Source organism: Primulina tabacum, chromosome 2, assembly GCF_025594145.1.
Source record: "Primulina tabacum isolate GXHZ01 chromosome 2, ASM2559414v2, whole genome shotgun sequence".
Lineage (NCBI taxonomy): Eukaryota > Viridiplantae > Streptophyta > Magnoliopsida > Lamiales > Gesneriaceae > Primulina > Primulina tabacum.
The window spans coordinates 23512670-23583857 of record NC_134551.1 but is presented as its reverse complement, the minus strand read 5'-3'; the positions used below and the strand labels follow the sequence as shown (position 1 = coordinate 23583857).

Below are 71188 nucleotides of genomic sequence, written 5' to 3'. Positions count from 1 at the left end.
TGAACAAAACAGTAAAATATCCTAACATACACCTAACACATTGGTCAAGGCTCTCGATCATCCTTCATACATTTAATATCAAATATTAACATTAATTTAATTAAACAATTTAATTAATTGATAAATCATATATCTAATAATTTATCACTAACCACCACAAATATTAAAGAATTTAACAAATTAAATAAACCCCTTTATTTAATTTCCAATTAAATCAATAATAATTGATTTCTTGTAAAAACTCATTTTTACCATAAATAATTAAAATCATATTTTAATTATTTATTTTACAAGAAAATTATTAATTTTCCAAAAATTAATTTCCAAAATAAAAATGAACCAATTTTCAAAAATATCAATTTTACCCAAAAATTTTGAAAAATCAGAAAATCGCACCCTAGGCCCAAACAATTCAAGCCCATTATTCAGCGCGCTTCCCGAGACGCTCCCGGGCATCCGCCCGCTGCCCGAACGTTTCGGGCAGCGGCCCTGTGCCCGCAGAACGCGCACGGGCGCGCCGACGCCGCGCGCAGGCGTCTGACGCCTGCGCTAGCGCTGTGCGCGCAGGCGTCCGGCGCCTGCGCGCTGCCGTGCGCGGCCCTGCGCGCACGGACTGCCCGGAACAGTTCCGGGCAGATTTAATTTTTTTTTTTTTTCGAAAATCTGAAAAAAATAAATTTTCGTGGTGCTAAATTTTCTGAAAAATTTTCTTGTGTGGCTAGAAATAAATTATTCAATATCAAAACATACGATTTAGTTAAAACTGGCTCTGATACTGTAATGCCCTAGATTGTATGTGGATAAAATGAAAAGATGAAATGTTGCTTGAAGGAAGAGACCGCACCCGCGCCCCTTCTGATGCCGCACCCGCGGTGCATAGACAGAAAATTGGACATTTTACAGTAGGGTTACCGCACCCGCGGTCCAAGACAGAGTGCACCCGCGGTTGAGGGACAGAGAGTTGGGAATTAATTACAGAAATTACACCGCACCCGCGGTCTTATATGTACCGCACCCGCGGTCGTCGAATTTCAGAAAATGAAAGGCATGCCGTGGGCACAGCGCACCCGCGGTGAAGAGTGACCGAACCCGCGGTGCTGCATGCGAGAAAGCCACCTTTGTTTCTCAAGTTGACACATGGCATGGTTTATATATATAGAAATGTGCTGATTCATTTCTCTCCACTTCCATCAGCTGAGAAACGAGAGAGAGTGGGGAGAAATTTCAATTCCTTATGCTTCAAGGTTAGGATTTTGAAAGAATTACACATCCAAACTTCATTCCAAGTATAGATTCTTGCTCCTTGCATCAAGGGCTTCAAAAGGGTATATGTTTTATTAAGTTCAGCATGTTTTGAAGTTGAGCTGTTAAAGGAAATCAGATTTGGTTTCTATTTTGTGTTCTTATGATTGTTGTGAACATATAGTGGAAAAAGAGATAGAAGAAATAATACTACATGTGATTGTTATGATTTTCCAGCATGTATGGAATTGAGATGGTGCAGATTTCAGAATAGTACATGTGATTCATGAGGATTTTGGATTATGGTTATTGATTACTGTTATATGAGTTGATCGGTATATCGAGAATCCACCGTTATGCCGTCGAAATTGCATTGAAATGAAATATTGAATCTCATGTGTATTGAGGTATACTAGAGCTTGATAGAATGTACATTGATGATGCCATTTCAGATTTGTATTGGCGACTTTGACATCGAGACTTCAATATCGACAGAGATTGTGCGACGAAAGGTATAATGCATGTTTTGTTTGGGGAAGACACAACTCAAATGAGATTCAATTTGAGTTTCCCAACAAAATCACATACTAGAATTATTGTTTATCTTTTGATATGATTACGATTTTTTTATAGATTTATATTCAAATCTCTTGATATGATGATGTCTTGTTTATAGATTTATATTCAAGCCTTTGAGATAGGAGAGTCATTGGCAGACTTGCCAAACTAGATGTTCGGTGGTATCGACGCTTCGGATCAGATTCACTCCGATTGTAGACATTCGATACAGACTTGACCGAAGTCTAGGAATAAGACGTACAGTTACCCCGATTGGGAGGGTAGGTGACAGACAGTGACGTCTTATTCACACCGGGATCCCTAGAGTAGAGTCGATTCGAGTCAAGACATGATTTGATTTGAGTTGCATGTTTAGATAGATCGGTTTCATAGACTATGGAGCCATTGTTATTGCTTTCATGCATGATTTATGATTTCGTATCAGCATGTATACATGTTTTATACTGGGATTTGTTCTCACCGGAGTTTCCGGCTGTTGTCATGTCTGTATGTGTGCATAACAACAGGTGGGGCAGGATCAGGGTCGCGACAGAGATGAGAGATCAAGATAGCGTGGTGACTACGGGCGCAGAAGATCAATAGTGATGTTGTACTAGATTTGTACTACTTGTAGTTTATGATTTGTATTAAACCCTAGTGATGTGTTGGTAGTAAAACATGACATGTATATTATATGTGTTGTAATTAAATAAAGAAAGATATTATGCTTAGTATGTACATTTGAATTAATGTTAGAAAAACGAAAATTTGACCCACATTTTGAATAAAGATCCAATTAATCCAAAAAAGAATTGAGTTAGAGCCCGGGTCCCCACAACAGGTGGTATCAGAGCCGTAGGTTCTGTAGACTGAGATAGAATAGAATGAGCGGGGTAGATCGAGTCTTCTTCCTTGCTTTTGATGTGCTAGCATGATTTAATGCTTTCCCTATTATATGTTGTATTGTATCTGAGTTGATTTACAGCATATACTTGTAAAGACTGAATCAGAACCGATTCTGGATCAGAGGTATATGATCAGAGGAGGGCTGAGACAGATTGTATAGATTGAATCCTAATCTGTTTGATAATCAGATATGCCGCCTAGAAGAAGACCACAACTAGCTGCAGGTCAAGTGCCGGAACAGGGTAGTACGTCGGGTACTCAGATGGATGTTACTGCGACACCGATGGAGACTTTGTTGAAGAGATTTCAATCATTCCATCCACCTACCTTGAAGGGCACATAAAATGCAGTGGATTGTGAAAGCTGGTTGGATGATATAGAGATGTTATTTGAATCACTTGCCTATACAGAAGAACGTAGAGTGAAGCTGGTTGGGCATCAATTGCAAGAAGTGGCCAAGAGTTGGTGGCTAACGGCGAAACGAGCCTTAGAACATCGAGGTATTGATATTACTTGGAAAGTTTTTAAAGATGAATTTTATCAACGTTTCTTTCCAGTGTCATACCGAAAAGACAAAGGGGCCGAATTTGCCAACTTGAGACAGGGCCAGTGGAACATAGAAGAGTATGTTGCCAAGTTTTCTTCTTTGCTCCGATTTGCACCACATGTGGCAGGGAATGATGAGGCAGTTGCATATCAATTCATAAATGGTTTGAATCCGGACATCTTTACCCTAGTGAACACGGGGCGACCCAACACTTTTTCTGAGGCGCTGAATCGAGCGAAGGGAGCAGAGGCTGGCTTGATTAGACAGCGAGGAGCTTCCTATAGTGTTCAGGGTCAGAGACCACCACAGCCTGCCACACAGTTTCCACCACCTCCTCCTCGATTTGATAGTGGAATCAGTAGTAGTAGGAAGAAAGATTCTTTGAAGGCTAAGGGTAAGCAGTTCAAGAGAGCAGGGAGCAGTTCATCGAGCTCCAGTGGGTCAAGACAGAGAGGTCCTGGCCAGACTACAGATGTGACAGGTGTATATTGTACTACTTGTGGAGGCCGACATGCCACAGAGCGGTGTCAGGAAGTGATGGGCAGATGTAATATATGCAGGCAACAGGGACACTTTGCCAGAGTTTGTCCCAAGAGAGGTGCCCAGAGATTTCAAAATACAGGGTCATCAGCATCAGTGACTCAGCCTGAGAGACAGACATCTGTACATTCATTCCAGCCACCATCTGCACAATCCCAGCCTAGAGCTAGTGGTGGCCAGACAGTGAGCCAACCTCCTAGACAGCAGTCTAGGGTGTTTGCACTGACCGAGAAGCAGGCCCAAGATGCAACAGACGATGTGATTGCAAGTAACTGTTTTCTTTGCGGTTATCCTGCATATATATTGATAGATACAGGTGCATCACATACATTCGTATCAGAACGTTTTGCATTGACACATGCATTGCCTGTAGAGTCATTGTCTACTGTAGTGTCTATTTCTTCTCCGTTAGGAAGTGGTCTGATATCTGTGACTTCAGTTAGACATTGTGTACTACAGTTTGAAGGGCATGAGATCGATTTAGAATGTGTTGTACTTGGTTTATCTGATTTTGATTGTATTGTCGGGATTGACATGTTGACTAAGTACAGAGCCACCGTAGACTGTTTTCACAAGATTGTCAGATTCAGACCTGAAATGACAGAGGAGTGGAAATTCTATGGTAAGGGTTCCAGATCTCGGATTCCCTTGGTATCTGCTCTGACTATGAGTAGATTGTTGCAACTAAGGAACAGAAGGGTTCCTTATTTATTCAGTAGACTTACTGAAACCGAGCCCGACATTGGCAGATTTGCCAGTAGTACGGGAGTTTGCAGATGTATTTCCTGACGAGATTCCAGGGTTACCTCCAGCCCGAGAGGTAGATTTTAGCATTGATCTTATTTCAGGTACCGCTCCTATATCTCGAGCTCCGTATAGGATGGCGCCTATAGAGTTGAAGGAATTGAAAGCACAACTAGAAGATCTTCTAGCCAAGGGATATATCAGACCTAGTGTATCTCCTTGGGGTGCACCAGTGCTATTTGTGCGAAAGAAAGACGGTTCTATGAGATTGTGTATAGATTACAGGCAGCTGAACAAGGAAACGATAAAGAACAAATATCCTTTGCCTCGTATCGACGACTTATTTGATCAGTTGCAGGGATCATCTATCTATTCCAAGATCGATCTGAGATCTGGATATCACCAGCTATTGATATACCAAAGACAGCATTCCGAACCAGGTATGGACATTATGAATTTATTGTCATGCCTTTCGGTTTAACGAATGCTCCAGCGGTGTTCATGGGGTTGATGAACCGTGTCTTTCAGAAATATTTAGATGAGTTTGTGATTGTTTTTATTGATGATATTTTGGTGTATTCAAAGAATTTGGATGAGCATGCCAATCATTTGAGAATTGTGTTGCAAACACTAAGAAATGAAAGATTATATGCGAAACTGTCAAAGTGTGAGTTTTGGCTGAGACAGGTTGTCTTCTTGGGTCATATCATATCTGGAGACGGTATTTCTGTAGATCCGAGTAAAGTGGAAGCTGTGATCAGTTGGCCGAGACCGACTTCTGTGCCAGAGATACGCAGTTTCATGGGTCTAGCAGGGTACTATAGACGATTCATCAAAGATTTCTCCAGTATTGCGAAGCCGATTACCCAGTTGACACAGAAAAATGCGCCGTTTGTGTGGTTTGCGGATTGTGAATCTAGTTTCCTAGAGTTGAAGAAGAGGCTGACCAGTGCACCTGTCTTGATGATTCCTTCGGGTACTGGTGATTTCGTTGTATATTGTGATGCATCTCACAGAGGGCTGGGATGTGTTCTTATGCAGCGTGGTCATGTGATCGCATATGCCTCTAGACAGCTGAAGCCACACGAGATTCGATACCCCATTCATGATCTCGAATTGGCGGCTATCGTATTTGCCTTGAAAATCTGGCGTCACTATCTTTATGGTGAGAAATTTGAGATTTACTCTGACCATAAAAGCCTGAAGTATCTGTTTTCTCAGTCAGAGTTGAACATGAGGCAGCGTAGATGGCTTGATCTACTGAAAGATTTTGATTGCGAGATCAAGTACTATCCAGGGAAGTCAAATGCAGCAGCAGATGCCTTGAGTCGGAAGGTTTGTGCCCTATCCTTATCGACGATAGGTGTTTCGAATTTAGTTGAAGATTGTTGTTTGTCTGGTTTAGCATTTGACACAGATAGTAGACCATTGAGACTTGCCACGATTCAAGTTGAGCCAGATTTGATTATGAAAATCAAAGAAGCTCAAAGAACAGATCAGAATATACAGAAGTCAATTCAGATGGTCAGATCAGGACATCAGTCTGAATATCAGGTACATGATTTTGTACTGTATGTGAATAACCGTATTGTAGTGCCAGATGTTTCAGAGTTGAAACAACAAATATTGTCAGCAGCGCACTGTAGTCGGTTCAGCATTCACCCTGGTAGCAGAAAGATGTACAACGACTTGAAGACACAGTTCTGGTGGAAACAGATGAAATCAGATGTTGCCGAATATGTGTCTAAGTGCTTAAATTGCCAACAGGTGAAGGCCGAAAGAAAGAAGCCCGGAGGTTTACTTCAGAGTTTGTCTATTCCTGATTGGAAATGGGATCATATTTCCATGGATTTCGTGACGAAGTTACCTCGATCATCCCGGGGTTGTGATGCGATTTGGGTTGTGATAGAAAGATTAACCAAATCAGCGTGTTTTATTCCGTACAGAATGACGTACAGACATGATCAGATGGCTGAGATATATGTCAGAGAGGTAGTTAGATTACATGGTGTGCCGAAGTCTATCGTATCAGATCGTGATCCACGATTCACTTCTCACTTTTGGCACAGTCTGCAGCAGGCTTTAGGTACGACATTGCACCTGAGCACTGCTTATCATCCCCAGACAGACGGACAGTCAGAGCGGACTATCCAGACTTTAGAGGACATGTTGAGAGCTGTAGTGCTAGATTTCGGCACTAGTTGGCAAGATTCACTACCGTTGTGTGAATTCTCGTACAACAACAGCTATCAAACGAGCATAGAGATGGCACCGTTTGAGGCGTTGTATGGCAAGAAATGCAGATCTCCTCTATATTGGGATGATATCTCTGAGGCACCAGAACTTGGGCCTGATATGATTCGTGATATGACTGAGAAAGTGAAGATAATCCAGAAAAGAATGAAGACGGCACAGGATAAACAGGCCAAGTATGCCAATATCAGACGTAGACCGCTAGTATTTGAACAAGGAGACAGAGTATTTTTGAAGATTTCTCCTTTCAGAGGCGTTGTCAGATTTGGCAAACGCGGGAAATTGTCTCCTAGATACATTGGTCCATATGAGATTCTGGAAAAGATTGGCGATCGAGCATATCGATTGGCTCTTCCTCCTTCTCTATCCGGGATACATGATGTTTTTCATGTATCGATGCTGCGTAGATACATGCCAGATTATTCTCATGTCATTCAGCCTGACGAAGCTGAGCTAGATCAGACGTTGAGTTATGTCGAACAACCGATACAGATTCTTGATCGGAAAGAGAAACAGCTCAGAACGAAGATTATTCCGCTAGTGAAAGTCCAGTGGAGTCGTCATGGCACCGAGGAAGCGACTTGGGAGACAGAAGCAGATATGAGATAGAGATATCCCGAGTTATTCTCATGATGTGAGTATTTATTCAACTTTTGATTTTACTGCTGTTTTTACATACTTTGATTAATTGATTTCACGTTCGAGGACGAACTAATATCTAAGAGGGGGAGAAATGTAATGCCCTAGATTGTATGTGGATAAAATGAAAATGATGAAGTGTTGCTTGAAGGAAGAGACCGCACCCGCGCCCCTTCTGATGCCGCACCCGCGGTGCATGGACAGAAAATTGGTCATTTTACAGTAGGGTCACCGCACCCGCGGTCCAAGACAGAGTGCACCCGCGGTTGAGGGACAGAGAGTTGGGAATTAATTACAGAAATGACACCGCACCCGCGGTCTTATATGTACCGCACCCGCGGTCGTCGAATTTCAGAAAATGAAAGGCATGTCGTGGGCACAGCGCACCCGCAGGTGAAGAGTGACCGCACCCGCGGTGCTGCATGCGAGAAAGCCACCTTTGTTTCTCAAGTTGACACATGGCATGGTATATATATAGAGAAATGTGCTGATTCATTTCTCTCCACTTCCATCAGCTGAGAAACGAGAGAGAGTGGGGAGAAACTTCAATTCCTTATGCTTCAAGGTTAGGATTTTGAAAGAATTACACATCCAAACTTCATTCCAAGTATAGATTCTTGCTCCTTGCATCAAGGGCTTCAAAAGGGTATATGTTTTATTAAGTTCAGCATGTTTTGAAGTTGAGCTGTTAAAGGAAATCAGATTTGGTTTCTATTTTGTGTTCTTATGATTGTTGTGAACATATAGTGGAAAAAGAGATAGAAGAAATAATACTATATGTGATTGTTATGATTTTCCAGCATGTATGGAATTGAGATGGTGCAGATTTCAGAATAGTACATGTGATTCATGAGGATTTTGGATTGTGGTTATTGATTACTGTTATATGAGTTGATCGGTATATCGAGAATCCGCCGTTATGCCGTCGAAATTGCATTGAAATGAAATATTGAATCTCATGTGTATTGAGGTATACTAGAGCTTGATAGAATGTACATTGATGATGCCATTTCAGATTTGTATTGGCGACTTTGACATCGAGACTTCAATATCGATAGAGATTGTGCGACGAAAGGTATAATGCATGTTTTGTTTGGGGAAGACACAACTCAAATGAGATTCAATTTGAGTTTCCCAACAAAATCACATACTAGAATTATTGTTTATCTTTTGATATGATTACGATTTGTTTATAGATTTATATTCAAATCTCTTGATATGATGATGTCTTGTTTATAGATTTATATTCAAGCCTTTGAGATAGGAGAGTCATTGGCAGACTTGCCAAACTAGATGTTCGGTGGTATCGACGCTTCGGATCAGATTCACTCCGATTGTAGACATTCGATACAGACTTGACCGAAGTCTAGGAATAAGACGTACAGTTATCCCGATTGGGAGGGTAGGTGACAGACAGTGACGTCTTATTCACACCAGGATCCCTAGAGTAGAGTCGATTCGAGTCAAGACATGATTTGATTTGAGTTGCATGTTTAGATAGATCGGTTTCATAGACTATGGAGCCATTGTTATTGCTTTCATGCATGATTTATGATTTCGTATCAGCATGTATACATGTTTTATACTGGGATTTGTTCTCACCGGAGTTTTCGGCTGTTGTCATGTCTGTATGTGTGCATAACAACAGGTGCGGCAGGATCAGGGTCGCGACAGATATGAGAGATCAAGATAGCATGGTGACTACGGGCGCAGAATATCAATAGTGATGTTGTACTAGATTTGTACTACTTGTAGTTTATGGTTTGTATTAAACCCTAGTGATGTGTTGGTAGTAAAACATGACATGTATATTATATGTGTTGTAATTAAATAAAGAAAAATATTATGCTTAGTATGTACATTTGAATTAATGTTAAAAAAACAAAAATTTGACCCACATTTTGAATAAAGATCTAATTAATCCCAAAAAGAATTGAGTTAGAGCCCGGGTCCCCACAGATACCACTGTTTGATCTCGGTTTTCTACACGCCCAAACGCAGCAGAAGTTTTAAAATTTTTATTTTATTTTGAAAAACAAAATAATATTGCTTTAGGCGCTCGTATGATTTAACAAAAACATACATAGGATGTTTAGTAATATACCTTTAGTGAACAATTTTCACTTGGCTCCAACTACGCCGGTATAAGCGAACGTAGCTCTTGTTGTAAATCCCACGTACGTTCTTCAAATATCTTTTCTTCAATCTCCTAATCCGGTCCACGACCGCATTACTTGTTCCTCTTCTAACTTGCACTAGAAAGTGTAGAAGATATTTTGCGTTGAGACAGAACATTTTGAGAGAGCATCAAATCTCTTTTCTTCAAAAATGGCCAAGAATTTTTGGAGGAATCTTTTGTGATTCACGTGAATCGCCTTTTGAAAATGTAGTGGAGGCTAGGTTTTTGACTTGCAAAAACTTATTTATATATAACCCATGACCTAAAATATATAATTAACATTAATGGACTTGATTAATTTATTAGACTAGTCCAACTAGTTTAATTATTTAATCCAAGTCCATTAAACCTTAATCATTAAGTATATTGGACCTGTACTCCTACAAGCCCATAAATATACTTCCCACCAATTTTAATTCATTAATTAATAAACTCAACTTTTGAGCTTAATAAATTAAATACATTATAAATTCAACATCTGAATTTATTATTTAAATTGCAAATTCAACTCCATGAATTTTTATCACCTCCAAAATTTAATATTTAATAAACCCAACTTTTGAGTTTAATAAATTAAATTATCAAATTTTATAAATTCAACTCCTTGAATTTATTCTCTCCAAATTTCATAAATTCAACTTCTTGAATTTACTATATCATAAATTCAACTCCTTTAATTTATTTTCTCAAAATTTAATTATCATAAATTCAACTCCTTGAATTTACTATATTATAATATAAATTCAACTCCTTGAATTTATTCTCTCAATGTTTTCTATAAATTCAACTCCTTGAATTTATTATCTCAACGGGGACAAAATAATTCATTACTTGTGTGACCCTCAATGGTTCAGGGATACAGCTAGCCGTGGGTTCACAACTCCTTGTGATTCAGGACATAATCCTTTATTCGGGCCTACCCTTATTTAGCCCCATTCTTTTCATCAACACCTTGATCAAGAATGTCAGAACTCATTTCTGATTGCACCCATCGGATCATGGTAAGAGCGTCTAGTAGCATCGCCCCATGATCCCCTAGGTATCACTGATAGTGCCTGCAAGAACCAGTCGATTATAATTAACGTACAGTACGGTCCCTTCATCTCATATATCCCGATCGAATCTGCTCGCATGTACCATTGGAGAACTCCTTCTCTAATGTACATCTCATACTCTGGCAGAGATTCCACGCACTATTATTTCATTAGATCACATAGGATATCCACACCCGTAGGTGAGCGGGTGAATCCCCGACTACAATGCACTGGCTCCTATATGTGTCGCAACTGTACCCAACCTCGCCACCTGATGACTCTCCTGGAGCCGGTAAACGAGTCAAAGCACAGCCCTAGCATATAGAGCCTCAGTGTTGTCCCGGGTCGTAAGAACTAATGGTGTACAATCATAACCACGGACTTATCCTCTCGATGAATGATAACCACTTGGAAAGTCCGATGGAGGGTTGTTCGGTATAATCATCATATGACTACCCATCTGCATGTTTGGACATCTCTATGCCCTTACCAAGAAACGCAGTACACAACATCACAGATGCTAGTCTCGAGCTCAAGCGGCCTTTATCCCTGTTTTATGCGGCTGAATCGACTAGGAACGAATTTAGAATATGCAGTGTTTACAAATGAGTTTCAACATCGAATTACGATTCATTTGTATTAAAGCATAATCAAGGACTTTATCTATGCTGTTTGCATGGGTATACAGATAAAGTATAACAAGATCATAAAAAGTTAAATTATATTAAAATAAAGATTTTTTATTTCACTTGAGTCAATAAATTCCCTAGCCAATCGTTGGCTTACAGGACATCTACTCTAACACTCGGGGCGTAAAAGAACCCATCTTGTTGAGGAGAAATCTTGTCAAAATACATCCCATACGCTGAATCTTGATCCTGATTATTTAAGTAACGTGAGGAGTACATTTCATAATCACATCCTCCCAAGAAACAGGGCTTGTACACCCCCTCGGAACTGGCTAGATTTGGGTCACTGGCCAGAGACTCGTCAATATGGTAACTATTCAAATTCCCACTACTAGATGAAGAACTTTTGGAAGATGTTTTTACAGATTGAGACAACTGATCATTCTCAAGATCAGGAGAAGGTTGGACTTTGTTTTTATTTAGGCATCTCTTTTGATTGAGAAGATTTCGAATCTTCAAAGAGAGAACCGGGTTACATGGCGCGTTGTTGAGGAAATTCGTTCTTGTATTCGTTCCGCGGAGGAGGCATGCGGCTTCATCATAAGCTTGAGCAGCCTCTTCTGCAGTATCGAATGTTCCGAGCCACATTCTGATCTTTTGAGTTGTGTTTTTTATTTCTGCAACCCATTTTCCAGAAGGCCTTTGCCTCACACCAACAAACTTTTTCTTCTTGGTTGTGCTTTTGCTTCTTCTGACAGTGTTGTGATTTGTAGGTGTGTTGTGGAACTGAATTTCCATTGTAATAATTAATATTAATACAATGTTTGGTGGTACTAAAGAGGAACAATGAGAGGGGATGTATTTATAGTGCTAAAGCAGGCAAGTGTGTTATCTTATATATTTGTCCGGTTTTTTAAGACTGAATTTGTTCCTTTGTGAATAGTTGTCTGATTTTTGAAAGCAGAGTGGGTAACTATTATTATGTCATTAGTCGTAAGCATGCTTATGAGAAATTGTTTATTTACAAGGATGGCATGCTTATCCTTATTATATCCGTGTTGGTAAACACGTTCTTTGCCTTTAGTGAGGGGAGAAATGGCATGGTTTTGGCCAACTCAATTTCTTTAGTCTCTACATAAGATCAAATTTTGACACCAATTTTTCAACTTTATCTATTTCGACTCTTAGTTTTATCTTTCATCTAAACTAAACACCACAGTTTAAATCCCTAAAATATCCCCTCATCCTTGTTTTTGCTTTGTATTTGTATCAAATGATTTCATTGGATACTGAATTACTGATATGATATAGTTTCGACAATAGATAATTATTTGTTCTTAACTGTAACTTATGTAACAAATCGTTGGGTGGGACCGTAAAATGGAAATCAAACAAGTGGAAAAAAATACAAGAAATAAAAGAAAAAATACGCATAAAAATTAAGACATGGGAGCCATTTCATCATCCACAGGGAGGAATATCACAGACAAACAAATAAAAAAGTTAGTCAATCGTGTAGTAGATGAAGACCATTCATAACTTTATATCATAGGTTGGTAAGCTTCTTTCTTCACTTGGTCAAATGCTGAATTTTAAAACTGGGGAGTTGGAGCCACGAAGGCCTGCAAAATTTGAAGTAAATATTTTGAAATTGACATCATTTAAACCTGCCATTCGGACATACATCCTAATTTTATTTTCCAATATATATATGATATATATAATAATAAACTATTAAATATGTCAAAATGTAGCTTTATATTAGGTGATACTGTCGAATCCTCGAAAGGAATCTATGCGACTCATAAACCCCCAAATAACAATTTCAGGAAAACGACCGACTGGTCAATGAATTTGAAGACAAGATTGCAGTGATGGTTGTTGGAACAGTTGAACTTCACCACACAAAACAATGATCGGATTCCAGACTTTGACCCAAAAATACAAGCAAGAAACATGGCCAACATAGAGTAGAACGAAACTTTATTTCTCAAAATGATGAAACTATGAAACAAAATGCACATTCATCTGAGTCGTATGTGCCACTGAGATCCACTCTGTTGCAGCTATGTAATAGATCAAGTTCAATTAAAAGACAATGAGAACAATAGAACATCAAAATATGAGATTCCAATACGAAAGTAAACTCTATTTTTTAAATATGTCTCTTAAACCAAATTTGCATCCATATTCACAAATGATCAAACTTAACAAAATATGTAGCCATGTGTATACCATATCCGAATACTTGAGTTGTAAAATATGATGAGACCAAAACTGCAACATGAATTGCCTCTTCCACAACCCTTGAATAAAACGATCGATCGACCAATACCTCACAAATTACAATGAGCCCTGACCCCTGAGACCATCCCCAGACCAGTCCACTCATTTCCTTTTAATTTTTGAAAACAATACAGAAATTGCTTGTAAAATGCACTCTCTACAGGCAGTCCACATTTAGTAGGAAGCGGCACCAACAGTCGACCAAATAGATGAATGCTTTGAACATCTCTCTCTCAGCAGAAAGAGTCCAGGAATAAATATATGGTTGGCACAATGTGACATAACAGTCTATGTTGACAGAATTGACTGTAATGCAAGCTGTCTGTTGTAGGAGGTAGTGTCTGTTGTAGCTGCCTCAACAGATTGATCATTCGACTAGCTGTTTGCTCTGTGGCAAGATCCTTGCCTGCACAAAGAACCTGTAACAAAAAAATCTCAACTTGACTAAAAAGTGGCCGCTGTTGCAAGGGAATTTTCAAATCATTTTGAGAAATCTGGGCAGTGAATATAAAACTTTTCCGCAATTATCCGAAGGTCAAAATATAATGCACAAAATACACAAATAAAGCTACAGAGAATCTTCTGGTATGGCTATATAATCATTTCAACATGAACAAAAAATCGTACACCCATTCTTATACAGGGTTCTATATTGATAATGATTCGGTATACTTCTAACTAACCTCTGCAAATACAGATACAATTTTAGGAAGATACTGATTATTCTGGCCCAAAAGTTCCCGATCAGACCTGAAAGAGGAAAACATGGCCAACAAAGAAAGCGAAGGGGACAAACAGAAACATTTCAGAAAATTGTTGCAATAAAAATGAAAACTGTAGGCAAGAAAAAATGTGGCATCCATACCTCTCAACCATAGAGCAAAGCTGGTCATGAACAACTTTTGCTTCAATAAGATCACCCTTTATTGGCAGACAACCCAACCAGGCTGGAATCACCTGTTATGAACTCCTTACGTTAAGAACTTGACGAAATGAGGAAGGAGACGAGACAAAACCAGTAAGAAATAGGTCAAAGGTGGATATTTAGGAATCACAACTCCACAAAAATGTTGTGCCTTCCATTTTCTGTAAAATTAGACCTCACATCAAAATTAGGTTTTATTAAAATCGAATAAATATAAAAATCAAATGTTCTTTACCAAGAATATACATAACCCTACACGGAAAAATATCACGCACGTGCAAAGAGTAAATTGATTTCTAAACTCAGAAACACAAGTCCAAAAGCACAATGCGCAAAATAAATAGATATTAGGTGAACATTATACTGGAGAGATTATACCTGATGGTCATATGAATTACATATGCCTCTTGGATAATAGTTAGTTCAGAAATACGCAAATATTAGGGCATGACCATAATCCAAATCTAACATCGCCTATCCAAACCTTTTCGTATATATGGTAATGTATCATTTCAATCAAACAAGTGACAGATACCTGATTTAAATCAATCCCGTCTCGATGAAATTGGCATATCTTTCCCAAAGCTGAAACAGCATTATCATATGCCATTACAAATTCTGGTTGTGAAGCATTGGGATGTCTGATAACTACATTGAGCCTGGAAAGAGTCTCTGAACAGGATAAATGGATCAATTCAGTACATAACATATAACAATATTCTACAACCCCACGCCAAGTATATCTTACCTCCTACAAGTGGTGTAAATACAGAACCACCAAATTCTGCACATACCGCGAGCCCATAGACAGCAGCCTGAGAATAGCAATGATGCACTTCAGTATGCTTAGATTGTGCAGTTTACATCAAGATAACCATATGTTTAAGTTCAAGTTTCAGCAAACCTGCCAGATATCTGGGTTTTCATCATTGCAAGCTTCCAGGAGGAAAGGCAGATGTGTATCATAATACCTGATTTGGGGAAAAATCTATATTAAAAATTTATATTTGTACCAAATTTAAGAATTTATCATGGTACACAAACATACTTTAGAGCAGTTTCACGGCATTGCTCAGCCACATCATCAAAGATGCAAATGGCAATCCTTCTCTCTTCAGCTATCTTATCCTTGCCCTGAAAGGAAAACCACCATAATCGTGTGGTGAGGATAATGGACAGTGATTGAATTCTCAAGCCGAATACCTCATCTTTTTTAACATGAAAAGAAAAACAAGTGGATTATAAAGGAAAAGAAAGAGGTCAACTTACCCACATAGGCATCAAGTATGACGATAATTCGTCAAAGAAAGGAAAGAATGACGCTTTGAATGTTTTGATCAATGTTCCCAGAATTTCACCAACCTGCACCACTCAGAAAATAACATGTATTTTCAGTTATTAACTGAATATAAGCAAATTGCAAATATAACTACACAAGTGTTACAAACTAACCTGGTCAAACACTTCTTCTTCTTGCTCATTTTCCTCGTTAAGCAGTTCTCCCTCCTCAGCGTCAAAATCTTCAGCTTTTGCTCTCTCAGCTCTCTCTCTTTTTCTACTTGAGCTAGCAGTTATCACATTTTTTATCTCATCCACAATACTTTTAACCCGACTCTCATCTACAAGTGGTCCAGAAATCTGAGAGTTTGTGAATTAGAACAAAATTTCAGTAGCAGGTAAAGTTATTTCTTAAAAAAACATAGAATACTGTAACATAAAACAGTTTGGAGAAAAACCAAAATACCCACAATGAATAAATTTATGAGACCACTTTTTCACATATATAAAGTTTTGTTCATCATCCAAAATCCATCAAAGAAAAACTTTAGGTTCACAACTAAATTTTTACAAATACCCAACTCCAAAAATTTTTGTTTACGTTTGCAACCATTGCAATCAAATTATTAAGTCACATTGCACAATATAAATTATAAGATTTCTCTCCTAAAAAATTTGTAAACAAACAATTCTTTTATATCATAATATATTTCATTCAATTATTACAAATAATCACTTCATTACATGCCACACTGACTATCAACATATCCAAACAACATTTCAAAAGACTTTAACCAAATTTTCCTCAAAATTTTTAGCTGAATCAAGTTAGGAGCCTGAGTAAACACCATCAAAGCCGATCAACATCTATTCCAATTGAAATTTTGAACATGTGCTGTGGTAAAATCTTACAATCTAACCGAATGGCCATTATTAACAAAATAGATACATCAGAATCTAATTGCATGGTAGTAACTCATATCATAATTTTATTAATGCTAAAGTTCCAAGATTTAAGAAAATATAATTATAAATACCAGTTTTTTTGTTCATAAGCTACCATGCGAGTCATAGAAATCACTAAAAATGATCAAGTCAAAGACCCCTCAACATGTGGCGTACACACTTTGTGGTGCCTCATCAAGGTAGATGGTTTACAAAAGTAACAATTTCTCTTCAAAAATGAAGATTATCTATTTTAAAAATAGGAGTTTTTGGATGAAAATGGGAAAATCACAAAAGTGAAACAATTGATTAAACATTCTATGCAAATTTAAAAGAGAAAGCATACTAAAATTTGTCAATATGAACCTGTCAATACGTACCACATACATAGTTCAACAGCAAAAGAAGTACATAACAAACATGCTCAAATTAATATAATTACTAGAAGGCATATTTGTTCAACATTTTATATGAAAACAAATTTCTCGTAGTTTGTCTCTTCAAGATAAATATATAATACAGAAAAAAACTTGGTGAATTGAGTAAGTCTACCGAAAAGAATGTTGTTGATGTCTATCAAGCAATGTGCTGAAAATAATGGAGTAAACCACCAAACTCTGGAATGGAGACTGAATTCAAACAATATAATGCACAAATCATTTTTAACCAGATTAACTACAATAAAGTTTAACAATTTCTTTGAAATTTTAAATACAATACACAAGAATGCAAATAAACATTTTAGCATCAAGATTAAGAAGATGCAAAACAATGTAGCGAAGGATGCAAAACAAATCATGCATAATTATTGGCTTTCACATCGGAACTATAAAGAATATAGATTCATTTACTTAAAAATGTTTAAAACTGTTTAATTTAAATCAAGTTAACAAAAGTGAAAAAAACCGAGATATAAAACATGGAAAATTAATAATGAAGGAACCTTTCATCATCAGAGTCATCAATTTCTTTGTCAGAATCAGCTGATGTGATGGTCACATCAGGCTTCAGCTGAGAAGACTGCAGCAAAGGAGGCATGACAACACTCATATAAGGAAGGAAATCCTGTCCCAAGCACTTGCAAAGTCTGGCCCATGCCTAAAATAGAAGAAAAAGATTTGGTTAAGAGCTTTAATATGCAAACATACAAACATTAAGAGTCTTTCATTTTTTGGGACAAAGCGTACTTGTAGCGTGTAACTAGTTGTGGGATCATCAGTCTCCATTTGTGATCCTTGTAGTGACACAAGAACGTCCATGACCTGGAGCAAAAAACAGATACATAAATCACCTAGTTGGTGAGTAGTGTAAACTTACAGCGGCTGTTGTTAACCAAGAATTTTGTCTCAGCACAAAAATATCACTAGGAGAAATCTGAGATGGGCCAACACATACATTAAATATGCCATGCATATAGATAAACAATATATAAGGTACCCCCTACGTAACACAAAGAAAGAAAAGGAGCACAGTTACCTGCTTGGCATCCTCCTAAAATATTTCCTTTCCAACTGCCATCCCAACCAAGCTTATGCATTCCATGGTCTTAGCACGAAGCATTCGATTAGATTTCTCCGTCGCATTCACTAAGATAGCCTTCAAGTAAGGCATAACTGCATCATAATATTTCTGGAAGTGTTCCTGTCATGCCACCGACCCATAAACTGTTTACATAAAAGAAAAATATACTACCAACTTCACCCAGAATATCTTTACAGCATTTATATACCTGAGATGAATCAGCGACAGAAGCTAATGCAGTTAAAGAACCCTCCTGTACCATTTGTTTGGAATTCTGCAACAATAAAAGACATAAATTAGCTTAAAAAGCATATTTCTACCATAAATGCATATATTATCATGTATGTCTCGAATTATTTATTTTATTCTCATATGCAATAGCACCTGTAGAAGTAACAACAGCTTGTGCACTATCCCATCTAAGTATGGTGTTAAAATTTTCGGGGTGCAATTCTCGCTGAAGTTAAGGACTGCTGAAGCGGCATGTGCCTACAAAACACCACATAAAGATGATAAAAATAAGAGGACAAACATCAAGAACATAAAAACAAGTGGACAACCATAGTGGAAAAACCTTGAACAAAATAGCAACTCAATTAAAGGGTCTTCCCTAGATTACCACCCTTCAGCCAAATTCCAACCTCTAGCGACGTGGGGTAGCTCCAACAAGTTTTGTCCTACATGTCCTTCAGCATTTTAGGGTGATTTTCTCTTTTCTTTCATTTATTACACATAATTTTTAGTAAATCTTTAGATCTAAGTCTCTTAATGTTATTTTGACTGAAATACATTAATTTATTATTTTTATCATTTAGTTGCATCTTTTTGAGAAATTTTCGCAGATTATTTTGGTTTTACTAGATGAAATTTTGATTTTAGGTGCATATGTTCATTGCTAACCTCGTAGCTTAAAAATGTGTAGACTCTCTATCAAAGATTAAATTCATGAAAATTTTAATTAATGAGATTTTTGAATTATTGGTTATATTTGAACTGGAATATAGATTGTTTGGTATATATCATGTTTTTTATTCAATGCGTCTCTCCTTGTGCTTGCACCTCGGGCTCCAAGATCCCTTGATGCCTTGGTGAGCATTGCACTCTTAAGGACAATGATTAGAAAAGAAATTCAGGGATCAATTTTAAAAAAATTGTGACAAATCAGCATATTTTGTAATACATGATAAACACATTTAATATCTTCAATAACTCATGTTTGGAGATATTGATCTGCATTAGTTGTAGAAAAAAAAGGCATAATCAAATGACACATAAGTTAATTAAGATTTCTGCACCAACAATGACCAAGCCAAAATTGCTCCCTGACAGTGGATAAATCTTAAATCCAATTCGTAAATTTTGTACTATGAAGAGAATTCAACATCTAGATAAGAAAACATAGTTTTCCACTCCGTAAACAAATACAATCATTAAAAGCACAAAAAAACTAGATGAAAATAAGCTAAAGTCCATTTTAGCGAAGGTTCCATGTTATAAGTCATCCAATTGCACTTAAAAATGTGAGGAAGACAAATTTATTTACACTTAGAAATACAGTTGAAAAATCTAAGAATTTGCAAACCTGTACTCTAGGATTTTGAAAATCATCCATAACTGAAGCTAGTGCTGGCAACACACGCTGATGGTACTGAACTTGCAAATCTGGGCCCAAGTCAGTTGATAGCTGCGTTGATAGCTGCCCACCTCACACGAGGATGAGGATGTTGAAAGGAATTCAAAACCATGTTCACAATTTGCTCCAAATTTTTAATCATCACTCATACCCCATGGAAGACAGGCCCATCAAGGGCCCCATTATCCTTGGTCCATCCCTAGCCCAAGTGGAAAACAAGCCCACCAAGGGATTCTCCTATAAATACCAGGTTTGAATATTCAAGAGATTCATTCACTATATTGTTTTCAGCAGCGTCCTTAGCTGCTCCCCCCATATATCCTCAGTCTCTGATTTGAGCGTCGGAGGGGCTACGCCAGGATACCCTCCTGGCCCCTTCTTAACGGTCTTTTTCTTGATTTCAGGCTCAGGGTCATTTTAAAGCCCACGTCTGAACTAGTGACGCTCATTGGGATCGGACCCTAAATTTCCCGTGAGTATCACTTGGCGCCGTCTGTGGGAATCTTTGAGTTAAGACGTAGAGATGGTAGGGAGGAGAGGGAGTGGAAGAGCCACCTCAGCATCAGTCGCGTCCTCGGAGGGGACCCGAACCATCTCGCGCTGAGGCGGGACAAGAACAACCGCATCTTGAGACGAGACAAGAACAACCTCATCAAGAGGCCAGAACTGAGCAGCCCATCCACGAGACGAGGGTCGAGCAAACCCGTCCCAATGAGAATGTGGGAAACTTGACCCTGGAACAGCTGGGCCAATTTATCACCCGAACAGTGGATGAGGCCATGAAGAGTCTATGTTTGTAGAGGAACAAGCCGCCCATCAGGAGCGGGAGGAAAATGTTGAGGTCCATCATAGCAGGGTTGAAGAGACGCAACCCCTCCAGAGTGGGGAGATTAGTGAGATGGGAGAGATGTGGAAAGAGATAAGGAGGTTGAGGGAGCAGGTGGGAAGCAGGACGCCGGTACCCAAGAGAGGAAGCCATTTTTCACTAGCCATCTTGGAGGAAGGGCTTCCTCCGAATTTCCGACAATCAAACGTTGGAGAGTATGACGGACATACAGACCCTGAGGAACACTTGGGGAGATTTGAGAATGCGGCTCTGTTGCACCAATATTCGGACGGAGTCAGGTGCAAGGGTGTTTCTGGGCACGTTGGTGAGGTCAGCCCAGCAATGGTTTAATACCCTGCAGCCCAACTCCATACAATCGTTCGAGGATTTCTCTGCAGCCTTCTTGCACCGATTTGCCAGCAGCAAGAGACATCAAAAGAACTATTTAAGTCTGTTTGTGATGAAACAGCAAGAGGCTGAAACGTTGCGGGAGTTTGTCCAGCGCTTCAACACTGCAGCGCTAGAAATACCAGCGGCTACCCCTGACATTATGATAAATGCCTTTACACAAGGACTAAGGTGAGGAGAGTTTTTTAAGTCATTGGTCAAGAAGCCTCCGTCGAGCTATGATGATTTGTTTGCTCGAGCTGAAAAATATGTAAACTTGGAGGATGCTCAACGATACAGGAGGATGGAAAACCGGCCCGGAGGAAGTAGGGTGGAGGGAGCCGAGAGAGGTGGAAAGAAGAGGGGTGCAGGGGAAAGAGATGAGGACAGAACCAAAGGTAGAAGACAATTCTCATCACATGTTCCTCTGAATAGGAGTCGGGATAAGATGATGGAGGTGAGGAAATCGGGGGAGAGGGGGGAGAAGTCGCAGAGGGTTGAGAGCAGTGCTCGACCTCCGCCACGGGGTAGACAAGAAGGGTCCTCGTCCGGGAGTGAGCTGAGATCTCGCCCGTCTTCTAGGAGGGGTCGAGGCCCTCCATGGATACATCCGAGGATCGAAGAGCCGAGGAGAGAGGGTCGAGGCCAGGATGTCCCTCGGGAGCCCGCTGAACCGAGGAGGAGAACGAATGAGGATAATCACCCGACGAGAGGAATGATTCATATGATCTCGGGGGGTGCTACTGATGGGGATTCCGGGCGAGCGCGGAAGGCGCATGGGAGGAGGTTGGAGAATTTTGAAATATCGAGGAGTGCGAACTTACCCCATGATCCTGTCATCAGTTTTGGGCCAGAGGATCTCCGAGGCATTGTGGCTCCTCATAACGATGCCTTGGTGGTGACGACCACCGTTGCCAATTACGATGTGGCACGAATCTTTATTGATAATGGAAGCTCTGTTAATATCATGTTCAAGAGTACTCTGGATCAGATGAAGGTGGAAGGATTTGAGTTTGAGCCAATCTCCACTCCTCTATATGGGTTCGCAGGACATGCCATCCCGCCGCTGGGTCAAATTGTCCTTCCTTTATCTTTGGGGCATGAGCCTCGGCGGGTGACCAAGATGACGACATTTACTGTGGTGGACACCCCATCCGCTTACAATGGAATTCTGGGGCGACCAGCCCTAAAGGATTTCAGAGCTGTAGCGTCCACGTATCATCAGAAGTTGAAGTTTCCTGTGGGGAGGGAGGTTGGAGTCTTATGTGGGGACCAGAAAGTCGCTCGTCGGTGTTATGAGGGGATAGTGAAAGAAGAGGGGAAGAGGGCACGTGTGGAGGTCAATATGATTAGAAGGGGGCGAAGCGGGTTGCCCGTGGTAAGGAGGGAGGTTCATGAGGTGATGGATGAGAAGCCGGAGATCGTGACATTGGGGCCTGACAAGAAAACTCTAAGAATAGCCCCTGACCTTGACCCAGAGGTAAGGGAGAAACTTATTACTTGTTTACAAGCTAATCTCAACAGGTTCGCTTGGTCAGCCCAAGAGCTCACAGGGACGAGTCCAGATGCAGCAGAACATGGTTAAACATCTTACCGAATTCTCGTCCCGTGAAACAGAAGAAAAGACACTTCAAGCCCGAGAAAGATATAGTTATAAAAAAGAGGTGGGAGAGTTGCTCAGTGCTGGGCACATTCGAGAGGTACAATTTCCTACTTGGCTCTCGAATGTCGTTCTTGTTCCGAAAAGTTCAGGAAAATGGAGGATGTGTGTGGACTTCAGAGATCTCAACAAGGCATGTCCTAAAGATTGTTATCCCTTGCCGCGGATAGATCAGTTGGTGGACTCCACAGCCGGACACCAGTATTTGTGCATGCTGGATGCTTATCAGGGGTACCATCAAATCCCCTTGGCCGTGGAGGATCAAGATAAAGTAAGTTTCATCACCTCTGAAGGAACTTTCTGTTACGTGGTCATGCCCTTCGGACTAAAAAATGCTGGAGCCACGTATCAGCGGTTGATGGATAAAGTCTTTTCTAAGCAGGTGGGGAGGAATGTGGAAGTGTATGTGGATGACATCATGGTAAAGTCTAAGCATTCAGCCCTGCTCATACCTGACTTAGTGGAGACCTTTTCCACCCTCAAGTCCTATGGGTTGAAGTTGAACCCTCAGAAGTGTATCTTTGGGGTGAAGAGTGGGAAGTTTCTGGGTTATATGGTGACGGAGAGGGGAATTGAGGCTAACCCTGAGAAAGTTCAAGCTATCCAAAATATGGTCTCTCCTCAGGGGTCCAAAGATGTTCAGCAGTTGGCAGGGAGGATTGCTGCGCTGGCACGTTTTATCTCGAGATCCGCCCATAGAAGTTTACCTTTTTTCCGGACCCTGCGAAAGGCGAAAAAATTTGATTGGGGCCGGATTGCAAGAAGGCTTTCACAGAACTGAAGGAGTACCTTGCCGAGCTTCCTGTTCTAGCCAAACCGGCAGCGGGGGAGCCTTTGTGGGTATATTTATCTGCCACTGAAGGGGCCGTGAGTTCGGTCCTTGTCAAGCTTGATGGATCAGTTCAACAGCTGGTGTACTATGTTTCGCATGCACTCAAGGGGGCAGAGATCCGATACTCGGGGTTGGAAAAGTTGGCTTTGGCGTTGGTAATGACAGCCAGACGCTTGAGGCCTTACTTCTTATCTCATCCGATTGTGGTGCTCACTAACAGTCCATTAGGCAGAATTCTCACTCATTCTGATATGTCCGGCCGCCTGGTTAAGTGGACTACGGAGTTGGGAGAATATGACATCCAGTATGAGCCGAGAACAGCTATTAAAGCACAAGCGTTAGCCGATTTTCTGGCTGAGACTGTACATCAGGAGAATGAGGACCCTTGGAAGGTGTATGTGGATGGTTCCTCGTCGAAGGACGGAAGTGGGGTGGGAGTAGTACTGATTTCACCAGCTGGGGAAGAAGTGAAGTTGGTTGTAAAGTTGGACTTTCGAGCATCCAATAATGAGGCAGAGTATGAGGCTGTGTTGGCAGGACTTCGAGCAGCCATAAATGTGGGAGCTACCCGGGTACTTATTTTTTCTGACTCACAGTTGGTAGCGCAACAGATGAAGGGGATGTATGATGTGAAAGATGAGAAGCTTATTGAGTATGCTCGAGAAGTGAACAGAATCAGAGAGAAATTCACAGAGATTACATTTGAACAGATTCCCAGGAAAGAAAATGAAAAGGCAGACACTCTAGCCAAAATGGCTGGAACGATGGAAAGTTGGAAGAATAGAGATGTGGTATTTCAAATCGAACTCACACCTCACACGAGTTCACCTGTAGTTGAGCAAGAAGAAGAGGATTGGAGGACTGACATAATTGATTACCTGAAAGAGGGAAAGCTTCCTGATAACCCTAGCGAAGCTCGTAAGTAGAAGATAAAATGTTCACGCTATGTAATGGTTGGGGACGTGTTGTTTAGAACGTCTTTTGCAGGGCCACTTCTTCGGTGCTTAAGTTACAAAGAGGCTGATTATGTGCTCCGAGAAGTTCACGAGGGGTGTTGTGGAAATCATTTAGGGGCTTATGCATTAGCAAGAAAATTACTGCTCGCCGGTTATTCTTGGCCCTCAGTGCTGCATGATGCTCAAGAGTTGGTAATGTCTTGTGATAGTTGTCAACGTCATGCGCGGTTGAATCACCGGCCGGCCGCGATGATGAAGGCTGTCACGGCCGCCTGTCCCTTTGACCAGTGGGGAATGCATATCGTGGGACCTTTTCCTATAGCTCCTGCTCAGAAAAAATTCCTACTGGTAGCAGTTGATTATTTTTCAAAGTGGGTGGAAGCAGAGCCTTTGGCCAGAATCACTGAGAACGACGTCCTGAAATTCTTGTGGAAGAGCATAGTATGCAGGTACGGGGTACCTAGGAGGCTGATATCCGATAATGGGAGACAGTTCCAAGGGGCCAAAATCGAAGCTTGGTGTAAAGAGATGAAGATCCAACAAGTCTTTACCTCTGTAGCTTACCCGCAGAGTAATGGCCAGGCGGAGGTGACTAATCGGACGCTGGTACAGGGTCTTAAAGTTCGACTGGGCAAAGCCAAAGGCAATTGGGTGGATGAGTTACCAAGTGTCTTATGGGCATACCGAACCACTCCGAGAGAGGGAACCAAAGAAACTCCTTTTAGTTTGGTCTACGGTAATGAAGCAGTGCTCCCGGCTGAGATCGGGTTGGAATCGGCAAGGGTGATGTTTTATGACGAGGACAATGGTGCGAGACGCGCTACTGACCTTGATCTTTTGGAAGGAAAGAGGGAGGCTGCCAGCATTCAATTGGAAGCTTATAAGAACCGCATTGCACAGTCTTATAATCGAAGAGTCGTGCAGAGGAACTTTCAGGTGGGTGACTTGGTTCTGAGGAAGGTGCAAGAAGAGCAGAGAGGAAAACTGGACCCAAAGTGGGAGGGTCCCTTCAAAGTGATCGAGAGGCTGAGCTCTGGAGCCTATTACTTAGAGAATGCGCAAGGCAAAGCTTTGAAAAGGCCTTGGAATGCTTATCACCTTAGGAAGTATTCTTCTTGATTCTGTCGTCGATGTATTTTACTTTCTAAACTTTCTTATGTAATCCATTGGAATTCAATAAAATAAAGTTCTTCTTTTCGAATTTATGAATGTTGTTATATCATGATGGTGTTGATTTTTATTTTCCTACTAAGTCATCGCCTAGTAGAGGAGAAGAGTGAGGAAGAAAAAATTTCTATTTTCTACTAAGGCGTCGCCTAGTAGAGGAGCAGAGGGTGGAGGTGGTACATTTTTATTTTCCTGCTAAGGTGTCACCTAGCAGAGGAGTTAGAGGGTGATGGTGTTGATTTCTATTTTCCTGCTAAGGTATGACCTAGCAGAGGAGTTAGAGGATGAAGATGGTGAATTTTTATTTTCTTGCTAAGGTGTCACCTAGCAGAGGAGTTAGAGGGTGGTGATGGTGTTAATTTCTATTTACCTACTAAGGCACCGCCTAGTAGAGGAGCTAGAGGGGGGAGGTGGTTGATTTTTATTTTCCTGCTAAGGTATGACCTAGCAGAGGAGTTAGAGGGTGGAGATGGTGAATTTCTATTTTCCTGCTAAGGTGTCACCTAGCAGAGGAGTTAGAGGGTGATGTTGTTGATTTCTATTTTCCTGCTAAGGTGTCACCTAGCAGAGGAGTTAGAGGGAGGAGATAGTGAATTTCTATTTTCCTGCTAATGTGTCACCTAGCAGAGGAGTTAGAGGGGGGAGGTGGTTGATTTTTATTTTCCTGCTAAGGTATGACCTAGCAGAGGAGTTAGAGGGTGATGGTGTTGATTTCTATTTTCCTGCTAAGGTGTCACCTAGCAGAGGAGTTAGAGGGTGATGGTGTTGATTTCTATTTTCCTGCTAAGGTGTCACCTAGCAGAGGAGTTAGAGGGTGGAGATGGTGAATTTCTATTTTCCTGCTAAGGTGTCACCTAGCAGAGGAGTTAGAGGGGGGGAGGTGGTTGATTTTTATTTTCCTGCTAAGGTATGACCTAGCAGAGGAGTTAGAGGGTGATGGTGTTGATTTCTATTTTCCTGCTAAGGTGTCACTTAGCAGAGGAGTTAGAGGGTGATGGTGTTGATTTCTATTTTTCTGCTAAGGCATCGCCTAGCAGAGGAGTTAGAGGGTGGAGATGGTGAATTTCTATTTTCCTGTCACCGAGCAGAGGAGTTAGCAGGGAAAGGTGGTTGATTTTTATTTTCCTGCTAAGGTGTCACCTAGCAGAGGAGTTAGCAGGGGAAGGTGGTTGATTTTTATTTTCCTGCAAGGTATGATCTAGCAGAGGAGTTAGAGGGTGATGATTTTATTTGCCCTAACAGGTTAATAGTATCAGAGACAAACTCGTGAGAAGCAGTAAATTCAAATGCAAAATACTCAAGGTTGCATAAATAAAACGAGTTCGTACATGTCAAAAGTGCGCAAGAGGAAATAACCAAATGTAAACAGTGCAAAAGTAGCATAATCCTATGGAAAGTAAAGCAATGCAGAAAATAACATAAAAAAAAGAGCTCAATCTAAGAATCAGGGGGGAGACTCGATATGAAGCCCTCGAGGTCCATGAAGTCAGTAGGGGCGCCTGGCGGAGGATAGCCCTGAGCCTTGAAGAGGCCGACTGCACCATCGAAACCCACCCTCAGGTAGTGAAAAGCTTTCGGGCCACAGATCTCGACAAATTCTTCGGATTTGAGAAATTCCTCTTTGAAGGAGGAGGCTTCTGCAACATGTCGTGCCTTGGCGTCTTTAAGCTCAGCCTGTGAATTCTTTAATTCTTTCTTCAGCTTCTGGATCTCTTTAGCTTGATTCTCTATCAGCCGCTGAGACTCCTGCTTCTGTTTTGAGAGCTCGCCGCACTGGATCTGGGACTCCGACAATTGAGCTTGGGACTCCGAAAGCTCCTCAGCATGCGACACTTTCATCTCATCAATAGTAGCCTGGAGCTGTTCGCGGAGAGCCTGACCCTCGCGTAATTCTTGACAAGAGTCGGATCGAGCGGCGTGAGCGCGCTCAGCCAACTCCCCGACGTACATCATGCCCTGCATAAGTAGACAAGGGTGAAAAGACGAAAAAAAGATCAAATGTATATTAAACATAAATCTAAAGGTTATAAGGAGAAGTATACCTCGGTGACACTGCTGCATGTCCGGCGGAGGAGGTCTGACCACCCCAGTGAACTCATGAACGCTGCATCGGCGTCGGAAGGAAGCTGATACATTATCTTCTGAGCCAGATGAGTAGGTCCCCGCCCCACGATGGCCGAATCCGAAGTGTATAGAGGATGCACTGCCGATTCAAGGGGAGGCCCCTCATCGGGCTTGGACCCCTCTGGAGAAGAGACCGATAAGACAGAAATCTCAGAAATCTTGCGCTTGCCATGCTGAGGGGCTGACGGGCTAAGATCAGTGGATGCATTTTGCTTACCAGACGGAGGAGGGGACTTGGCGCGAGGAGGTGGCGAGGAGGCTCGCTCTGAGGCGGAGGAGGAGGAGCCTGCCTTCTTCTTCGCAGCAGTAGGGGAGCTAGGGGAGCTAGCAGGCTTCTTCGCGGTAGTAGAACAGGAACCTGTTTTCTTTTTCTCAGCAGCAGAACAATCTCCCTTTGGGCCCATCGTGACCGCCGGGGTAATGGATTTCTGGGAAGCTGATGAAGAACCCCCGGCCTTTGTCTTGGAAAGCTCACGGAGAAATAGGGCGTTCATGACTCTAGTACCTGCAAGCAGAGACAAGGAACCAAATGAGAATGTTATCAAGTAACATAATAAATAAAAGAAAAACAAAAAATATGGACAGATGAGAATATCTACCAGCATTCTCCTTCAGCTTGATTTTAGCGGGACTTAACCCGGCATGACATAGGAGATCCTCAGATAGAAGTTTGGGAATGTTAAAGTATCGATCTCCTAGTACACTCATTATCTGCAGGTACTCCTCATCTTTCTTATAACTCTTGGAAAGTTTGGGTTTAGTGAAGACAGGGTACCAATCGGTAAAGCAAGTCAATTCTTTGGGTGGCTGTACAAAGAAGAAGTATTTTTTCCAGTCCTTCACATGACTGGGGGCCCCATCGAACAGTTTGTGGCTAGACCGGGAGGTTACATAGAAAGGTCCATCTTTTGACCTGGACAAAACTAAGAAGTAGGAAAAAGTGGTGCAATTCAAAGGGAGGCCTAAAGCTCTGAATAACACAGCGAAACAGCTTATCAAACGGAAGGCATTAGGCGTGAGTAAACCTAAGCGCACCTGATAGTACTTGCTTAATTCTTGAAAGAAATCACACAGGGGGAAACGAAGGCCGGCATCAAAATGATGCTGAAAAAAGGTATAATAGCCCTTAGGGGCTAGATAAGGTCGGTCCTATGGGCCAGGAATGATGATCTGGTGGGAGGAAGGAATGTGCCACAGAGTCCTAATTTTCGACTCACTACTAGGAGGAATGTGGGATGACAAATGACCATACCATAAGTTATCTGCCTCAGATATGTTCATTTGTTGGGTCACGTGACGAACTTCCTTACCCGGACGACTATGAACGGTGACTTCCTCCTCAGGAGGATCAAGGGTAAAATCAGGATCAGCTAGGGAAGTTCTACCCTGGCTAGACTCGCTGGACCTGCTAGACCTGCTAGACTTGCTGGACTCGCTAGACTCGCTAAACCTCTCAGAACCACTCGAAGAACTAGACTCGGAATCGGAATCGGAAGAAGACATAAGTGCTAAGAATAATCAAACAGCAAGAGGAGAGAACTGACCCGGATGGGACGAGGAAAAGAATGTTCAAGAGATAAGACCACAAGAGCGAGCAGGTGAGGGGCACGCGCTGGGGAGTGGCACGCTCGTGCGGGGCTAGAGATGCACCGGGCGAGCGTGCAGCTGGGCCGTGGCGTGGTGGGCGAGCTGCTGTGGGCGAGGACGAGCTCGGCCGGTAGGCCGGGCGAGTGTATGGGCGTGGCGAAGTGCGTTCGGGGGCGAGCATGCAGGGGCGAGCCCATGTGTCGAGGCGAGCCCGTGTGTCTAAGCGAGAGGGCGAAGGCGGTGTGGGCAGCGCTCGGCGCGGCTGGGCGAGCGCTGGCAGGGAGCTCGGGGGCGAGCGTGCACTTGGAGGGGCGAGCGTGGCTGGAAGCTCGAGGGCGAGCATGCGGTGCTGGGAAGGGAGCTCGGGGGCGAGAGTGCACCTGGAGGGGCGAGCGTGCGCTGGGAGCTCGAGGGCGAGCGTGCGGCGCTGGTCAGGGGACGCGCGGCAGGGAGCTCGGGGGCGAGCGTGCGCTTGGAGAGGCGAGCGTGGCTGGAAGCTCGACGGCGAGCGTGCGGTGCTGGGAAGGGAGCTCGGGGGCGAGCGTGCACGCTGGGCAAGGGACGCGCAGCTGGCGAGTTCTGGCAGGCGAGGGCGAACGCGCGAGGCTTGGGGCAGGTGGCGCACGCGCGTGTGGTTGTGACTCGGCGTGGGCGTGCGTGCTCGGCGTGGGCGTGCGTGCTCGGCGTGGGTTGGCAGCGAGGTTTCGATGCTGGCGGCTGGCAGGCGAGGGCTCGCGCGAGCGGCTCAAGCAAGGCGGTGGATAGGGTATGACTATGACGGCGAGGTGATGATGAAGCAGTGTTAGGGTTAACACGCAGGTGAAGCGTGGGCTGGGGAGAGCTGGTAAGCGAAATTGAGGAGAAAGTTATGTGGGGAGAAGTGAAATTGAAGTATGGGAGGACCTCTATTTATAGAGGAGTTCAGACCAAATCTTACCATTTGGGAGGAGATTGTGATTTGATTTGATATCTTTCCAGAATAGGATTGCGATTTGATTGCGAATGATGGTTTCTGAAAAAATTATGGGGGCATTGCCCCCACACCCCCACGACCTGACCGGGCAGGTCGATCCCCGTAATTTTTGCAGCGACAACATAGTTCGTTAACGACAAGCGGAATAAATTTTTCTAGTACGGTACGTCCTCATCGTCGATAAACCAAGGACAACACAACTAATCGAACTTTGAACCTACGATTTAGTTCGACTTGGGAGGGGGAGACTGGTGATACCCCATGGAAGACAGGCCCATCAAGGGCCCCATTATCCTTGGCCCATCCCTAGCCCAAGTGGAAAACAAGCCCACCAAGGGCCCAGGTATTCTCCTATAAATATCAGGTTTGAGTGTTCAGTAGATTCATTCACTATATTGTTTTCAGCAGCGCCCTTAGCTGCTCCCCCCATATATCCTCAGTCTCTGACTTGAGCGTCGGAGGGGCTACGCCAGGATACCCTCCTGGCCCCCTCTTAACGGTCTTTTTCTTGATTTCAGGCTCAGGGTCATCTTAAAGCCCACGTCTGAACTAGTGACGCTCGTTGGGATCGGACCCTAAATTTCCCGTGAGTATCAATCACCTAACAATCAAAAAGCACAATTGGAGTTAAGTCAACCGACACAGGGACTTTCTAAGGCAGACATCAATAAAAACATTCAAGTATTTCTAACAAGACCACTTAAAATTATGCAATATCTAACACATCAAAATGTTTACAAAAATGATATCAAACATGAATCGCATGCACCATAATAGTACTAGATAGTCAATGAGAATATGTACAGTAAAAGTAGCAATTTATACTGTATAATGTTTAAATGGGATAGGCACACAGTTATGCTTGGCGATCACAGGCAACAATTTGATTTCAAATGGATATTAGAATGGAATTAAAGAAACATCCAAAAACATTTTGCCCCAAAATTTTATTTTTGGAAAACTAGCAATGCATTTGACCCCTCATCATATTAAGATAAAAAAATCATATAACACAAAACAGCTAATGAATTCCTCAAACCAACAAGGCAATACGTCAAATTATAGATTTTATACCACTTCACTCTTTTGTGAACTCTTGAGATTTAGAAAGTATGAAATTATAGCAATAGAAAGAAAATGATGATTACAATAACTAATACTTTTGAACAACCCTATGCAATTTGTGCAAGGGTAATGAGGCCTGCATGATGCTTTTGCCACTCCGACATGGTCAGATATGCCTGAAACTGCTCGAATGCCACAGGAACAATAGTGTTCCCACCAAGTGCGATTGCAAGCATGGTTCGCTGTCGCGGTCGCGGAGATCGGAACGGATGCTACCGTTCCAGTTACAATGAAATTTCGCGGAACGGTCGCGGAACGGGTATTTAAAAAAAATATTATAAATATATAAAAATTTAAAATTTTTGAAAAATATTTAGAAATAAAAAAATTAAAATAAATATCATTTAAATATAATATTTGATGTAAATAAGAAATTTAAATATTTTTAAAATTTTATTAACAATTTATTGAACACAATTTATATCGTCATTATATTTAAAATATTTCCAATCATATCAAAAATTAAATATACTATTAAAAGTTATTTGTATTTAATTAATTAAAACATTAAAATATTTTCGATTTGATATATATAAGTTCGCACAAATTTGAATCGATTTAGAGTGATGAACTAATAATAACCATCAAATCTTATATAAAGTGATGTTACAAATTATTTAACATCAATTAAAATAGAAAAATTTTATAATTTACTTAGTTTTTTTCACACTTTGTAATGAAAATTTCTCAATAGAAATAGTTGACTTGCGGTCTATTCTTTATTAGTTTTTCATTGATGGATGCAGCGGGAAGAAGACTCAAGATTCACCATCTCACATCAACCGAGTTGCTTTGCTTTCCAATGTTCCTAGTGAAATTAATGTTAAGCTTATTAAATTACTCATATCATATGATAATAAAATAACAATGAGAAATGAAATATAAGTTGATGAAAACAAACATTTATATAGAAAGGTACCTGTAAATGTTATATCATCGAGACTAATACCATGAGGAATGACGTGGAGGAACAAAATCATTTGTGTATTCTTCTTTGGGATTCAGTTGAGAAAATTAATCTCCACCATATGGTTGCTGATATAAACCAGTGTTAAATTGTCCTGGTGGATATGCATTGAATAGTGGATTTGAAACTGAATGTATATGGTGTAATGAGGGAGAATTTAATAATGTATCGTCACGACGATGGTAGTCTCCAAATTCTTGATGTCCAAAAGAATTACTGGCCTCACTTGAAGATATAGAACCATGACCTTCATGTCTAATACCAGTGGCTGCTGGTGCTTGAGGATTATGATATCTATTTCGGCAACTATTAGAAAATCTCTCAAATTGATTATTCCTAGAACCATGAGAATACCCAAGTCTGGTTCATTATATCCAATGGCACCACGACCAAAATCTTGAGAGCTCCAATGGTAATTTCTCGAATCATCTCCAAACTGAAATTGATGGTGACCCCCAAGCCCAAATTTTTTATTTTCTCTTCGCATATATGAATCTGAAGATCCACTAAAATGTTCATCATCTTCAGCACTCGAGAACCCTGTCAAACTTGCTAAAAAGCGACGTTGTTCTTCTATCCCAGGACGATACCCATGATCAGTGTCTTGTGTTGCATAATAATTCTCTTTCCCCCGTGCCCATGACATGCCAGCATCATATTGATCATCTTGACATGCTTGATCAGCGTCTCCATGTTTTTTGCCACTTTCCCGATTGTTCCCATCACCACTATCATCATTGTCGTCACTTTTATCGTCATTGTCAGTTTCATCACTTTCATTTAATATGTTTCCTTTTCCTTTTGATAATCTTGAGGTGCCCTCATTGTTTTTGTTCTTGTTGCTCTCTTGGGCATTTGATATTTCATGACCTTGATCTAACCATTCTAAGTCATCGTCTTGCAACACAGAGGGTTCATTATCTCTAGTCCATTCATTTAAAATATCATCATCTTTGAATATGTGATCAAGATCTATAGGACTATAGTAATCATCATCTCCACTTTTTTGCATCAAATTTCTTACTCTTAACCGCATATTGTAATGGACATATACCAATTTATGCAATTTTTCAATCGCCAAACGATTGCGAAGCTTAGTATGTATTAAAGACCATGTGCTCCAATTTCTCTCACAACCAGAAGATGAACATGTTTGACTAAGAACTTTAATTGCAAGTTTTCTTAGGTGGGGAGCTTCTTCACCATACTCATTCCACCATTCAGCTGAGAAATGAAACATATGATATATATTGTATAACTTTAATATCTATGAAAAAACATAAAGAAATTCAAACCTGGAAGACTTTTTTTAACCGCCATTTTTGCAAGTGGAGATCCAAACTGATGCGATCCCGCCCACGAGATCTTTGATTTGTGCCGATCTTTGAAACAAGTAATTGATAGGTGTGACAATCGCCTCTAGATCACGCGGTCTAGCAACAATTCATCAACGATTAGAAACAATCTCGTTCAAGAGAACCTCCAAAGAACCCGTCCTTGGCAACCCTCGTGATGTTCGATTGACAAACGCCACAAAAGATAAATCTTTTGACAAGTTTGATTTGATACAACGCAAAAGTTATAACGAAACTTGAGCTTATTTTTGAGAGAATTCTCAAAGAAAAGTTTTATATAAACTCAAATAATGACTCAAAAGTTTTTCTACAATGATAAAATTCGTCTATATATTGATACCAAATCCAAAGATAACAAAAAGATAACTAGGTAACAAAATCTGCACCAATTCTTCGCAAATATTCGCAGCTAATCATAAGACACGGACCCCGTGTAGGCCTCCGGGTATGGGTCCGTGTACACTCGGCCAAAAATATTCTCCAGCAAACAAAGGACACGGACCCCATGTATGGGTCCGGATCAGGGTCCGTGTAGTCTCGGCCGTCTCTAACAATGCTTGAATGATAATCCTTTGGCTTCCGAACTCACTCCCATGCATCACGAACCTTTCGGCACTTTGCTCCTTGCCCGTGAGCCCTCCTTGATTGATCATAAGTCCCTGCAACGCTACCATGATCGCATCATCCTCCCCTCCTTGAAAAGGATTTGTCCTCAAATCTTGCCCCCCTGCACAAAAACGAAGCAAGTTAGTAATAACAAGGACGATATTATCAACATGCTTACCTCTAAGCTCAAGTTTGTAGGTGCCATCGCCCAGACGCGACATCAACGTTTTGATCCCTAACTCCATGGCAGCATTCACCATCAACTCATCAACATCAACATATACCAGGTAACAAATGACATAAAATGATAAAATACCGTTAAGTATCACAAATATCAAGTTCTTCCCCTTCTTAGACCTAGTCAACACCAAAGCAAGTATCATACAAATGTAAGTATATTGCTTACTAGGATTAAGAATTACTTCATGCCACACATAAGAATTGAACTTAAGCGCCTTTTCCCTATATGTAATGCATCCTTCACTACACAACTTAATATACCTCTTTATATGCAACCAACACATATAATCATGAATATATCAACGATCAAACCACAGTTATGCGTCTCAAGAACAAGTTGATCATGACATGAATATAGACCAAATAATTTATTCTCTCTACACATATATTCATCATGAATGAAATAATTATTATGTCCAACCATCAACCTCTCAAAGCCATCACCATATGCCTCATTAGCAAGTAACTTATGCAACGAAAATTGAATGAAAAATTTATTCTCTTTAAAATTGTATTCACTATGCACATAAAAATTCCCGCATTCAATCATGCAATTACCAACACTATCAACAACTAGATATGGAACACACACATAAAACACGTCACATGCGCTATCCATGCAACTAATATTCTCAATACATAACTCCATTACTTTGACAACTTGTGAAGAATCACAATCAATAATGTCTAAACTTAAAGCATGTGGTTCCTCACTAATATCAAACCCATAAAATCTGGAAATAAAAGTTAAATCCAAGTCACATCTCTTATACCTCACAAGTGCAAATTTTCCATCAAACCCATGAAAACTAAAACTCACATAATCAACAGGGGGAAATAGCTCATACCTCATAGTTGTTGCATTAACAACTATTTTTACCTCTCCTCGATTGATATGTGGATCAACCCATTGAACCCATCCATCCTCGACACTCACTTGCCTCCTCATCTCAAGGGCGTCCAAGTCCTACAAAGAAGAATTAATACTGCTCGGGATTGAACCGGCTATATCATCACTAGATATATAAATCTCATCTTTGTACAAAGGTACTTGGAGAGATTTATACAAAATTAAATCACTCTTTTCACTCTTTTGGGCCTTAAAATTATTTTTCTTGTCTTTTTCTTTTTCTTTTTCTTTGGCCTCTTTTTCTTTTTCTTCTCTTTTTATGGTCATCTCACTCTTTTGATCACTCATTCTTTCGGCCAATTTAAATTTTCTTTCACTCTCACAATTAAATTGCAGTTGATCATCAGTAATTACAATTGAAATAGGTTGATCAAGAAAGGTACATGATGAATCATAACATGCGTGCATCAAATTATTACTACTTTCTTCTTTCTCCTCCGTAGCACACACATTAGAAGAAAATTCACCATCTAAGAATTCACCCTCCACAGCACAACATTCTATGCTCAAGTAAGAAATCAGTGGAGTACCAACCTCCTCAATTCTCTCAACCTCCACTTTAGGTTCAACAACATTCAACTCACCAACTAGTGGAATAATGTCATCAACAACTTTATCAACCACAACCTCCACTTGAGATTCAAGCCCAACCGCAACATCAACCTCCATTTGAGATTTAAGCTCAACTGGCGATTTTACTACCGTCACCTCCTCACGTGGACATTGGGTGATATCATGCCCAACTTCTAAACACCAACAACATATAATATCACAAGTACAAGAATTTGAGTTTTTAAATGTACCTTGATATTCATGCTTCAAAACCAACTTCGGTCTAGTCTTGACCTTCTTCTCTTCACTCGACCTTCGTGCGGATGTCAAGAACTCCTTCCACGAGTCAATTCCCTGCCTACCACTCGATTTGCACCTCCTATCATCACGATCCAAATGCAATGCTCTATCCCCACCAAATCTACTACCTCGTCTCTTCTCATTAGCACTACCCTCAAGCCTATCCAACCTTTCATGTAAAGGCTTAAGCTCCTTCTCCCATATTCCATCAAACCCCCTTAACATTGTTTGAAATTGAAGATCGTCAACCATTATACCTGCAAGAAAAGGTTAGTATAAAACAATAAAAGAATAAAGTTTCCTCACCACAAATTCTCACTAGTCACTCCAATGAAAATTCACTCGCACTCGTCTTTTTCCCTCACCACAAAACCTCACAAATCACTCCAATGAAAATTCACTCCACTCAAATATGTTCACTTGAGTGAGAATTCTCAAGGGGGCGCTTAAGTCTCGTGGCTTCCACGTATCAAACTTATGAGATCAATCCTGTGACGCTTGAAATTCGACTCACTTAGACCACACAAGAACAAGCAACCCTGGAAATTGACTAGAATGCGACTAAATGACAAGGAAAAACTTAACGCTGAAATATAAGCGCTAAAATTCCAACAAACACCCGAGTATAGTATATATATTTTTTTTCTTCTCCTTTTTTTTTGTTTCGGGTGAACAGTACGCTACAGTAAATCCGGCGATGAACAGTTTCGTAAATATTTTCGGCAGATGAACAGTAATTTCGGTGACGATAAACAGTATCTCGGCGGATGAATAGTAATTCCGGAAGATGAACAGTACGCGTGAACAGTAAATCCAATACGCGTGAACAGTAAATTCGGCAACGATGAACAGTAACTTCGGCAACGATGAACAGTAACTCCGGCGAATGAACATTAATTCGCGATTTTTTTTTTAAAATTCAACAAATCCGTAGAAATCGCTACACGAAAATCGGTATTGAAAATCCTACGAAGAATTGAATGGATACGCTTACTTGAATCAAAAACCTTGAGCTCTGATACCACCTTATGCGATCCCGCCCACGAGATCTTTGATTTGTCCCGATCTTTGAAACAAGTAATTGATAGGTGTGATAATCGCCTCTAGATCACGCGGTCTAGCAACAATTCATCAACGATAGAAACAATCTCGTTCAAGAGAACCTCCAAAGAACCCGTCCTTGGCAACCCTCGTGATATTCGATTGACAAACGCCACAAAAGATAAATCTTTTGATAAGTTTGATTTGATACAACGCAAAAGATATAACGAAACTTAAGCTTATTTTTGAGAGAATTCTCAAAGAAAAGTTTTATATAAAACTCAATTATTGACTAAAAAGTTTTTTCTACAATGATAAAATTCGTCTATATATTGATACCAAATCCAAAGAACAAAAAGATAACTAGGTAACAAAATCTGCACCAAATCTTCGCAAATATTCGCAGCTAATCATAGGACACGGACCCCGTGTATGGGTCCGGATCAGGGTCCGTGTATGTTCGGGATTTCTCTTCCTCAAGTGTATAGGACACGGACCCCGTGTGCAGGTCCGTGTACACGTCCTTATAGCCTCGGTCTGATCTAACAATGCTTGGATGATAATCCTTTGGCTTCCGAACTCACTCCCATGCATCACGAACCTTTCGGCACTTTGCTCCTTTCCCGTGAGCCCTCCTTGATTGATCATAAGTCCCTGCAACGCTACCATGATCGCATCACAAACTCTCCAATTTGTTCAGTAAACAATTTAATCTGTGAAACATGTTTGAGAAAAACTATAGTATACTGGATATAAAATATGTTAAGCAAAACTTATAAATATCATACCTCATTAATCATTGCAGCTTGTGTATTTAAATCGGACTCTAGTCTTTTGATTACTGTCTTCAATCCTCGTCTTACTTCATCAGTGTAAACACATGTTCCAGAATATTGGAGCATTGGATTGAGAAAATATGCTAAAAACACACAAATATAAAATTATATAACGATAACCACAACAATGGATTTATTTTTTGTAAATATAATCTAATTTTACCTGCAGCATGTAGGTGTTGGTGTAATTGATTATACCAACGCTCATCAATCACATCCCAGTACAATTGCCAGTCTTTCACACTTTCTTTTATAGATAATTTAGCTCTATCCATTGCTTCATATATAATCGATAGCGTTGGCTTATTGTCTTGATCAACCAACTTCAAAACTTTGACGAGAGGTTCCATTGCTGTGCATATATCACGAGCCGACTTCAAAAATTTTGTGTCCAAATTGATCGCTGTAATTTTTTCGACATCTTTTCTTCTCTTGCTTGTATTGTTGTACTCACGCCACTCAACTGAAGTGTACAATCTCTTCAAATCTTGACAATACCGGACGAGACTTTCTAAAGAAATAAATTCAGTAGCAAAGCGAGTGATTCCAGGTCTCAACAATTCACGATCATTTGTGTAGATTTTCATTAAGTTCACGATTTTTTCACTATTGTATATAAAACTTGTTATTTGCTTTGCTTTATCAATGCACCTCTTTACCTTTGTCATTTTACCAATATCTTCAAGCATAAGATCAATGCAGTGTGCAGCACAAGGTGACCAAAACATGTGAGGTCTTTCAATCATCAATTTCTGTCCAGCAGCTTTGTTTGACTTTCACTATCTGTAACCACATGTACAACATTTTCTTCTCCAATATCGTCAATAACATTATTCAGAAGAGATAATATAAAATCGGCTGTCTTTCTTTTGTTTGTGCAATCCACTGAACTATGAAATATCATGTTGCGATCGCAGTATATCATAAAATTAATGATAGGATGCTTGTTGCGTGTGCTCCAACCATCACACATTATTGTACATCCATATTTTGGCCATTTGGATTTTAATGTATTCAAATATATAGTGATATCTTCGACCTCCTCTTCTAGGAAAACACCACCTATTTGACGTCCCGAAGGACCTTGTACTCCAGGTCCAACATTTGCGATGGTATTAATCATTGCTTGGTAGTATGGACCACTATCTGCTGCATGAAATGGAATTGCATTGTATATAAACCATTTTGAAATAGCCTTCCCAACATCTTTGACCTTTTCAGGAGCAAACCAATTTTTTATACTCTTTCGTTTTGATGAAAACATGTAAGAATCAATCCCTTTCGATGGTAACTGAGCTCCCTCTCGTACGCTAAAGCTACGAGTCATCTGTTTTCTTAAATTGGGATTTGCAATTGGTGTCCTGAAATTAAATAATATAATCTAATCAGAATTTTTATATTACTCCATTAAAATTAAGTTTTTAAAATGATACATTAATTTTGAACCATATCGGATATGCATCAACTATAAAAATAAAATATTTATTTACCTGAACCATATCGGTTTTGCATATCTTCCTCAAATGCTCTTCTTCTACGACTTTCTTTCATTGCTTTTCGCAGTGCCCTATTTTCCATATCTTCTAAAGTTTCTTCATAGGTATTATCGAATTTATCATCATGTCCACTGTCACTGCAATTATCGAGTCCATGTATGCTCTGTTGAATTGCATTAATAGCAATTTCTTTCTTTTTTTTGATTAAATTTCTCTCGTTCTTAGTATCTTGAAGATGTTTCCGGAACATCAATGATATTTCTTTTGGAGCTTTAGTGCATGACTCAACATTTCCAGCAACATGAGCAATATGTTGCTTTAATCTTGTAATTCCACCAGTTATAATTTTTCCACAAAGTTTGCATTGTATTGTCTTTCTATCACCTCCGATGGATTTACCAAACTCCCAACCAATATCGAGTTTCGGAGCCATTGTTCATAGGATTTACAAATATTTAATTTACCAAAGAATTTTAATATAATACGTAAAAAAACCTGTGATAAAGATGATTAAGTAATTTTATAAATAATTAGTAATTCATAATACATAATTAAACAATATACTATTATTAATTAAATTGTCGTTACTAAAGAATTTAAATATATATTAAATAATATTATTTAAAATCTTTAAATATATAGTATTTCTGTAAAATTAATTAAATTGTCAATACAACTCTAGGTTTAAAAACTAGCTCAAATAAAATTCAATCAATAAATTTTAGTTCAATCAATCAACGAACAATAATAAATATTATGAACAAAAATAATAACGTTACCTTTTAAGATTCCTTCGTAAAATCAACAAAGAATATTATTACCTGTCAATATTAAACATTTTTATTAAAAAAATTATAAAACAGAATTATTTTAATTACAATAAAAAAATTAATACCTGTGAAATTTGGATTACACAATATCTCCGGACCAGTAAAAATTAAAGCTGAAAAATAGCCGTGGAAAAATTGAAGCGACAAGAAACAATTCACGCAAATGAATCAAGTGTGCACTTTACTCATGCTGCATTCATTAGCGGAGAGGACGCAAAAGAAATGATTATAATGAATCAAGAACAATATTCACTCATGCTGCGGAAATGAGCAATTTCTGAAGGAGAGACGGACGCACTTTATAAGCGGATGGGTCACGGATTAAATGAATCCGTGACCACACTGTGTGGTCACGGATTCTTGAATCCGTGAACCTTTATTTATTTTTAATTCAAACCGTCTCTATAGTAGCGATATTAGCGACGGTTTTAATACCGTCGCTACATACATAAAACCGTCCCTAGTAGCGACGGTTCAAGACAAAACCGTCGCGAATTGCGTTCCGGTTCCGTTCCACCGTTACATCTCCGTTTTCCACCGTCATATCGCCGTTTTCGGTATACGAAACGCCGCTACAAGCCATCAACCTACCCACCCCGGAACTTTGGAACAGCAAAGGCCGTTCCCGTTCCGGAACAGCCGTTCCGGTCGCAACACGGCCGTTCCGGTCGCAACACGGCCGTTCCGGCGAACCATGATGCAAGCCTATCCAAACACTCCTGCCCAACACTATAATTACTGGTCTCCCCTGCATCTTCATCCTTAGTTTCTGCGCTATGCCATGCAGGATCATCTTCAACATCCAAAAGCATCTTCATTAAAATGCAAAAAAGCCTACTAATGAACTGCGGTAACTTGCGCATCATCCCAGGAGCTCTTTCTCGCTCCTCCGCCAGAGTAATAACAAATTCAATTGCTAAATGCCTTGTGCCTTCTTCCAAACTCTCCGCTTCCGCAATCTGTAGCATGGAACCCACTACATCAACAATCTGCTTGCGCAGAAACCTAGGCTCTGTTCCAGCCAATTCTATCAACAACTCCAAAGCCTCTTGGGCTGTGGCCTCCTGCCCAGAATTCAGTGCCTCTGTCAATGTCCTCATCATAGAAGGCAACAGATCCTGGAACCTATCCCGGTCATTCGAACTGGACAAGCACTGAATAAAATTAATCACGGCACTCAATGCGGCGATTTTAACATCAGCATTTGGAGAATTGTTCAATACATTCAAGAAAACGATATGCAAATCAGTAATATACGGAAGCAATGTTTCTCCAATAAACTGAGCCAATTGAGAGAACATCAAAAAAGCAGATTCTTGAAGTTTGGCGGATTCACTGGTTACACATTGAAACATGAAAGGCAAAATCTCAGGCCACTGATTATCAGGGAGAAGCGAGGATGCTAGCTGTGACACGGTGTCACAAAGTTTCATGACTATTGATATTCACGGGAAATTTAGGGTCCGATCCACGCAAGCGTCACTAATCCAGACACGGGCTTCAAAATTACCCTGGGCCTGAAATCACAAATAAGACCGTTAGGAGGGGGCCAGGAGAGTATCCTGACGTAGCCCCTCCGACGCTCAAGTCAGAGACTGAGGATATATGGGGGGAGCAGCTAAGGGCGCTGCTGAAAACAATATAGTGAATGAAATATCGTACGCTCAAACCTGGTATTTATAGGAGAATACCAGGGCTTGTTATGGGCCCTTCACCTGTGGGTTACCTGTGGGCCTTAGATATGGGCCGGGGGTTTGGGCCAGATCTTGATGGGCTCATCCATGGGGTATCACCAGTCTCCCCCTCCCGAGTCAAACTGAATCGTAGGTTCAAAGTTCGATTAATGGTGTTGTCCTTGGTTCATCGGCGATGAGGATGTATCGTACCAGAAAAAATTAATTTCGTTTGCCGTTAACGAACGATGTTCACCGCTGCAAAAATTACGGGGATCGACCTGCCCGGTCAGGTCGCGGGAATCGACCTGCCTGGTCAGGTCGTGGGGGTGTGGGGGCAACGCCCCCAAAAGATTTTTTTTTTTTTTTCTGCCGTCCTCCAGTCTCCAAAGATTTGGAAGCAAATCTAATCATGGTCCTGCTCTGAAAGGAAAAGATATCAAATCAAATCGCAATCTTGATAAGATTTGTGCTCCCCTATAAATATAGGCTCCTTCCCCACTTCATTCTCGCTTCACCCCTACATAATTTTTCAATCACGCTCACGCCCTGCTCACGCAACCCATCACCACACTCGGCCAGACGCCCATCACTCCAGCGCGCGCCCACCCTCTTCGACAGCTCACGCTCGAGCCACCGCCCAACTCCCTGCCTAGCCAACGCCTCGCCTCGCCACCTTGCCTCTACCCCGTCCGCCCGAGCGTCCGAGCGCCACGCTCGCCTAGCCAGCGCCCAGCCCCGAGTTCGCCTCCTTCCAAGCTCGCCCCTCGTCGAGCGCCCTGCCTACGCTCGCCTCGCCGGGCGCAACTCACCTTTCGCCTCGCCCAGCGCTTGAGCGCCCCGCCCAAGCCAGCTACACGCTCGCCCTGCCGAGGCGCTCACCCGGCGTGCATCTGCTCTTGCGCGCATCCCTCGCCTGAGTGCCCTGCCGAAGTGCTCGCCCCCTCGCGCATCACGCTCGCCCTGCTGCCCGAGCGTCTCGCTCGCTCCTGTCACGCTCGCCCGAGCGCCTCGCCCCTTCCGTGCACATACCCTGCCACGAGCTCGCGCGGCCGCACGCTCGCCCCTGCCACGAGCTCGCCAAGCCGCACGCTCGCCCCTGCTGCCCGAGCGTCTCGCTCGCTCCTGTCACGCTCGCCCGAGCGCCTCGCCCCCTTCGTGCACATACCCTGCCACGAGCTCGCCTGGCCGCACGCTCGACCCTGCCACAAGCTCGCCCCATCGTGCCACGCTCGCCCCTCTCACGAGCTCGCCCCACCGTGCCACGCTCGCCCCTGTCACGAGCTCGCCCCGCCGTGCCACACTCGCCCCTGCCACGAGCTCGCCCCGCCGTGCCACGAGCTCGCCCCGCCGTGCCACGAGCTCGCCCCGTCGTGCCACGCTCGCTCGAGCGCCGAGCGTCCCACGCTCGCCCAGCACCCGAGCACCCGCTCGACCCTCGCCTGCCGCTTTCGCCCTCTCTAGCCGAGCGTCTGCCTGCCGCGCGCCCGAGCATCACACGCTCGCCCATCACCCGAGCACCAGCTCGCCCCTCGCCCTTGCACGCCAGCCCTCACGCGCCGTAACGCACCTTGCTCGGTCATTCTTGCGATTCTATTGCTTTGATTATTTTCCCCTGCCTCATCCGGGTCAGTTCTCTCCTTTTCCTGTTTGATTATCCTTAGCACTTATGTCTTCTTCCGATTCCGATTCCGAGTCTAGTTCTTTGGGTGGTTCTGAGGGGTTTAGCGAGTCTAGCGAGTCCAGCAGGTCTAGCAGGTCCAGCGAGTCTAGCCAGAGTAAGATTTCCCTAGCCGATCCTGATTTTACCATTGATCCTCCTGAGGAGGAAGTCACCACTCATAGTCGTCCGGGTAAGGAAGTTCGTCACGTGACCCAACAGATGAACATATCTAACGCAGACAACTTGTGGTATGGTCATTTGTCATCCCACATCCCTTCCGGTAGCGAGCCAAAACTTAGAACTTTATGGCACATTCCTTCCTCCCACCAGATTATCATTCCTAGCCCAGAGGACCGGCCCTATCTAGCCCCTAAGGGCTATTATACCTTCTTTCAGCATCACTTTGATGCAGGTCTTCGTTTCCCTTTATGCGATTTCTTTCAAGAATTAAGCAAGTACTACCAGGTGCATTTAGGTTTACTCACGCCCAATGCTTTCCGTTTGATAAGCTGTTTCGCTGTGTTATTTAGAGCTTTAGGCCTCCCTTTGAATTGCACCACTTTTTCCTACTTCTTAGTTTTGTCCAGGTCAAAAGATGGACCTTTCTATGTAACCTCCCGGTCTAGCCACAAACTGTTCGATGGGGCCCCCAATCATGTGAAGGACTGGAAAAAATACTTCTTCTTTGTACAGCCACCCAAAGAATTGACTTGCTTTACCGATTGGTATCCTGTCTTCACTAAACCCAAACTTTCCAAGAGTTATAAAAAAGATGAGGAGTACCTACAGATAATGAGTGTACTAGGAGATCGATGCTTTAACATTCCCAAACTTCTATCTGAGGATCTCCTATGTCATGCCGGGTTAAGTCCCGTTAAAATTAAGCTGAAGGAGAATGCTGGTAGATATTCTCATCTGTCCATACTTCTTGTTTTTCTTTTATTTATTATGTTACTTGATAACATTCTCATTTGGTTCCTTGTCTCTGCTTGCAGGTACTAGAGTCATGAACACCCTATTTCTCCGTGAACTTTCCAAGACAAAGGCCGGGGGTTCTTCATCAGCTTCCCAGAAATCCATTACCCCGGCAGTCAAGATGGGCCCAAAGGGAGATTGTTCTGCTGCTGAGAAAAAGAAAACAGGTTCCTGTTCTACTATCGCGAAGAAGCCTGCTAGCTCCCCTAGCTCCCCTACTGCTGCGAAGAAGAAGAAGGCAGGCTCCTCCTCCTCCGCCTCAGAGCGAGCCTCCTCGCCACCTCCTCGCGCCAACTCCCCTCCTCCGTCTGGTAAGCAAAATGCATCCACTGATCTTAGCCCGTCAGCCTCTCAGCATGGCAAGCGCAAGATTTCTGAGATTTCTGTCGTATCGGTCTCTTCTCCAGAGGGGTCCGAGCCCGATGAGGGGCCTCCCCTCGCATCGGCGGTGCATCCTCTATACACTTCGGATTCGGCCATCGTGGGGCGGGGTCCTACTCCTCTAGCTCAGAAGATAATTTATCAGCTTCCTTCCGACGCCGATGCAGCGTTCATGGGTTCACTGAGGTGGTCAGACCTCCTCCGCCGGACGTGCAGCAGTGTCACCGAGGTATACTTCTCCTTATAACCTTTAGATTGATGTTTAATATACATTTGATCTTCTTATCGTCTTTTCACCCTTGTCTACTTATGCAGGGCATGATGTACGTCGAGGAGTTGGCTGAGCGTGCTCACGCCGCTCGATCTGACTCTTGTCAAGAATTACGCGAGGTTCAGGCTCTCCGCGAACAGCTCCAGGCTACTATTGATGAGATGAAAGTGTCGCATGCCAAGGAGCTTTCGGAGTCCCAAGCTCAATTGTCGGAGTCCCAAGCTCAATTGTCGGAGTCCCATATCCAGTGCGGCGAGCTCTCAAAACAGAAGCAGGAGTCTCAGCGGCTGATAGAGGATCAAGCTAAAGAGATCAAGAAGCTGAAGAAAGAATTAAAGAACTCACAGGCTGAGCTTAAAGACGCCAAGGCACGACATGTTGCAGAAGCCTCCTCCTTCAAAGAGGAATTTCTCAAATCCGAAGAATTTGTCGAGATCTGTGGCCCGAAAGCTTTTCACCACCTGGGGGTGGGTTTCGAGGGTGCAGTCGGCCTTTTCAATGCTCAGAGCTATCCTCCGCCAGGCGCCCCTACTGACTTTATCGACTTCGAGGGCTTCATATCTAGTCTTCCCCCCGATTCCTAGATTGAGCACCTTTATTTATGTTATTTTCTGCATTGTTTTATTTTCCATAGGATTATACGACTTTTGGGACGTTTACATTTGGTTCTTTCCTTTTGCGCACTTTTGACATGTACGAACTCGTTTTATTTATGCAACCTTGAGTATTTTGCATTTGAATTTACTGCTTCTTACGAGTTTGTCTCTGATACTATTAACCTGTTAGGGCAAATAAAATCATCACCCTCTAACTCCTCTGCTAGATCATACCTTAGCAGGACAATAAAAATCAACCACCTTCCCCTGCTAACTCCTCTGCTCGGTGACAGGAAAATAGAAATTCACCATCTCCACCATCTAACTCCTCTGCTAGGTGACACCTTAGCAGGAAAATAAAAATCAACCACCTTCCCCCTCTAACTCCTCTACTAGACGATGCCTTAGTAGGAAAATAGAAATTAATACCATCACCCTCTACTCCTCTACTAGGCGATGCCTTTAGCAGGAAAATAGAAATCAACACCATCATCCTCTAACTCCTCTGCTGGGTGACACCTTAGCAGGAAAATAGAAATCAACACCATCACCCTCTAACTTCTCTGCCAGGTCATACCTTAGCAGGAAAATAGAAATTCACCATCTCCACCCTCTAACTCCTCTGCTAGGTGACACCTTAGCAGGAAAATAGAAATCAACACCATCACCCTCTAGCTCCTCTGCTAGGTCATACCTTAGCAGGAAAATAGAAATTCACCATCTCCACCCTCTAACTCCTCTGCTAGGTGACACCTTAGCAGGAAAATAGAAATCAACACCATCACCCTCTAAGTCCTCTGCCAGGTCATACCTTAGCAGGAAAATAGAAATTCACCATCTCCACCCTCTAACTCCTCTACTAGGTGACACCTTAGCAGGAAAATAGAAATCAACACCATCACCCTCTAGCTCCTCTGCCAGGTCATACCTTAGCAGGAAAATAGAAATTCACCATCTCCACCCTCTAACTCCTCTGCTAGGTGACACCTTAGCAGGAAAATAGAAATCAACACCATCACCCTCTAGCTCCTCTGCCAGGTCATACCTTAGCAGGAAAATAGAAATTCACCATATCCACCCTCTAACTCCTCTGCTAGGTGACACCTTAGCAGGAAAATAGAAATCAACATCATCACCCTCTAACTCCTCTGCTAGGTCGGGCCTTAGCAGGAAAATAAAAATTCACCTCTCCCACCCTCTAACTCCTCTGCTAGGTCGGGCCTTAGCAGGAAAATAAAAATTCAACACCTCCACACTCTAACTCCTCTGCTAGGTCGGGCCTTAGCAGGAAAATAAAAATTCACCTCCCCCACCCTCTAACTCCTCTGCTAAGCCGGGCCTTAGCAGGAAAATAAAAATTCAACACCTCCACACTCTAACTCATCTGCTAGGTCGGGCCTTAGCAGGAAAATAAAAATTCACTTCCCCCACCCTCTAACTCCTCTGCTAAGCCGGGCCTTAGCAGGAAAATTTAATTTCTCCCCTGCACTCTGCTCCTCTACTAGACGATGCCATAGTAAGGAAATTTAATTTTTCTCCACCCCAACTCTGCTCCTCTGCTAGGCGATGCCTTAGCAGGAAAATTTAATTTTTCTCACTTTCATAATACACCACCATTCATGAACTGAAAAGAAGAACTTGATTTTATTGAATTCCAATGGATTACATAAGAAAGTTTAGAAAGTAAAATACATCGACGACAGAATCAAGAATAATACTTCCTAAGGTGATAAGCATTCCAAGGCCTCTTCAAAGCTTTGCCTTGCGCATTCTCTAAGTAATAGGCTCCAGAGCTCAGCCTCTCGATCACTTTGAAGGGACCCTCCCACTTTGGGTCCAGTTTTCCTCTCTGCTCTTCTTGTACCTTCCTCAGAACCAAGTCACCCACCTGAAAGTTCCTCTGCACGACTCTTCGATTATAAGACTGTGCAATGCGGTTCTTATAAGCTTCCAATTGAATGCTGGCAGCCTCCCTTTTTCCTTCCAAAAGATCAAGGTCAGTAGCGCGTCTCGCACCATTGTCCTCGTCATAAAACATCACCCTTGCCGATTCCAACCCGATCTCAGCCGGGAGCACTGCTTCATTACCGTAGACCAAACTGAAAGGAGTTTCTTTGGTTCCCTCTCTCGGAGTGGTTCGGTATGCCCATAAGACACTTGGTAGCTCATCCACCCAATTGCCTTTGGCTTTGCCCAGTCGAACTTTTAGACCCTGTACCAGCGTCCGATTAGTCACCTCCGCCTGGCCATTACTCTGCGGGTAAGCTACAGAGGTAAAGACTTGTTGGATCATCATCTCTTTACACCAAGCTTCGATTTTGGCCCCTTGGAACTGTCTCCCATTATCGGATGCCTCCTAGGTACCCCGTGCCTGCATACTATACTCTTCCACAAGAATTTCAGGACGTCGTTCTCAGTGATTCTGGCCAAAGGCTCTGCTTCCACCCACTTTGAAAAATAATCAACTGCTACCAGTAGGAATTTTTTCTGAGCAGGAGCTATAGGAAAAGGTCCCACGATATGCATTCCCCACTGGTCAAAGGGACAGGCGGCCGTGACAGCCTTCATCATCGCGGCCGGCTGGTGATTCAACCGCGCATGACGTTGACAACTATCAAAAGACATTACCAACTCTTGAGCATCATGCAGCACTGAGGGCCAAGAATAACCGGCAAGCAGTACTTTTCTTGCTAATGCATAAGCCCCTAAATGATTTCCACAACACCCCTCGTGAACTTCTCGGAGCACATAATCAGCCTCTTTGTAACTTAAGCACCGAAGAAGTGGCCCTGCAAAAGACGTTCTAAACAACACGTCCCCAACCATTACATAGCGTGAACATTTTATCTTCAACTTACGAGCTTCGAGAGGGTTATCAGGAAGCTTTCCCTCTTTCAGGTAATCAATTATGTCAGTCCTCCAATCATCTTCTTCTTGCTCAACTGCAGGTGAAATCGTGTGAGGTGTGAGTTCGATTTGAAATACCACATCTCTATTCTTCCAACTTCCCATCGTTCCAGCCATTTTGGCTAGAGCGTCTGCCTTTTCATTTTCTTTCCTGGGAATCTGTTCAAATGTAATCTCTGTGAATTTCTCTCTGATTCTGTTCACTTCTCGAGCATACTCAATAAGCTTCTCATCTTTCACATCATACATCCCCTTCATCTGTTGCGCTACCAACTGTGAGTCAGAAAAAATAAGTACCCGGGTAGCTCCCACATTTATGGCTGCTCGAAGTCCTGCCAACACAGCCTCATACTATGCCTCATTATTGGATGCTCGAAAGTCCAACCTTACAGCCAACTTCACTTCTTCCCCAGCTGGTGAAATCAGTACTACTCCCACCCCACTTCCGTCCTTCGACGAGGAACCATCCACATACACCTTCCAAGGGTCCTCATTCTCCTTATGTACAGTCTCAGCCAGAAAATCGGCTAACGCTTGTGCTTTAATAGCTGTTCTCGGCTCATACTGGATGTCATATTCTCCCAACTCCGTAGTCCACTTAACCAGGCGGCCGGACATATCAGAATGAGTGAGAATTCTGCCTAATGGACTGTTAGTGAGCACCACAATCGGATGAGATAAGAAGTAAGGCCTCAAGCGTCTGGCTGTCATTACCAACGCCAAAGCCAACTTTTCCAACCCCGAGTATCGGATCTCTGCCCCCTTGAGTGCATGCGAAACATAGTACACCGACTGTTGAACTGATCCATCAAGCTTGACAAGGACCGAACTCACGGCCCCTTCAGTGGCAGATAAATATACCCACAAAGGCTCCCCTGCTGTCGGTTTGGCTAGAACAGGAAGCTCGGCAAGGTACTCCTTCAGTTCTGTGCAAGCCTTCTCGCAATCCGGCCCCCACTCAAATTTTTTCGCCTTTCGCAGGGTCCGGAAAAAAGGTAAACTTCTATGGACGGATCTCGAGATAAAACGTGCCAGCGCAGCAATCCTCCCTGCCAACTGCTGAACATCTTTGGGCCCCTGAGGAGAGACCATATTTTGGATAGCTTGAATTTTCTCAGGGTTAGCCTCAATTCCCCTCTCCGTCACCATATAACCCAGAAACTTCCCACTCTTCACCCCAAATATACACTTCTGAGGGTTCAACTTCAGCCCATAGGACCTGAGGGTGGAAAAGGTCTCCACTAAGTCAGGTATGAGCAGGGCTGAATCCTTAGACTTTACCATGATGTCATCCACATACACTTCCACATTCCTTCCCACCTGCTTAGAAAAGACTTTATCCATCAACCGCTAATACGTGGCTCCGGCATTTTTTAGTCCGAAGGGCATGACCACGTAACAGAAAGTTCCTTCAGAGGTGATGAAACTTACTTTATCTTGATCCTCCACGGCCAAGGGGATTTGATGGTACCCCTGATAAGCGTCCAGCATGCACAAATACTGGTGTCCGGCTGTGGAGTCCACCAACTGATCTATCCGCGGCAAGGGATAACAATCTTTAGGACATGCCTTGTTGAGATCTCTGAAGTCCACACACATCCTCCATTTTCCCGAACTTTTCGGAACAAGAACGACATTCGAGAGCCAAGTAGGAAATTGTACCTCTCGAATTTGCCCAGCACTGAGCAACTCTCCCACCTCCTTTTTTATAACTATATCTTTCTCAGGCCCGAAGTGTCTTTTCTTCTGTTTCACGGGACGAGAATTCGGCAAGATGTTTAACCGATGTTCTGCTACATCTGGACTCGTCCCTGTGAGCTCTTGGGCTGACCAAGAGAACCTGTTGAGATTAGCTTGTAAACAAGTAATAAGTTTTTCCCTTACCTCTGGGTCAAGGTCAGGGGCTATTCTTAGAGTTTTCTTGTCAGGCCCCAATGTCACGATCTCCGGCTTCTCATCCATCACCTCATGAACCTCTCTCCTTACCACGGGCAACCCGCTTCGCCCCTTTCTAATCATATTGACCTCCACACGTGCCCTCTTCCCCTCTTCTTTTAATATCCCCTCATAACACCGACGAGCGACTTTCTGGTCCCCACATAAGACTCCAACCTCCCTCCCCACGGGAAACTTCAACTTCTGATGATACGTGGACGCTACAGCTCTGAAATCCTTTAGGGCTGGTCGCCCCAGAATTCCATTGTAAGCGGATGGGGTGTCCACCACAGTAAATTTCGTCATCTTGGTCACCCGCCGAGGCTCATGCCCCAAAGATAAAGGAAGGACAATTTGACCCAGCGGCGGGATGCAATGTCCTGCGAACCCATATAGAGGAGCGGAGATTGGCTCAAACTCAAATCCTTCCACCTTCATCTGATCCAGAGTACTCTTGAACAGGATATTAACAGAGCTTCCATTATCAATAAAGATTCGTGCCACATCGTAATTGGCAACGGTAGTCGTCACCACCAAGGCATCGTTATGAGGAGCCACAATGCATCGTAGATCCTCTGGCCCAAAACTGATGATAGGATCATGGGGTAAGTTCGCACTCCTCGATATTTCAAAATTCTCCAACCTCCTCCCATGCGCCTTCCGCGCTCGCCCGGAATCCCCATCAGTAGCACCCCCCGAGATCATATGAATTATTCCTCTCGTCGGGTGATTATCCTCATTCGTTCTCCTCCTCGGTTCAGCGGGCTCGCGAGGGACATCCTGACCTCGACCCTCTCTCCTCGGCTCTTCGATCCTCGGATGTATCCATGGAGGGCCTCGACCCCGCCTAGAAGACGGGAGAGATCTCAGCTCACTCCCGGACGAGGACCCTTCTTGTCTACCCCGTGGCGGAGGTCGAGCACTGCTCTCAACCCTCTGTGACTTCTCCCCCCTCTCCCCCGACTCCCTCACCTCCATCACCTTATCCCGACTCCTATTCAGAGGAACATGTGATGAGAATTGTCTTCTACCTTTGGTTCTGTCCTCATCTCTTTCCCCTGCACCCCTCTTCTTTCCACCTCTCTCGGCTCCCTCCACCCTACTTCCTCCGGACCGGTTTTCCATCCTCCTGTATCGTTGAGCATCCTCCAAGTTTACATATTTCTCAGCTCGAGCCAACAAATCATCATAGCTCGACGGAGGCTTCTTGACCAACGACTTAAAAAACTCTCCTCCCCTTAGTCCTTGTGTAAAGGCACTTATCATGATGTCAGGGGTAGCCGATGGTATTTCTAGCGCTGCAGTGTTGAAGCGCTGGACAAACTCCCGCAACGTTTCAGCCTCTTGCTGTTTCATCACAAACAAACTCAAATAGTTCTTTTGATGCCTCTTGCTGCTGGCAAATCGGTGCAAGAAGGCTGCAGAGAAATCCTCTAACGATTGTATGGAGTTGGGCTGCATGGTATTAAACCATTGCTGGGCTGACCTCACCAACGTGCCCAGAAACACCCTGCACCTGACTCCGTCCGAATATTGGTGCAACAGAGCCGCATTCTCAAATCTCCCCAAGTGTTCCTCAGGGTCTGTATGTCCGTCATACTCTCCAACGTTTGATTGTCGGAAATTCGGAGGAAGCCCTTCCTCCAAGATGGCTAGTGAAAAAGGGCTTCCTCTCTTGGGTACCGGCGCCCTGCTTCCCACCTGCTCCCTCAACCTCCTTATCTCTTTCCACATCTCTCCCATCTCACTAATCTCCCCACTCTGGAGGGGTTGCGTCTCTTCAACCCTGCTATGATGGACCTCAACATTTTCCTCCCGCTCCTGATGGGCGGCTTGTTCCTCTACAAACATAGACTCTTGATTCTTCTTCATGGCCTCATCCACTGTTCGGGTGATAAATTGGCCCAGCTGTTCCAGGGTCAAGTTTCCCACATTCTCATTGGGACGGGTTTGCTCGACCCTCGTCTCGTGGATGGGCTCCTCAGTTCTGGCCTCTTGACGAGGTTGTTCTTGTCTCGTCTCAAGATGCGGTTGTTCCTGTCCCGCCTCAGCGCGAGATGGTTCGGGTCCCCTCCGAGGACGCGATGATGCTGAGGTGGCTCTTCCACTCCCTCTCCTCCCTACCATCTCTACGTCTTAACTCAAAGATTCCCACAGATGGCGCCAAGTGATATTCACGGGAAATTTAGGGTCCGATCCACGCAAGCGTCACTAATCCAGACACGGGCTTCAAAATTACCCTGGGCCTGAAATCACAAATAAGACCGTTAGGAGGGGGCCAGGAGAGTATCCTGGCGTAGCCCCTCCGACGCTCAAGTCAGAGACTGATGATATATGGGGGGAGCAGCTAAGGGCGCTGCTAAAAACAATATAGTGAATGAAATATCGTACGCTCAAACCTGGTATTTATAGGAGAATACCTGGGCTTGTCATGAGCCCTTCACCTGTGGGCTACCTGTGGGCCTTAGATATGGGCCGGGGGTTTGGGCCAGATCTTGATGGGCTCATCCATGGGGTATCAACTATGGATTTCATCTCCTCACGCTGGATTGAGCTTAAAAGGATGTTCTTAACAGAGGAGCGATTGGATTCACTGAGTTGAGGCCAAATGAAGGAATCATCCCGAGTAAGTTGCTTCCGGAGGAGGATGGTGCCCATGGCGCGTGCCTAGAACCGAACTGAGGAGGAGAGGAGGTGGGCGAGTTTCAGAGCAAGCGAATTAGGATCGTTCTGCTTGAGCAAATGGAAGATGGACTCAGCCTGGGATCGCTCCTCATTGGAAGAAGACATCAAATGGGAGATTAGGGTCTCGAACGCCGCCGGGTCAGGCCCCATAATAGCCGCCAATTGTGCTTGCTAGAGCTGGGTCGAATCGGCGTCCATCGTATCCAGCCACGGTGGTTATGGTCTACGGTTTTTTTTGTTGAGGATGATTGAATTAGGGGAGGGGGTGGCGCTCTCCTACTTTTTTTTTGAACCATTTGTGAAAATATATTTAAATACATGCATATAATAACAACAGTCAATCGTGCATTATAAAAATGTAAATGACTACCGAGTAAAAATACCGTAGTTAAAAACAATTTATCATCCTCAAAACCCTAGACTGTTATTTAAAAGAATTCAAGTGTAACCTTCAAAATCCTGCTAAATCATCAACGTGGTAAAAGGTGAAAGTGTATAAAACAAACAATGTTCATCTGTAACGCCCCGAAAATTTAGAGGTCCATGAAAACCACATGCATTTGAGTTATTAAATTCTGTGTATTTTAATTAAATGTTTTAATTGCATAAATTAATTATGTGGTGCATATTGGCATGTTTAAAATATATTTTTCTACATGGTTGCATTAAAATGTAATTTTTAAAGGTTATTCGAGTTGCGATCGAGGAACAGAGATCGATGGATGAAAAATAGAAAATGTTTTTATTAAATAATTGTTTTTAATTATTTAAAATATGGGTGATGCTTTTTCTTATTTTTTTGAAAATAAGAGATTTTGAGGTGATTTTATACGCCGGGACATAATTTTTATCGGTGTTGGCTTTTCAACAAAATTACAAGCTTTTTGGCAACCCGGCTAATAAATTCACAAACATTTCTAAACAAAATTATTTTTAATATTTTAATTAATCACTAATGAGCTTAATTGGACCTAATTAACTACCTAATGGGCCTAAGCTTGTTCAAGGATTAATTAAACTATATAATATGCAATTAACCTACCCCAAACCCTTGGCACTACACACCCCACTCTCCTAGCAAATCAAAAATTCTCCCCTCAATTTTCACACGACACACACACAAAAGTTGAAGGAAAAAGCATCAAAAGTTGCAAGGATTTTCAAGCCGTTGTTTCTTCGTCCCCGTTCTTCAATCGCCAACGGGTTTTCGTGCGTAAAATACACAAAAGCGCGTCATATTCTCCTTTTAATCATCATCACACCATAGTAATTGTTTATGCATAATTTTTGAGAAAAAACATGGCACACACGTTGAATTTTCGTAACTTCATGCACATGTGTTTTAAACTTGTGTTTTTTATTTCAAAAATCATGTTTTGTTATGTTGTTAAAGGGGCTGCCATGATTAGGAATGGTTAAGGGATGTTTTTACGTGTTTTCAAGGGTCCTAAAACACACCAAAAACGTTGCAAAAACCAAAAGAAAACTGTAAGGCCCGAGAATTGGATTATCATAATCAGACTTGTTTTGTTGATAATTAAGGGGATTGTAGACGCATTGTATCGGACCGGAAGAGACGGAAAAGTAAATGCAATTTTTGGTGTGAGATGAGCTCGGCGCATATGCGCCACCAGTCCGGCGCATATGCGCAACATTTCCAGAAACATTGGCGCACATGCGCGAGTAGATACGCGCATATGCGCGACACGTCCAGAATCTTTGGCGCATATGCGCGAGATGAAGCACGCATATGCGCGAGGAGTTAAGATTGACATTGCCGAGACCAGTAGGTCTCGCGCATAAAGGCGGGTGATGTCGCGCATATGCGCGAAACGTGTACTCCAAAGAATAAGCCATTTGTCCTAGGCCATGCATATATGTTGAGTTGGCTTCTTCCCTTCCTTGCAGCAGCTGAGAACCGAGAGAGAGCAAATTCCATAGAAGCTCAAGATTCCTTCATAGCTTAGAAATTGATTTGTGCAAGAATTATTCACCCAAACTTTGATCCAAGTAGAGATTCTTGTTCCTTGCATCAAGGGCTTCAAAAGGGTATATGTTTTATTAAATTCCAGCATGGTTTGATATATATGTGTTGGGAGAATGAGGAATTGAGCTCTATGATATGTTCCTATAATTATGAAGATACTATATTCGCCACCGGAACGAAAAAAAGATACCGTATACGATTTTTATGAAATTCCAACATGTATTGAATGGAAATTATGCAGATTTTCAGAGTTGGGCATGTTTATGATAGTGGTTATGAGTTGATTGTTATAGACTAGTATTGGTTGAGTTGTCGGTATCGAGAAACTACGCCGTTATGCCGTCGAAATGTACCGAGATTGAATATTGCTCCGTATGTGTATCCTTTTGAGTTAGAAGTTGATATGGTGCATTGTATATATGTCATTTCAGATTTGGTTTGACAGATTCGATAACAAGAATACGAGACTTCGACTTCTACGAACGACAAGAAGGTATAATTCATGTTTGTTTGGGGAAGACACAACTCAAATGAGATTCAATTTGAGTTTCCCAACAAAATCACATACTTGTTCTATTTGTATTTTATATTAATTTACATATATGTACTGAGATAGGAGTGTCATTGGTAGATACGCCAATTTTCTAAACGTTCGGTGATATCGATGCTTCGGATCAGATTCACTCCGATTGTAGATTTCGATACAGACCAGACCGAAGTTTAGGAATAAGATGCAACGCCACCACGATTGGGAGAGTAGGTGGGAGACCTGTTACATCTTATTCACACCGGGATCCCTAGACTTAGATACGAGTCGAGTTAAAGAGTAAGAGTCAGATTGTTTTATCTGTATTCACTAATGTGTCATAAATACTGATTATGTGTTATGATTTGTATGAAACCGCATGACATGCATGTACACATGTTTTATAATGGAATTTATTCTCATCGGAGTTTTCGGCTGTTGTTGTGTCTGTATGTGTGCATAACAACAGGTAGGGCAGAATCTGGGTCGCAGCAGAGATGAGAGATGGATATAGCGTGGTGATCACGGGCATAGCAGATGTACTAGTAGTTGTACTTTTGTCATGTATTGTATTTGAATACTGGTTTGTTGAATATGTACTGGACAAGACATGTATATTATGTTTGTAGAAATAAAATAAATGAAGACCTTGTGCATGTTTATATACATTTGAATTAATGTTAAAAGCAAAAATTTGACCCACATTTTCTAGCAAAGATCCAACTAATCCCAAAAAGAATCGAGTTAGAGCCCGGGTCCCCACAAAAACAATCTGGAACCGTGGGACAAAAGCTAATGGAGAACCGTGAGTGGTGTTGGCTTGTTCTTGATGCTAGGGGTTGGTTTCTATGCATGGGGCTTGGGGGCTCGTCCAGGGTCGGCTGGGGCTCAAGGAGAGTCTTGGGTGAGGGCCTGGTAGAGTTCTAGTGGGCTAGAACTCGCGCAGCAGGGCTGGAGAAGAGTCCTCGCTGGTTAGGAAACTTCCCGAGGGTGATGTATTTGTGTTTGGCCGAGAGTTTAAGGGGCTGCAGCTTGGTAGGGGCTGAGCTAGGTGGTTTGGGTGATGGCTTGAGACGGTCCAGAGAGGGGTAGGAAGGGTCAGGGCTTGTGGTGGCTCGAGCAAGAGTCCACGCGAAGCAACACACTCACGCACGCAGGAAGCTAGGGAACGCGCGGGCTGTGCTTCTATGGTTTAGGAGCTTCGCTGGTGGGTTCCAGGGTAATGGCTGGTTTGGGTCGTGTCTAGGCTTTGTCCAGGGTCAGTTGGGGTCAGGTAGGCTTGGTGGTGGCTCGCATGGAAGTGTCCCAGTGTCCCTAGGAGTCTTTGAGCGTGAGGTTGCAGCAGCAGCTAGGAAGAGTCACGCACAGATTGTTGGGTCACGTTCCAGGAGAGTTTGGGGGAGTTAGGGGCTCGGTGCTGGTCTAGGGCTAGGGTGGAGCGTGGTCCAGTGATGGTTAGCAAGGTGGGTGACCGGGTGTTAATAAGGTAGAAGAGTCCTAGATTGATAAGGACCCAACAAATACAAAGAGATAGCCGTGTGTTCTGGTGCATTCGGGCAGGAGGTTTCGAGTGGTTAAGGGCTGGTCCTTTGGGCTAGAGCTTGCACAGTAGGGTCCCTATACAAGTTGGCTAAGTTTTGGCTCAAGGTGGCTCGGGCATAGCTCGAGTAAATTGAGAAATGGCTCGGGTGGTTCGATAAGTGTCTAAAACAAATATTAAAGAATTAATATTGAATCCATGGGTCCATGGGGGTGGCTCATGACTTGGAAGGGTAGAATAAATCATAAAAATGCTATGTTTAAAATTTGGGATCAAAATAATGAGTTTTGGATTTATTCGGGATTTAATCGCCGCACGAAATGCTAATTAACGAGTTAATTGAAACTCCTAGTTTTATGCTTTATAAAATTATGAAAAATTAGGTTTAAGCTTAATTAATTATTATAAGTCTAAGTTTTGAATTTTGAAATTTTATATTAAGTTTTGGTTTAAATCGGGGTTAAAACGCTTTAATACGTTATATTTAAATATTAAATTAAAAGTCCTCGATTTAAGCTAAATAAAATTATGAGAAAATTCATGTAGGCTTAAATAATTATTTGGGACATTTTAGATTCAATGAAATTAAGAAAAAGTCAAAAACGTAAAATTTTACGTCTAGGGGTAAAACGGTCTTTTTATACCTAGAAATTAGTAAACGTCATTGCAGTGTCCTGAATGCTGTTTTAGGTGCTAATATGATTATTTTCAATGATTATGGATGTTTATAGAATTTAATATGTTAAAACGATTATTTTAAATGTTTATGGAATTTTATATGTATAAGGATTTTTATGTCAAAATATTTATTTTAAATGTTTATGATTTAACATGTCAATATGTTATTTTAATGTTTTGATGTTAATATGATTATTTTAAATGTTCCTGGGTATTTATATGTTAAAATGTATATGAATTTTATGATTTAACGTGGACATTTAAAAGACATGTTGCATGCTTGGTTTAAAAGAAAAACGTTATATGCATGTTTAAATTTTATAAAGTGATGAGAATATGAAACGTTGAAGGAAGTGAAGTAATTGTGACTAATACGATGATATGTTGGAAATTTCGTGAGGGTTATGGTCCCAGTGGGAGCCCGACGATCGTGTTTCCTTGGATACGGACATGTAGATGTATACGATGATATGTTAATACGTAAGGCCAAGGCCCAGTTGACCGGTGAGAGTGTTGCTGGTGTCCCCGCCGCCTAGTACTGTGGTTACATGTAGATGGATCCATCGCCCAACACGTAGACGTAGACGTAGATGAACACGAAAGTCACAATTAACGATCTGAATTCAACGAAAGGAAAAAAGAATACGTATATGTTGATGATAATATGAATATGAATATGTTGAGGATGATATGATTAAGTTTATGAAAATGTTTATGTTTAAAGTTCATGCATCATTATGAAAATGTTTTTATTTAAAGTTTATGCATCATGAAAATGATTATGAAATGTTTTTATTTAAAGTTTATGCATCATGAAAATGTTTACGAAAATGTTATTGTTTAAAGTTTATGCATCTTCATGAAAACGATATTTTAAGTACAAGTATTTTTCACTGTTATATGTTAACTGTAATACGTATTACTTGTTATCAAGGATATGACGTGTTGAGTTTTTAGACTCACTAGGTGTGATTGATGCATGTGATTTTGATGTTAATGTTTTTGGAGGTCTTGATGTTTGATCTGACTGGACTGAAGGTGCACATAACCCGAGGACCTACGCTAGTTTTCCGCACTAGTTATGATTTATGATTTTACGTGATGTTAAAGATATTTTTACGAAAATTTATTTGTGAGTGATTTTTGAGAGGTTATAGTATAGGCTATACTTTTCAAATAATGTTTTTAGGTTGGTAAAATGTTTGGCGATTTTATGCTTTAAAATATTTTCCTTTGGATTTTTAAATGGCAGTTGGATGTTTATTTTTAAAATGATGTCAAAAATATTTTATGGTTCGGCCAATGCTAAGTGAGGTTAAAAAAAAATTCTAGTACTTTTTAAGCAAAACGAATAAGCAGACGTTTCATCATCCATGACTTATAAACATATAGTGCGGAAGAAATGCAAGGTCCTCGGGTTTTCACTTGCACCCCCAGCTCAGCCTACTCAGTCTTCAATGCCTCCAATCTCCTCAACCAAAGATCACCTGCATCAATCACACCTAGTGAGTCTAAAGATTCAAGACACCTGAACTGTTATAACAAGTACATATACATAACATGCAACAGTAAAAAGTGCTGTAATTAAAATACCTTTCATGACCTAAAAACATGAACTTAAACATAACTTGTCAATGCATAAATGTGTCCAAAACATGTCTCATCAAATCATTATATATATATATTCATTTTCTTTATTTGAATTTCGTTCATTAGTTTTGACTTTTGTATCAGCTCTATCGTATCATCTCTATTCGATTGATCCATCTATGTATAACCGTGGTACTCGGCGGTGGGGACATCAGCGACAGCATTACCCATCCACTGAGCCTTGACCTTATATATCATCGTATACATATTCGTATTAGTGACAATGAACTCTCATCGTTCAAAACATGTCATCATTTTTATTACTGATAAAATCATGCATATACGTAAATTTCCTTAAAATCAAGCATGCAATGTATTTTTCATAATTAAATAAAAAGTCATGTTCATGATATTGTATACATTTAAAAACATACAGTTTTGTGATCAGGGCGCTGTCAGGACTGCTACCTCGACTCGGGTGCAAAATAATCATTTTGCCCCTCAAAACCCTAAATGATCGTTTTACCTCTAGACCTCAAAATTTCGACCCGAAGTCAATCAAACACCTTAAAACATCTCAAAAATATTTATAATCATTTCTTAGACGTAAACTCGAGCATGTATCATAACTTATACTATTCGTTTTAAAACATGGACTGGGGTCCCTGTTTTAACCCGAATCAATCCAAACCATAACCAAACTCTCTCAAACTTATACCACACCCTACCAGCCCCTAAACAACTTGTTTCAGACCACTTAGGACCCTCGGAAAAGGCCATATAGCTGCTGGAAAATTCTGCCCTTAGCCACCAACAAACCCCAATACACATAACCCTCCAATATTCGAACCTAGCCCACACTAAGCCGGACCAGCCCTTAACTAGACCACCCTAGGGCCAATACCAAAACCGTGGACCCTCTCCTGGACCAACCAACCCATGGCTACAGCCCCCATACACGCGGCCATGCATGATACTACAACAACAACTCACTCGAGCCCTTACACGAAGCACGCTTACTCGTTCTGTAAGGTCCAAAATGCGATAACGTAACATAACTGCATGTGAATCTAGGAAAAATACAAAATAACTAATTAAAGGATTTTAATTGCATGAATTAAATATAAGGTGCATTCTTACATGTTTAAAATACACATTTCGACACGAATGCATAAAATTGTGTTTAAAACCTTATTCGAGACGCGATCTAGAAACGGAGACCGAGAGCTAAAAAAAAATATATTTTTATTTAAATAATTATTTAAAATATGGTATATGTTATATGATATTTTTGAAACTTGGGTGTTTTGAGGTGATTTTATACGTCGAGACGTATTTTTAAACGGTGTTCGATTTTCGAAGAAAATATGAACTTTTTGAGAACTCGGCTAATATTTTCACGAACTTTTCAAAAAAAAATATTTTAAAAATTACTTAATGGACTTGATATGCCTAGTTTACCATGTCAATAGGCCTAAGATTATACTAGAAGTTTTAATTTAAAAGAATAAAAGCCTAAACCCTACCCCTCCACACCTCATAACTCACGCCCCAACCCCCACTAAAACACTAGGAATTCTCCTAGCAGCCAAAACACACACTCCACACGTGAATTCGAAGGGAAAGGTAACGTCCTTGAGGAAGAATTCATCCTAGGGCTTCTACATCGCCGTTCTTCGCATCGCCAACTCGTTTTCGTGCGCAATAAACGCAAAGGCACGCCTTAAATTTCTTTCAAAAATCCTTTACACCATATTATGTATATTGATTGTATTTGCATGAAAAATATGTGGCACATGATCTATTTTCGTTTTTATGGACATACATGCATATAACTCATGCTTTGATGATATAAAACTCATATATATGATGCATAAAGGGGCTGCCATCCTAGGACGATAAAAAGGGATGAATTTCAAAGGGTTCAAGGGCCTAGGAGAGGCCGCACAATGGCTGGTCTTATGCGAGCCAAGCTTGGATGGAAATTGCAAGAGTTGTGCATAAGGGTTTCGGTTAGGGCGAAAGCAAGCGTGCGGCTCGACTAGAGCTTGACCAGGGCTCGGGCTGGACGTGCTTAGGTGTGAGGAAGATTCCTATCCATGCTAGGACTCATGCACAACGGCTAGGGAAGAGTCCATGCACGATGGGACTCTTCCCATGCAAGCCGAGAGCAGCAGCTGTGCGAGGGGCTGTCACAGCTTGGCCAGGGGTTCCAGGCTAGGTCTGAGGGTGGACCAGTGAGGGTCATGAGGGTTAGGACTCAGGTGGTGGCTCGGGGGAAGGTTCCTCGGCGAGTTAGGAATCTTTAAGTGAGCTATCGGTCGCGACTCGTGCAGGATTTGTGGCATGAGCTAGGGGCTGGTTAAGTGGCTCAGGTCTGGTTCATAGGGCCCCTAGGTCAGGGTTTGGCTTGATGTGGCTTTGGAGTGCTTCGAAGGAATTGAGAGATGGCTCGAGGGGAACTAGCTAGGGTTCGGTTGTTCGAAGTAAAAGATTGAGGGGTCGAACCATGGTCCACGGGGGGTCGATTCATGGGTCACAAGGGTAATTTATGTATGAAAGGTTCATGATAAAAGTTTGGATTAAAATATTAAAGTTTGAATTAATTCGGGAATTAAATGTTTTACGAATTAAAAAATAGGAAAATAAATCGAAAGCCTCGAATTTAAGCTAAATAAAAATATTAAAAATTTAATTTAGGCTTAAATAATTATTTGGGATGGTCTAGAGTCAATGAAAGTAAGAAAAAGTGAAAACCGAGAAATTCCAAGTCTATGGGTAAAACGGTCATTTTACACCTGAAAAATGTTAGATGTCCTGGCGTACCCTAAATGTTGTAATATATGCTAAAATGCTTATTTTAAATGTTTATGAAATTATATGATGAAACGTTAATGCTAAAAACATGTTGCATGCTTGGTTTAAAAGAAAAATGATTTATATATGCTTGAATTTTTATAAGTGATGAAAATATTAAAATTTGAAGGAGATGAAGTGATTGTGACTAATACGATGATATGATTGGAGATATTGGGAGGAAAAAGGCCTCAGAGGGAGCCCATTTACGGGAGAAGGTCCCAAAGGGAGCCCGACAATCGTATTTCCATCGACATGATATGATAGGCCAAAGCTCAGTTGACGGGTGAGAGTGTCGCTGGTTTCCCTGCCGCCCAGTACTGTGGTTATATGTAGATGTATACATCGACCTTCAGTTGAAACAAAAGTCACAATTAACGATCCGAATTCAATATAAGTAAAACATATAGGTATATGATGAAAAGAAAAATGTATATGATAAAATGAAAAATGTTGTTGATAATAGGAAAAATGTTTTAAATTTGTAATTGTTCATGAAAAGCTATTTAAGTAAAAGTATTTTTACTGTTGCATCTGGATGTATATGTATTGCTTGTTATCATGGTTAAGGTTTGTTGAGTCAATAGACTCACTAGGTGTGATCAATGCAGGTGAACATGATGTTGATGTTAATGAGGGACTTGATGATTGATCTTGCTGGACTGAAGGTACACACAACCCGAGGACCAGCACTAGTTTTCCGCAATTAACTTATGTTTATGATTTACGTTTATGAATTATGTTTATGACTTATGCTAAATAATTTACGTATTTTTAAGACTTTATGGTTTATGATGACTTTGAGAGGTTTTGAGAGGATGTTATAATTAAGTTAGTTTTGGAAATGTTAAAATTAGGTTTGGTTGACGATTTACGATTTTGTGCTTTGAATTATTTTTTTTTTTTGGATTTTCAAATAATATTTGGTTGATTTATTTTTAAGTGGTTTCAAAAACATATATATATATGAAAATATATATTTCGGCCAAATGATTAGTATAGGAAGGAAAAAAAAGTTATTATATTTTAAAGAAAAACGAGTAGTGGACGTTTCAGTTGGTATCAGAGCAATGTTCCTGCAAAGGGTTCTGCCACCTCCAGTTCCAAAAAGCTATGTTGTCAAGCCTCAAGTCTGTAATTTTAATTGCTTTACATGCTTTTTATGATGATACATGCATGTTTATTTGGTTTATATGCTTACATTAAATGTTTAAAGCTTTTTAAGGTTAAATGTTATATATATGCTTAAAAGATGCTCATAAGGGGATTAATATATGTTGCATGGTTAGAAACTTCGATTTAAACATGTTGGTTACGTTTAGAATTTGGAAAACGTTCAGATATAATGCCTTCTAGACGCGCACCTAGTACTGATAGGCAAGTTGAGAATACTGAGGATCGTCAAGGGAATGTACCCCCACCTCCTAATGGGGATGCTGTTATTCGAGCACTGAAGGGCATGACTCGCTTTTTTGAGCAGCAGTTTCAGCAGGCTCCGAGGCCACAACTTGATGTTTATGATCAGTTTCGGAGGCTGGGTTTGAAGGAATTTTCTGGCACCACCGACCTGTTCGCTGTTGAGGGTTGGATTCGATCACTTGAGGTGCACTTTCGTTATTTGAATATGGAAGACGTTGACCGTGTTAGCTGTGCCACGTATATGCTTAGAGATGATGCTTCCTTTCGGTGGGAAGGGGCGAAACCTGGGATTTATTTGGCTAAACTTCGATTATTTTTTAGCAGGAGAAAATTGTACTCCAATAATGTTGTTGTCTAAAATTGAGAAATTGGGATTCCATGATTTGACTATTTGATAATTATGATGCATAAATGTAGCGCTACCTTGCTAAGTTGATTTAAAAAGAAATAGAATGTCGTATGTGAAAATTGTAGCAAATTATGTAATCACTGTTAAAAGTAAAAATTTACGGTAAAAAGTAAAATCTCAAACTCACAAAATATATTAAACTACACACTTTTTTAAAATTTTCTCCACTCAGTTGTGTTCTTCTTCACAAATTGAGAGACATATTTATAGAATTTCTTTGAAAATAATCAAAAAATAAATACACCATTACACACTAATTTTCAATATTTACAACTCTTATTTTCAACATTCAATAATTTCAACTCTTTATTTTCAACACGACTCTTTATTTTCAACACTCTCCCTTGGGATGATGATCGTGATATAATAATTGTCTACGTTACGTGTTTTTATATTATCTCGTTAAAAGTCTTACTAGGAAAAACCCTTTGGGATAAAAACCATCGTAAGGGAAAAAGAGTGCAGTCACGTAAACTTCCCCTAATGTTAACACAAACGATTCTTCACAAATTTCGTAGATTGTGCATCCAAATGTTATATATATGATTTCTGAATATTGTCATAGGAAGTGACTTTGTGAAGAGATCTAATGAGTTTTTACTTGATTGAATATAACGAATATCAATATCTTTATTCTTCTCAAGCTCTTGGGTGAATGCGAAGAACTTATGGGGAATATGTTTAGTTTTTTCGCTTTTTATGTATCTCTCTTTCATTTGAGTAACACATGCAGCATTATCTTCATATAGTATCACAGGCTTCTTGTCGAATGATAATCCGCATGAGATTTGGATATGTTCGGTCATTGATTTTAGCCACACACATTCATGGCTTGCTTCATGTAGTGCAATAATCCTCGGCGTAATTTGATGAAATAGTTACAAGTGTTTGTTTCTGTGAATGCCAAAAAATTGCAGTGCCTCCACGAGTAAATACATATCCGGTTTGGGAACGTGTCTTGTGTGGATCAGATAAATACCTAACATCAGCATAACCAATTATACTTTGATTGGTATCTTTTGAATGCAAAAGTCCTAAGTTTGTAGTTCCTCGTAGATAATGAAATATATGTTTAATTCTGTTCCAGTGTCTTTTTGTTGGATATGAGCTAAATCTTGCCAATAAATTTACAGCAGAAGATATATCAGGTATTGTGCAATTTTCAATATTCATAAGGGCACCAATAGCACTTAGATATAGTACTTCTGGACCAAGAATAACTTCATCATCTTCACATGGACGTAATGGATCTTTTTCTATGTTTAATGATCTAACAACTATTGGAGTACTTAAAAGATTTGATGTTGGAAACTAGATTCTGGAGTTTGACAAAACATGAATCAATCGATTAACAAAATATGAATCAACTGATACGCGCAAGCAAATTCAGCAACTGAACTTATCAACTGAAATCAGCTGATACAATGATACAGAGTAAACTGATCAGTTGGAACTGATCAGTTAAAACATTCAGCCGAATGCCTCAAATTCTCTCAACTGAAGATGCCTCGGGAAAGAACAAAGAAGACATAACAGATTACAAGAGCACTGCACAACAACCAAGACTACTTAAAACAACGCATTCCGGACAAAGCAATTAAGACGCCGAATTACAATAAATGAAGCAAACAATATCGAAGGAATAATCAAGTGGAAACCAACGGATACAAAGATTCAAATTTATCTCAAGATTACCGTTGGAAAATAAGAGTATAAATATGGCAGAAGAAAAAGAAGAAGTGACGATACATCATTCAAAACTTGCTATTACTCTGTCAAAATCTCAGCTCACTCTTACTTGATTTATTCGTAGCAATCAAGGCTACAAGTTGAGCAAACTAGCACTCTGTAATATTTGTTAATTCAATAGTGCTAAGATCAGTTACGCACAGAGATCATTTTGTAATACTAAGAGTTCAAGTTTAGGCAGTGGGTAAGTCCTAACTGAAGTGGGTCTGTACAAGTATTGTATTGGATCAAAGTCTTTTAGTGGAAATCATATACTTGTGATAGAAGGGGTGACGTAGGAGTAATTGAATTCTCCGAACATTCAGAAACAATCCTTGTGTATTTTATTTCAGTTCTGTATTCTATCTGTCAGTCAGTTACCTTCCGCAACTACCTCAGTTTAACTGATTGATATTGACCAACAAGATTCCGAGAATCAGTTTGTCACCAAACTGAACTCAAAAATTCGATAAGACCAATATTAATTGAGAGTGTTTATTCAACCCCCCTTCTAAACACTCTTGACACGTCAATCGATCCTATCAAGTGGTATCAGAGCGGTTGAATCTTGTTCTTGAATACTTCTGATCTATAAATCTGCTAGCATGACTTCATTCAATAAAATTCCTATGTTCTCAAGAGAATATTTCGATGATTGGAAAATCAGAATGCAGGCTCACTTAGCTGCACAAGATGATGACATGTGGTATGTCATAACAGACGGACCCATGAAGATTCTAAAAGCAAATACAGCAATTGCCATAACTGAAGGGGCACCATAGAGAATTCAAAAGCCCAGAGAAGAGTGGACAACTAAGGACAAAAGAAAAGCCAATCTTGACAATGTGGCCAAAGATACTCTATACAAAACACTGGACAAAGCAACATTCAACAAAATAAAGATGTGCAAAACAGCAAAAGAAATTTGGGAAAAGTTGATTCAGTTATATGAAGGAAATGACCAAACAAAAGAAAATAAACTCTCTGTTACTGTTCAGAAATTTGACAATATCAAAATGAAGGTTGGAGAATCAATGAATGAGTATGATGAAAGGGTGAGCAGTATTGTAAATGAATTAAATGCACTCGGAAAGGTGTATACTAACAAAGAGGTTGCACTAAAAGTGATGAGAGGTCTTCCAAAGGAATGGGATGTCAAAACTATGGCTATGAGAGAATCTAAAGACTTGAACCAGATCGAACTTCATGAACTATTTGCTGATTTAAAGGCTTATGAATTTGAATTGCAGAGCAGAGAAGGAGAACCATTTACTCCTACAGCTACAACTGCTCTAGCAGCTGTAAGAACTGAATCAACCAGTTCAGTCGAGAAATCTGCCGATCAGTTAAGCAATGATGCTATGTCATTATTCATCAAAAAGTTTGGGAGGTTCATGAGAAAGAACCAAGAAAACTTTCAGAAGCAATACCAGAGAAACAATTCCAAAGAAGAAATAAATGCTTGCTACAATTGTGGCAAAACAGGTCATTATATTGCTGACTGTCCTAAACCTAAAAAGGACAGTCAAGGATCAACTGACAGAAGAAAGAAATCATATGAGCATAAGAGAAGATCCAGAGATGATAAGAAAACCTACAAAAAGAAACATGAGGTTCTATTAGCTGAAGAGAACAAATCCAAATGGGCAAAAACTGATAGTGACGAATCAGAACCAGAAAGCTCATATAGCTCAAGTGATGAAGAGGAAGTCAAATGTCTAATGGCCAATGATACAGAAGCAGAATCTACAAGTCAACAGGTATTTGATTTTAGTTCAACTGATTTTACACGAGAAGAACTCATTTTAACATTGCATGAAATGGTAAATGAGTACCAGAAACTTGCATCATCATTTGAGGAAATAAAGTCAAAGCAAAATGATCCAATGGACAATAAAACCAAAACTGATGAATCAGTTGATGGGTTGAGTCTAAAAAGGGAAATTGCTGAGTTAAAAGCAGAGAGAAAGAAAGATCAGTCACTGATCCAGAAATTGATCCTTGAAAATTCAAAACAGACTGAACTCATTCAATCTTGGAATAAGTCGTCTACTGCACTGAATGAGATGCAGAATTCACAAAAATCAGTTTCTGATAAAACTGGTTTAGGGTTCAGTAATCAAGGAGAAACGTTTTCAAATGATACTCAACCAAAGCTGACAATGAACAAAGGGAAGTACATTCACTTTGTCAAATCAGCAGTGGTACAAGAACAAATTGAGCCCAGTCAACTGATTGAACAACCTACTGAGAAGTTGAACAAGGCTAAAAGATATGGGATTGGCTATAGCCAAAAGCTTTCAACTGATTCACAAAGCGGGTCATCAAAAAGATTTCACAAAAACTATTCGAATGGCTATGTCAATTACTATAACTGCAAGCCAGTTCAGAAGAGATACAGATTGAACAATCAGTTGAATAAGACTAAAACACATACTGTATCAACTGTACACTACTCACCAAGCACACAAAAGCCGAGAAAAACCATTTGGAATACAGCTACTGGAAAGTCAGTTAGACTAATCCAAGTATGGGTTCCAAAGGGACTAATAAGTTTTGGACCCAAATAGATATGGGTACCAAATCATATTATGTGTGTGCTTGCAGGTAACAGGTACAGATAAAAATTCAATATGGTATTTGGACAGCGGTTGCTCACGACATATGACAGGAGATGCAAGTATGCTATCTCAACTGACCAAATATAGTGGTCCAAACATCAGTTTCAGAGATAATTCCAAAGGTAAAACCGTGGGTAAGGGTAAGCTTATCCATGGTAACTTTACTATTAAAGATGTTTTATTAGTAGAGAATCTGAAGTATAACTTGATTAGCATCAGTCAGTTATGCGACAATGGATTCTCGGTACAATTTGATAAAAACTCATGCTCAGTTAAAACATCAACTGATGAAATCATACTAACTGGCAAACGATGTGGAAACACATATAAAGTCAGTTGGAATGAACAGCCTCATGCACCAGTCTGCTTTATTGCTTCAAAATCATCTCAAAACTGGTTGTGGCATAAAAGGTTAAATCATTTAAACTTTAAATCCATTGCCTATCTGAGTAAACATGAACTTATAACTGGTTTGCCCAAAATAAATTTTTCAAAAGAAAAACTTTGCTCAGCATGTCAGTATGAAAAACAAGTACGATCTTCTTTCAAAAACAAGGGCTGTAAGTCTTCATCCCGATGCTTAGAACTATTGTACATGGATCTCTTCGGTCCAATACCAATCATGAGCTTAGGGGGAATGAAATACACCTTGGTGGTCGTAGATGATTTTTCAAGATTTACTTGGGTTATCTTTCTATTGATATCTTTTAAACGAGGGGTTGACTGCTCAGTAACATGAACATGAGTGCTGCTGCATGCATCAGAATCCGACATATTGAAATATTTTTGAACTGATATTGCATCACATTTTTATCACTATCATCTTATTTATAGGAAAATGACGTTGGAGAAGCTGAAGAGCCTCAAGTTAATCAATGCGTCTTTCACATTTACCAAGGACTTTAAGTTATCAGTTGTTCATTGTCAACTGACACCAGTTTGAATTCTATTAATAGTTGTTTAAATAGTCCCAGTTCATGATCAACTTATGACAGTTAGTCTCTCATCAGTTCATTTATTTACATATCACAGCTGATGAAATATATCATTTGCAGAAAAACAGAGTTAAAACCAGATAAATATTTCATTACTTATAAATGTTGGTCTGGATTACATCATCATACTTCTCCTCCACAACAATTATCCAAAATTTCAGCCAAACAGATAGAGAAGAAGGAGCAGTCATGAGAAAGCTCTGAGAATGAGCTATGCGCCTAGGGATCTTCAATTCCTTGCGGAGCATCAGCTGATACATGTGACCGTCCTTGAAGACGTCCACCCACACAGCAATATTCAAGTGCTTTCGCACTTGATTCAGTTCTGCCACCAATTCAGGAGTGGTGGCCTCCCCAGAGTTGTATAAGAGCTCAAGCTCCTGCAATCGCTCCCAGTAATGCAGACTTTCATAGAAGACTTCATCTTCTATCTCAGCCTTCCTGGCCTCCACAGAAAAGGGAGAAAGACTTGAGTCACCCGTATCAGACATTTTTTATCTTGAATATTTTGGATGATATGTCTAAAACTAATTGAGCCATTTCTATTTATAGCAGAATATCAAGAAAGCTGAAGAGTCGTCAACGTTTCAGCAAAACCAATAACCTCTCTGACTCTTAAAATTATTTTGTAGCACTACTTTAATTATTATATGCACCAATTTAGGGGGAATGTCAGTTTTTAAGACGTTAACTGAGAAGACAATCGTTTGTGAATTCTCAACTGACTTGAATCAGTTTCCCAACTGATCGTTCAGCTTGAAAATTTTACAAATATTCTCACATAAGTTAACCAATTAAAAACGTATTATATTCCAAATCAAATGAGGTGACTAAATTTTTATGACGTGGCATATTTTAAAACCTGCTCATTATTATATACACACGATTACAGCACACGTGCACACATTTTTATTCAAAATTTTTCTCGGGCTGACACGTGTCCAGAATTTGAACAGTCACGAACAAAAGCATTTTGCCCGCTTCACTTCAGTTCTATTCTTCACAATTACAATCAGTTTCTAAGAGTATACAAATTTCAGAACATATTCTCTTCAATTTGCAGATCACTACACTTTCCGAAATGGCAAACCAGATCCCAGCCCATATCTTGAATGCGATGGTCA

General features: G+C 41.2%; 6 protein-coding genes across 7 annotated transcripts; 1 reads left to right on the top strand and 5 right to left on the bottom strand.

Moving 5' to 3' along the window:
- Window positions 1–12739: 12739 nt before the first annotated feature.
- Window positions 12740–16374, bottom strand: LOC142531336 (uncharacterized). Of its 2 annotated transcripts, none has more exons than XM_075637444.1 (9): window positions 15935–16374; window positions 15752–15844; window positions 15531–15616; window positions 15387–15453; window positions 15231–15297; window positions 15018–15154; window positions 14423–14514; window positions 14241–14307; window positions 12740–12893 (listed from the first exon to the last, which is right to left on the bottom strand). In XM_075637444.1, the coding sequence occupies exons 2-9, from the start codon at window positions 15761–15763 to the stop codon at window positions 12864–12866; spliced, it is 558 nt and encodes a 185-aa protein (XP_075493559.1). In that variant the 5' UTR covers window positions 15764–15844; window positions 15935–16374; the 3' UTR covers window positions 12740–12863. The 2 variants fall into 2 exon arrangements, with proteins under 2 accessions (XP_075493559.1, XP_075493553.1); XM_075637438.1 differs by lacking the exon at window positions 12740–12893 and adding an exon at window positions 13408–13976 and having other exon boundaries at window positions 15935–16370.
- Window positions 16375–17629: 1255 nt separating this feature from the next.
- Window positions 17630–20004, bottom strand: LOC142531354 (uncharacterized). The gene is made up of 6 exons (XM_075637455.1): window positions 19809–20004; window positions 18611–18715; window positions 18435–18500; window positions 18182–18346; window positions 17893–17967; window positions 17630–17803 (listed from the first exon to the last, which is right to left on the bottom strand). The coding sequence occupies exons 1-4, from the start codon at window positions 19836–19838 to the stop codon at window positions 18197–18199; spliced, it is 351 nt and encodes a 116-aa protein (XP_075493570.1). The 5' UTR covers window positions 19839–20004; the 3' UTR covers window positions 17630–17803; window positions 17893–17967; window positions 18182–18196.
- Window positions 20005–20649: 645 nt separating this feature from the next.
- LOC142537591 (uncharacterized) lies at window positions 20650–24490 on the top strand. The gene is made up of 5 exons (XM_075643095.1): window positions 20650–20892; window positions 21155–21264; window positions 21373–22552; window positions 22611–23402; window positions 23495–24490. The coding sequence occupies exons 1-5, from the start codon at window positions 20650–20652 to the stop codon at window positions 24488–24490; spliced, it is 3321 nt and encodes a 1106-aa protein (XP_075499210.1).
- Window positions 24491–27124: 2634 nt separating this feature from the next.
- On the bottom strand, window positions 27125–29314 carry LOC142537590 (uncharacterized). The gene is made up of 4 exons (XM_075643094.1): window positions 29064–29314; window positions 28411–28724; window positions 27730–28316; window positions 27125–27643 (listed from the first exon to the last, which is right to left on the bottom strand). The coding sequence occupies exons 1-4, from the start codon at window positions 29312–29314 to the stop codon at window positions 27125–27127; spliced, it is 1671 nt and encodes a 556-aa protein (XP_075499209.1).
- Window positions 29315–38129: 8815 nt separating this feature from the next.
- LOC142537589 (uncharacterized) lies at window positions 38130–39049 on the bottom strand. The gene is made up of 3 exons (XM_075643093.1): window positions 38467–39049; window positions 38256–38386; window positions 38130–38180 (listed from the first exon to the last, which is right to left on the bottom strand). The coding sequence occupies exons 1-3, from the start codon at window positions 39047–39049 to the stop codon at window positions 38130–38132; spliced, it is 765 nt and encodes a 254-aa protein (XP_075499208.1).
- A 10397-nt stretch (window positions 39050–49446) lies between these two features.
- On the bottom strand, window positions 49447–52881 carry LOC142537588 (uncharacterized). The gene is made up of 4 exons (XM_075643092.1): window positions 52631–52881; window positions 52259–52426; window positions 50527–52159; window positions 49447–50415 (listed from the first exon to the last, which is right to left on the bottom strand). The coding sequence occupies exons 1-4, from the start codon at window positions 52879–52881 to the stop codon at window positions 49447–49449; spliced, it is 3021 nt and encodes a 1006-aa protein (XP_075499207.1).
- Window positions 52882–71188: the final 18307 nt, after the last annotated feature.

Coding starts and splice junctions, on each gene's coding strand:
- LOC142531336 (XM_075637438.1), bottom strand. Junction 15,155..15,230: donor ATTTACACCACTTGTAGGAG/GTAAGATATACT, acceptor TATCCTGTTCAG/AGACTCTTTCCAGGCTCAAT. Junction 14,308..14,422: donor CTTTGCTCTATGGTTGAGAG/GTATGGATGCCA, acceptor TTCCTCTTTCAG/GTCTGATCGGGAACTTTTGG.
- LOC142531354 (XM_075637455.1), bottom strand. CDS start 19,838: ATGGATGATTTTCAAAATCCTAGAGTACAG. Junction 18,716..19,808: donor TTCAAAATCCTAGAGTACAG/GTTTGCAAATTC, acceptor GGTGTTTTGTAG/GCACATGCCGCTTCAGCAGT. Junction 18,347..18,434: donor CTGTCGCTGATTCATCTCAG/GTATATAAATGC, acceptor GTGGCATGACAG/GAACACTTCCAGAAATATTA.
- LOC142537591 (XM_075643095.1), top strand. CDS start 20,650: ATGTTTGTAGAGGAACAAGCCGCCCATCAGGAGCGGGAGGAAAATGTT. Junction 20,893..21,154: donor CGAATTTCCGACAATCAAAC/GTTGGAGAGTAT, acceptor GTGATGAAACAG/CAAGAGGCTGAAACGTTGCG. Junction 22,553..22,610: donor CCCCTGACCTTGACCCAGAG/GTAAGGGAGAAA, acceptor TCGCTTGGTCAG/CCCAAGAGCTCACAGGGACG.
- LOC142537590 (XM_075643094.1), bottom strand. CDS start 29,314: ATGTCTTCTTCCGATTCCGATTCCGAGTCTAGTTCTTCGAGTGGTTCT. Junction 28,725..29,063: donor TCTGAGGCAGATAACTTATG/GTATGGTCATTT, acceptor AGTTTTGTCCAG/GTCAAAAGATGGACCTTTCT. Junction 28,317..28,410: donor CAAGCTGAAGGAGAATGCTG/GTAGATATTCTC, acceptor CTCTGCTTGCAG/GTACTAGAGTCATGAACGCC.
- LOC142537589 (XM_075643093.1), bottom strand. CDS start 39,049: ATGATTGAAAGACCTCACATGTTTTGGTCACCTTGTGCTGCACACTGC. Junction 38,387..38,466: donor CCAACACCTACATGCTGCAG/GTAAAATTAGAT, acceptor GTGTGTTTTTAG/CATATTTTCTCAATCCAATG. Junction 38,181..38,255: donor AAGCTGCAATGATTAATGAG/GTATGATATTTA, acceptor CATGTTTCACAG/ATTAAATTGTTTACTGAACA.
- LOC142537588 (XM_075643092.1), bottom strand. CDS start 52,881: ATGTTTGTAGAGGAACAAGCCGCCCATCAGGAGCGGGAGGAAAATGTT. Junction 52,427..52,630: donor CGACAATCAAACGTTGGAGA/GTATGACGGACA, acceptor CCGATTTGCCAG/CAGCAAGAGGCATCAAAAGA. Junction 52,160..52,258: donor CAAGGACTAAGGGGAGGAGA/GTTTTTTAAGTC, acceptor TCAACGATACAG/GAGGATGGAAAACCGGTCCG.